Source organism: Eleutherodactylus coqui, chromosome 1 (assembly GCF_035609145.1).
Source record: "Eleutherodactylus coqui strain aEleCoq1 chromosome 1, aEleCoq1.hap1, whole genome shotgun sequence".
Lineage (NCBI taxonomy): Eukaryota > Metazoa > Chordata > Amphibia > Anura > Eleutherodactylidae > Eleutherodactylus > Eleutherodactylus coqui.
The window spans coordinates 479722159-479794247 of NC_089837.1; the positions used below are offsets into that span (position 1 = coordinate 479722159).

A 72089-nucleotide genomic window follows, 5' to 3' on the forward strand; every position below is an offset into this window, starting at 1 on the left:
ACTGTACAATATAACTAAGACAATAAGACAACAAAAAGTTTCTGCTTGAGGCAAAATAGATTTTCATTCTCTAAGCCCGAAAATGGAATCTATGCATACATGTAGGTACATCTAGACATCACCACCAGCCGTCTTTAAATGGGATTATGGGCCACACCGACTATAATCCCAAAGTAAAAAAAAAATCTGGTGGGTAAATCTAGCCATTATCTAGAAAGGTTGAAAAACTGTTAGAGGTCAATTTAATTTTTTATTTTATTTTTTTTTTATTCTTGTTTTATTCTTTTACCTCAACTCCAAAATAAAAAGTTTTGCAATGAATATTTACAACAAATTGCTTTGATTGACGAGTGAAGCGAAATTCATATTTCGCTTCGTGAACTAGTGCATTCTGAATCTAAAATTTTACAGTCTCCCGTAAAGAGAGAGAGACAACAAAATCTTAAGGAATAGGCGTTGAAATTGCTTGATAAAAAGGGAACAAAATGTATTCCTGAAAACAGTTCCTAAAAAAGGACAGAGAACACGTCAGAACCCATTTCGAGATTCACCTAGAGATTACACGGTAGTTAGCATTTTTTTTTTTTAGGTTGCGTTACTGTCTTGCTAAAACCTGGCTCAACTGATTTGTGACAGCGGCAGGACAGACTCCTCTCCTAGGCACTTACACAACATTCTGTTACAGAGAACAGTGATTCTACACAACTGAAATATGCCTTTCCAGATAACGGAGAAGACTATTCACAATATCATTTAACTCATGCAAGCTGGATGGAAATGCCAGTCTACTAGAAGATGCCAAGCACTACAGCAAAAAAGTCTACAACACTAAAATTTACTCACACAAGTAGAACAGAATCTTACCGACCCTAACTGGACTTCTGTTAACAGAAAGACGATTAAAAAAAAAAGAAAAAAAAAAAGCTTAAAAACATCCAGCAGAATCTTGGTTTCTGCCATAAAAGTGCAATAAAAATTCATCCTGCAACTTCAGTGAGAACTACACGCCTAGTCATCACCACTCAGACAACAAGGACATATTGAGTACTTACAGCCATTAATGCCCCTAAAACTTCACACGCAAAAATGTCAAGATCTCAAGAGGTCTAGGTGTTGTGCAAAGAATTCAGCCTACTATATTCTACATGGTCCAGTACAATCTACTAACTTCGAACCCAAAATATAGAAACCTGAAGTGATCGCCAGTTTTTATTTTTTTTTTAAAGAATGTATCTAAGCAACTATGGTTCTCTCTTTCAACAAGCTTCTCATTTTTGGATCAGTTTAATAGTTGCCCGTTTCTGAAGGTCATATGCAAAATTAAGTCAAAATATTTTTACCATTAATTAAAAGGACTTCTGAAAACAAAAACATTTGGAAATCACAAGGCCCGGGCCATACCAGTTTTAATTATATCTTATAGTTACTAAAAAGCAGCCAATTATGAAATTGGCTAGACAAAAAAAAAAAGGAAGGAAGAAAAGAATGGCAAGACTCAATAGGATAACAAAAAAGCTGCACTGCCGCAAGCCCTATTTGAGGCTGACGATACAAGCTGGCCCCCTATTTTCTAAGACTTAAAACATTTAATGAATACTAAAATGAAAAAGGTACCGATTAAGGGGTGTAAACAAAAGCCTGCAGATCAGGTCTGCTCAAAAAATTATCCAACATCCTGGAAAATCATTTAGTCAGACGGTCCCTTGAGATCAATGTTATAACGTAAAAAGATGTGCTTGCCGTAGTAGCAAAACAAAAAATAAAATCCTACACAAGAACCAGCCTGAAGAGGGTAAATCAACATTTTTGATTTTCAGTCAATGTATACGTAATTTGTCTTTTGAGCTTACAAATCGATTACAACTTCATGTATGGCCAGATGCAGAATTACTTTAGGCCAGACCAAGTTCACTAATTGTTACATCATTTAGAGTAGTTTGAAACTCTACATATTCTGATGACCATTTACTTGAAAAAAAAAAGTTTCTTCGTTGAGAACTGGATTTTCTAGGGACTTGCCGAGTAAAGCAAGGTGGGTTAACTACTCTAATAAAAACTACACACATGCTGGTCTGCTTTAGCATGCATCTCACCTGTCTGGTTGCCCCCCCTTTTAGTAGCTGGTGAAATTAGTCTCAGATGAGTTGAAAATATACTGTCCTCTTTACATATAAATTACACTTTGAACATAATAAATAACCTGTATCTCATATTAGTGTTTTAATACATTATAGAACTAGGATTCTAGTTTAAACACAATATTACGACCAAAGACTTTGGAAAAGAAAAATCATTCAAGTTTTAGCTGTGTTAATAGATAGTCAATAAATGAAGCAAAAATAAGATAAAACCAGTCAAAAATGGAAACTGTCATCGCATAGTCAACACATGATTCAGACAGGAAAAAAAAACTCTGCAATATTAAAGGGTAAGAGATCTTTAAAAAACTACACCCTTGGATAAAAACTTTGGGAAGATCTACACAGGTCATCTAATTGATATTATGTTTCCATTACCTTAGAGGTTTTACACCCGATGCGCTTATATGTATCTCTAGTTTTGCTATAGGATCATTTTAAGAAACCAGAGTAGAGACCCATACTTTAACCCTTAAAAAGGGGCTATTTAAGCCTTAAACTACTGATGGCCTAAGCTCAGCAATTTGCCTGACTGATACACTAGTGCATTCAGCCGATTTCTGCAGAAAGCACACTGCCTGTAATACCAAGGCTGGCCACTGTACTTGGAACAGAGCTAAGTTCCTATTCACTTCAATGGAAACTTTGCCTGTAATACCAAACCAGGCCACCGCAGCTAGAACGGAGCTGTCTACTTCCTACATAAGTCAGCTGAGTGCACAAGTGCACCAACCTGGCAAACAGCTATTTTTCAGGTGTTTCTGGGCAGCAAATCTCTGCTGATCTACTATTGATGGCCTATCAATAGTTTAGAGCTGGAGAAACCCTTTAAAAGAGTTTTTTACAGGGAAATACCATCGATGACCTATCCTCAGGATAGATCATCAACACTTGATCAGCTGGGGTCCACCACTCAGGACCCTGGCCCATCAGGCGCCCGCTGTCATTGCCGCTACACACTGGGGTACAGAGTGTAAGTTGCCCCTCTGACCCATGTAGTGGCCGGTGCTTAAAACTGCAGCTAAAGCTCATTTATTTCCCTGAAAAACCCCTTAAAAAAAGTTATTCTTCACTTTACACAAAACGACTACCGCATATTCCTCTGGTACTTACACAGGAGCGATAGTCGTTCAAGTGAATAGAGGCGGAGAGGGCCAGGATCGTTGCAGCCTGCCTCTATTTACAGTAAACAGGAGTCACTCAAACATTGAGTAGCTCCTGTTTACTCGGGCCAATAGTCACTAAAAACCAAGCGACGCCAACAAATAAGTAATTTCCCGCTCAGTGCCGTATGTACGCAGGCCCATTATCACCCAAATTTGCTGTTTCCAGTGAGACTTCAGGCAATAATTGCTCAGTGTAAAGTTCCCTTTACTTGGTCAGGAGAGTAATTCCCTGCACAGGTCATCACCACCGATGACAAGCAAGCTTGAAGAGCAGCCAGTAAGCCAACGTCTCTGAATCTCTGCATCGGCATGGACCACTATAACTCACTGGGTGGGCACCTCCACTAAGGTCCGAAGCAGATTTTTCAGCTTTTTCCTAGAATGTCCCAAAGTTCTACAATAGATTAAAATTACCACTGCAAGTTCTAGACAAAGTGATCTATATAACCTCCATAATCCAGCAAGTGAAAGGCTTATAAGCTGAGGTTAAACGATACATACGTGTCTTTCACTGAATCACCTTACTTCTATCTATATAAAAGAACCCCAGAACACCAATGCTTCATTTACTAAGCAGGACCACAACTTATACTTTTTCTAACCATGTTAGGAATTTATGCTCACAATTCTAATTTTACAGCAGAAACTACTAAAGTCTAAAAAAAAAGGGGTTTGACTATTATAGCCCTAATACGTCAATGCCATGTCAAACCTAAATCTTGATAAAATACCAGGTACAACATGATATATATATATTTATTATATCGTACATGGTAGGTTATAAATTTAGAACCAGAATGCTTCATGAAGTCATTTTCTGATTAGATGGACAGTAATTAAATAAAACAAAGTGACTGATAACTACTGGGCTTTCCAAGCACCATGAGGCATTTCCATCCTTGCTATAGCTGATAATTCCCCAAAGGTTAAGCCACATATGATTCTATAGAGATCATTAGCCATTAAACATCCCTGAGTTGTTCTTCTATGGCACAATTCATAGTGGAGGGGGTAAACAGAAGATGAGCTAAAGCACATGATGCTCAACAGCAAAAAAACAGTATAAGCTGTTGTTCCCCAGAGAAAAAAAATGTAAGACCTGTCCAAGTGGAAGCACTCAAGCATGTAGCATCTTATAGTCTTAACATTACTATATGGACTTGTTTTTTTTCCTTAAAGTCCTCAATTGAAGTGGGATACACACTAACAAGGACATAAAATTACATAGTTTGGCTATGCAAAGGGGGATTGCAGGGGGAAAAAAATGAATATCAAAAGCAGCAATTCAGCATTAAGTGGCCCTCTATTTTTCTGCCTAACACTGGTTCACTCAAAAACAGCTGAAGTAGTACTGGTATAAATAAGGCTTTAATTCCTTGCGTATTGGAAGAGGTTAATGAGAAACCGCAAGCACGCTAATTTTCACAACAGACAAGCAGCAAGTTCAGAAACGCTAGAAAGCCATTTGCAAAACGGGAGGGAGAAAACAAAAAAAAAACGCTGGGCTAAAACTAGGGAAAATGGCACTATAATCATCAATATACACTATGGAAAGGGGTTGGAAGCACTCGACTCCAGTTAGTGTTTTCATTGTGCACATTTGCTGCCAGGTGTCAGGGGGGAAAAAAAAACGTATTGTCACGAGCGGTATTATGAGTTCAGTGATATTCACCCGACATCCAAGAACGAGGTCAGTTACATTAACCCGAGTCCCGGCTAAGGGTGCTCAAGGCTTTGAGTTACAACTTTTTATGAAGGGTGCAGCATTTACAGACAGGGAAATGAGATATTTACATGTATAAAGAATAGCTGATCACCCCGACCGGGCTTCCATTAGGAGAACTCCCATTACAAAGGATTACATGAGTGCAACACAGCTTTGTCTTTACTTTATTGCCACATGTAAGTCCAAAAACTCTGGACATGTCACCAGAGAGCATGTGCAAACATAACAGAAGTGGCAATGGGGGAAAGGGATGGAGGTAGTGAGGAGCTGAGAACCTCTTACTGCAGGAGACGGATTTTTTTTTTTTGGACAACTCTTCAATAAAACATTTCACACAAATCGAAAAAGGTTTTTGTGCTTCCAATCCCATGACTTAATAGAATCTGTCCTTTTGAGGCTTTAACTTTCCTTTTTGCAAACTTTATTGACGTTACCACTGCAAGAAACACCACATCTAAGACCGACCAGGGGTGCTGTTTTTTTTTTTTTTTTTAATGTATAGAGAAACCCCCCCCCCCCCCAAAAAAAACCCACACAACTGGCGACTCCAGCAGCGAGGAGGAAAAATAGGAGACATTCCACGCGATAGAAGAGCTAAGTGTTTTTGCTTTGGTTTTTAAGCAAAAGGCATCCCTGTTTATCTTACAGGTCGGCCAATCTACTACACAGGGCGTTGTGAAATATTGTAAATGGTGGAGAAGTTAAACAACGGCCAAGGAGATAAAACTGCCTGTAATGCACTATGCTGCCTTCTACTTGCCATCGGCGCCTTCCTAGAAAATGGACAAAAAAAAACTCATTCCACAGAGAAAACAAACAAAAAACATGTATTGATATCACTTATGTTATAATAAGCTGCTCAACATAACTAAACCAGTGCATATCATCAGTAATATCCTCAGTCTTGGCCTTCAATATCTATATTTTAGTGTCCACTTGTGCTTTAAGTAACAAAAGGTGAAAGTTTAAGATCGGCTTAACACTTCAGTCCCAAACAGATTATGCCTTCATGTTATTAAACCACAGATTGATTCTGCATACATAGTCATCGGATGTTTTACCTCTAGAAGACCCCACCACTAATTGGTCCACACCACATTTGCTTACATTAATCTTTCAGCATTGAGATATACAACGCAGGGCCTTTTTTTTTTTTGGGTTTCCAGGCTGAGATTTGTAGGAAAAGAGAAAAAAAGTGAATGAAGATAACACTGTCAGTCATCACATTTTTCTTTCAATTAAAATCATGTACGGACACATTGTATTGCAGTTAGATGCAAACCCCAAATGAAAATCAAACATCTTGAAAAAAAAAACAAAAAAAAAACAAAACTATATTGCTAGAACAGAGATTGAATTTATGCCAGAAACTTGGCTTACAAGTCACATGAATGGCTTTGTAGGCTAATATCAGCAAACATTTCTGGTAATCCACTTCAAATGCATCTGGATAGATCGATACATATTGACAATAGCTTCAACACTTTTGTGTGCTTCTGAACCTTGTCCAAATTAAAAAGATTTTATTTTTTTAAAATTTATATTTTTTTTTCCAGAATTTCACGTATGAAAACACTAGTAGTTTTCCTGCTTTGGTCCAGTTTGGGAACAGTTATTTCATTTCATATTGCATCAATATGTTGTCCCACTGCCTTCAACAAATAAAAACAAATTAAATTAAGCATGAAATTTTGGCTTCTCAAGAGGTGTACAGTACATCATAAAGCTTAAAACAGGCCTCTTAAGTGAAAACGAGAGAAGCAGAACACTGCATTTAACCAGAATTATGTTATTTGTACCCAAAAGTTTGAAACATACAATTGTGCCTGCTTATTAACAAAAAATGCAACTGTTAGTGGTAAATGAAAGAAAAAAAAAAAGAAAAAGTTCTTGCAGCTGGTATGAAACTTTAATTCAAACCGATGGCAACCAACCATCACTTTTTAACCAAGAAGCGGCAACTGCATTTCAGTTTCGTTTTAGTATCTTGGTATGTTATGTCAGAGGATACATTCAGCAATATGGCTCACAACAGCTATCCGAATGGATGTAGCTCCTTCTTTTATACAGTGGCAGTGCAAGTTAACCTGTTTTGTGAAATGCATTTGTGCTGTTTAGATTTTTTTTTCCATTTATTTTTTAAATTATTTTTTAATTCTTCCCACTCTTTTTTTAAAACATCAAAACATCTCCATTATGTATCGTCTCCCTCACTCAAAAGTGAGCACAGCAGTGAAGGACAGATCCAAACTCCTTCATTCCCTCCCTTCACTTGTGTTCTTAAGGGAAAAATCAAACCCTTATACACCTTTAACCCTACACTGTAGTACGGACCCTCATTCCATCGCCGACAGCAATGACGTATTAGGTACCAGCAACAGTGACAGAGTCATGAGAAAGTGCTTATTAAATGAAGCAAGTGCTTTGCATTAGGAGCTGAAAGAAACTTCCATTATAAGAGTGGCACCCAAAAAAAAAAAAAAAGGGGTAAGACCCAATGCAAGGTCTAGAACTAAAATTTTACTAGCCTCCAGTGTTCAGTTTATAGAGCACAAAAAAAAGAAATTGGAATACACTGGAACAAAAAGTTAAAAAAAAAAGAAAGAAAAAAAGAAAAAAAAGGGGGAGTACTTTGGCATAATACATTTCTGTGTGAAAAGCAAAAAATCCAAAAAAGTTTTAGATAAATTTGGTAACCATTCCCACAAGACAAAAAGTACCCAAGAAAAATGGCTGCACAGTCTGGAGGTAGGGTGGGATTTGGGGGGGGGGGGGGGGATTGGGAATGGAAGTTTCAGGACAGCCCTGTAAACAACGCACTCAGGTAACCAGACACAACTTTGATAGCAAAATAATGCATCTTTTCCTTTTGCTTATCCCATGCCCGGCACCCCCTCCCCTCCCCCAAAAAATAAACACTTAAAAGTTATTACTCAGAATTGTCAAGCTGTGCTGCCAATGCACATTATATCATCATTAAAGGAGAACAAGACCAGGTAGAACTGCTAAACATGGTTTAAGGAAGAATGGAGGGGGCCAAACTGCTGCAACATGCCCCCACCAGTGAGAGAAGGGTGCAAGAAAAGAGGTTTATGACACAGCCAGGCAAAAAAAAAAAATCCACTAAAAGCCCTTTTCACAGAACTCTGATTGTCTAAATTTCTCATCATGCAGAAAAAGGGAAGGTCGAAAAAAACCCAAAAACGCACACTTGCTCTCACCATACACACTGCAACGAAAGATGGAAACTGCGAATAGAAGACACGTGATAAGGAAACGCAAATCAAAAGAAAAAAAAAAAATGCAAAAAATGATCAAAATAATTTTATTACTGTGTGTTGCTCTCATGAAATGAATAGGAGATCCTACAAAAAGGCAGCATTAAGAGTGCAAGAGACAAGTCCACACATTAAATGATTTCATCTCCCATCATCTTGTGCAAAACCATTAAGTACAATAATACCCCAAAAACATGAACTCTCAACAAAACGAGTTTGCAATAAAAATAATGCCTAAAACATGGGAGCAAGGAATAGAATAAACCCGACAGAAAACACTCTGCACACCTACACGTCTTAGCCCTTAACACCATCCATCAAACATCTTTGGACCCACATGCTTTAACAGAGATGAAAGCTTGGAAATGTATATGTCATATGATATTGCTATTAGGCAAGCCCTGAAGTACCATCTCTCCCCGATATCTCCAGGTAGAATGCCGACCACCGGGAATTCCCTTACAGACATGCGCATCTCTAGTCCTTTCGCTCTGCTCACAATGAAGTCTACAAAATATGCTACATTTTAAGAAGGCACACAATAGAAAATATATGCAAGAAAAAAAAAAAGGAAAAAAGTGCAGAAAACTAAAAACGCAAGTATAATGAAAACTGGCCTGCGTGACTGTACCACTCAGTACATACCGAGAGGAGAGCCATTCAAGTTTTAACACCAACAGCAAACTGAGGTAATGTGTGCGACTGAAGAAGGTAACACTTTAAAAAATAAATAAATTAAAAAAAAAAAAGGGGAAATGTGAGTGGTTAACTACAGTGTGTTTTTCTTTTTCGTAAACTTTTCATCTCAGAACATACTAACACTAAAAAGGGATAATATGCTGCCATCAGCAGGCTTCCCTTCTGCTGCAATTACATCACACTATGCATTTTAATTCCCAATTCATTATTTTTGAATCACACAAATGTGTGCTACATTTAGTGCAAAGCCTCCGACCAACATGATGTAGGAAGGGGGAGAGACATGCCTCTTTTGTATTGTATGTGGTTTCGAAAGAAAAAAAAAAAACCCAACGAAAAAATCCACTCTTTACTCATGTGATTGAAGCTCCATAAATACTGGAGCAAAAAAATTAATTTGTTTACCCACGTGACCAATCCAGCCAATAGAAGGCCTGACAGGGCTGCTATCAGTAACGCCATGTAAACCGGTCTTGGGGATTCTATATAGGACACCCATGTGACAGGTTTTCAGAACGTCACCAGGCCTTCCGGTTGGGTTATGTCAGTCAGATGCTATGATGCCAAAGCGGTGCCATAGTAAGTATATGACTTTTATATAGTTTTGGTCATGGAGGTCCCAAACATATATAAAGAAAAAAGATAATAGTTGGAAAACCACTTTAAAACTAAAAATTTATTTTTTCTGTACTTTTTCAGTAATGAAAAAAAATTGAAAATAAGCCACAAGAACGATAAAGATTTAACAAAAAAAATACATGTGGACTGATGGTTTTTGCTGATCCGTTATCGAAAAAGCAACTATCTGGCTGGCTTAATGAGATCAAACAATCTCATCGTTATTAATTCCGGTGTTTCTTTCATTTATAACCAAGTAATATACGTTTGGTGGTTCTTTTCCCCCCAAATCAGTTAGGCCTCCAACACACTTTTTTTTTTTTTTTTTTTAAATCGGTGTCTCGGACGTGAAAAATCAGAGACACGGACAGCATACAGATCCATAATATTCAATGAGGCAGCACACACTACCGAGTTGTATGCCCTATTCTTGTCCGCATCATGGCCGAAAATTAGGATATGCAAACGTCCACAAATGTGTGGGCAATCTGTAACAAACAGCACATGGGCAGGTGTCCGATGAGAGTTGAGTTCGAGCCTTTTGGGTGAACTGGGGCACACGGCAAATGTGTCAGAGGCCTTCGGCCTATTGAATACAAGTGTATTATGACTCTCTGCAACCTCCAAATTGCGCAAAGCCATAACACATTGTCCATAGCAGTCTATGGGGCCATTTAGTACCTCCGTATGCGTCCAATTTTCTTTTCCAGTATGGACTCTGGTATATTTCATTGAAGGCAATGCTTCTTCTGAAGAATATTTTTATCATATCATTCTGCACAAAGGTACCGTGTGGTGGCTACAGTTTCCACAGTATAAATCTATAGGGACTCTGAGTCACCACACAGCTTCTATGCACACAACTCTCCTATTGCGTATGAAGCCCTTTCATACAGGGTGCCCATGCGGCGGTACTTGCCTTAGGAATCTACATAACACAACTGGAAAACGCTCAGAGTGTTACTATATTTTACAGTCACACTTGCAGTTCTTTTTCCAGATAGGCCTATCCATGATGTTAATTTGCAGGTAATCGGCTGTGAAATATCAGACAAGTAGTAAGGCACCCTGCATGAACATGCCAACTAGAAGGCATGCTAGATCCCCATTCCAGTCTGGAGACACGTGTCAAAGATTGAATTTGGAAGGTTTTACACCTTTATTAAATTGTGTTTAGAACTTTAGGTTAGTAAGGACCTTTCTACACTGAACGATTGTGGGAATCTAAAATTATAATCGTTCATTATGAACGCCAACAGTGAGAATGATCGGCCTGTGTAGACGCTGAACGACTGCCTGTTTGCTGTGAATGAAGGCGGGTGGAGAGCTTTCTGGCATGCTGCGCTCTGCCTCCGTTCATTTAGTGATTCTCAGTCTTGTATGAAAGTACAGGAGCGATTATTGCTGGGATGACTGTTGGGCAATGAAGCACCCAACAGTCGTCCCGTGTAAAAGGACCCCAAGGCAAGAAACTAACATGGGACAATTGTCTACAGAGCCCGGCACCCTACAGTCTGCTGTGAGTAAACAGAAGAGAATGTAGAGCAAGGATTATGTAATCCTACATTCCCTGCACTGCAGCTCCTTCACCCATGTTTACAAGCTGTAGTCAGCCTGGGATGTCACAGGCTGCTGCAACCAATCACAGACCTCAGTGCTTGAATACGGAGGTCTGTGATTGGCTGCAGCATTCCGTGACATTCCATAAACAGGTCTGCTGGAGCCTGTAAGCATGTTATCACGGTGCGGGAAATGCAGAGAACCAGGAGAGGAAAGTATAGGACTTAATTAATCTTCCTACTTGGGGAACCAGTTTAAAAAGATTTTTCTCGGACAAGCCCCATTAAGTTTGAGAACAGTTTCGCTCAGCAAAAATTTGCTCCATCTGGAAGTAGAGTAAACTGCAGGCGAATTTAACCCTTTCCAATCCACCGTGACCTGTGAAGACATTGTGATTTAAGGTTGTACAGCTCCGATGTTGGAAGTCATCCGTCGGGGTTCTCTTACTGTATATTGCCAGCCTCTCTGCTGTTGGAGCCTATCAAATGTGTCACCTCATGCAGTACTGGCTTTAGCCAGCATATAGCGCCGTTGTATAACGGCAGAAAAAGTGTAAGCCCCCTAGGAAAACTAGGATACAAATTGGATTGGAAAGGGTTAACATTGGTGGTGGTAGGGGGAGCGGATTAATACAATTTAGTTTAAGAGTTCTTGCATTAAAATATAAAATAGTTCATCCTGAATTTTAGATCATGCATTTTTAGCCAGTTTCACACCTATAGCTGAATTTTACCATCTGTGTTACAGGCATTTACAGAGCTTGAATTCATCATAGAAGCTACTGTAATCTGTATCACCAGTTGTTGTGGCTCTACGGCTCTGTAGTCAGCATATGCGGAACAAAGTGATTGGCCCTCATTCAACTTCTGGCTTTTTTTTCCATATCATAATTTTGTGACCTATGGATGACATATCTATACAATGTCCTACATAGGAGGTATATCGTCTGAGGTATACGTTGGGGGGAACCCTCCCAATTTATACCTATGACGAGACAAACAGTGAACAATATGGATAAAATGCAGCTGCATTCCCCTAGCAAGGGTCCATGGCTTTTTCTGAAGTGTTCAAATAGTAACACAGAATGAACTTTGTGACCTACCCCTGACATAAACCACTCTAAATAAGGAAACACTGATGTGAAGGTAAGTAAGGTGGTGGAAATTGTGGAATAAAACCCCAATTGAGCATGAAATCTAGAGAGCAGTAATACGTGCACTATGGTTTCAACCCCTGTATAGATCTGTGCAAAGACATTGTCTGTAAACTATGAAGCCAAGTCATTATACTGAAGGGCAATGAGATATGTGAAATTGGAGCCCATCATCATATACAATATGATGCATATAAACTATAGAAGCATAAATATATTCTACCCAAGGCTCTGTGCACGCCCAATGGAGGCAAACAAGAGTTTCCTCTTAGCTGCCGTTGATGTTATACGTATCGGCATACCTTTTTTCAGTTGAAATAGGAAAGTGCAACAGACTGCATTTTCATATAGAGAGGGCTACCTATGTGACAGCATGCCTTCGCAACGTATGTCGGAGATTTCGATCGGGAGGTACACATTGCGAAATCTTCCCAAAGTATACCGCCGACAAAAGCCTCAGATGCAAAAGCACACAGCGCTCTATAAAAGGACAGCAATTAAAAATGAAGCATAATTGTATATTTATTAACTAGATATTAGAAGTTTATACTGATCACCACTGAAATGTAACAGACTTCCTGTACGGTGGCAATATATTCTAGATAGCACAGCTGAATATGTCAAATATTTCATGCAGCAATATCGTAGGATATTCTATACTATTTTCCCCTGAATTGCTTTTTGCTGGTGAAATGCAGTAGGACATGCAAAATAAAAAGCCTTTCAAAAGTAACTGTAAAGCAGAAAGAAAAAAAAAAAAAGTTGGAAATGGGCGAGGAAAGGTTACAAAAACAAAAATAACCCCCACCCATAAAATGAATAGCACCTGTATATTTTTTTTTCCTATTAACAATTGATCCCGTTTGCCATTTCTGGCAACCAATTGACACAATAAATACAAGATTTTTGGTAGATAAAAATAGAAAAAAAAAAAAAAAGGATGTACCAAGTGAGACGATGTGTACAGAGTGAGAATTTAAAAACGGAAAAAAAAATAAAAAAAATATTGAGCAAAATGTCACGTTTCCAAAAAACTTAGTAACAGTCATGGAAACTTAGACATGAAGTTGTTTATCTGCCTTGCATTATTGCATTATACAGGACAATGATTTGGATGAGGTCTAATATTTCATCTATGGATACTAAAAGTAAACTGCATGATTAAAATACAAAATACTAAAGAGAAAAAAAAAAAAAAGCAAAAAAAAAAGCACCGTTCTTACATTCTGATAATAAAACAAAAATGCCAAAATACTTATATTAGCTAAGCTCAAGTAAACATCTACTATTATATTTAACCTCATACAAAAACTGACACCTAAACAGAACATCACTTCTGGTTAAGAGCTATTCAAGTGCAAAATTATCATCTGGAGAGAGAGAGAGAGAAAGACTGCAAAAAAAAAAAGAAAAAAAAAAAAAAAGATAGGCATCTCATATAGAAAAGATGGAACAAACATCTGCAACCTAAACAAGCTAGATGTGCAGGCTGCAAATAAATAGTACAGTCCCGTATAAGATTAGGAGATTAGTATAAACAATTCAAATACTGATGACATGGCAGATATAGCATCTAGTGGAGTCAGATGATGGGAAGACCAGAAAAAGGAATAAAGCACAGAGGATCACTAAAGTGCCTAGCTGGGGGGGAATTTTGCAGCAGTGCATAGTGGGAATGTCACCTGGGGGTCCATCAGTTGGCTAACGGTAGCACCTCATTTGCATAAAGAGAAAAGCAAGCGGTTTTGCAGTGCCCAACATTTTGCTGGGGAATTAGGCAAGAGGACCATCTAGCAACAACTTCTAAAAGTGTTACAAAGTAATGGAAAGAAGAATGCTACTGACCTAGTGACTTGAATTCAGACGTAAGGTGCTACTTAGCCACTTTATCCTGTAACCCCATAAAAAAATATCTTAAGATGCCCTTGAAATACATATTAAGGCCTGGTGACCCTTCAAACTGTATAATGGCTTCCAGGATCGTACAGCAGCAAAGACATGAATTGCACAGGATGAACCTTTTAAAAAAAAAAAAAAAATGGATACAGAGAGCTTCCTTTCAGCTTTACACCAAAGATAAGGAGGAAGCAATGGTAGCCGATGAAAGAACCACATATTGAAACGGTACCCCCATCAGCAAACTCCATTCCACCTGACCTGGGCTCTTTCCTAAATACAAAAAAGGTACAATACTACATAAGCTTCAGTGCAAGCCAGGACAGCTCAAGAGAGCAGGGGAACATAGGAAGAAAGCCCAGGCACAGCTGATACCTTTGCAACTGATGTGTCTTGTTCTCCTTTAAAGTGCCCTATATATATTACCCTAAATAAATTATAGTAAGGTTTTGGGTAGCCCGCAAGGCGGGAGGAGCTACTCGGAGTAGCAGCCATCCATGGCAATGGAACCATGCCGATCCTTTGTGTAAGGACAGCTGCCACCGTTAGGGAGGGCAGTCTTGGCAGCAATACCGCAGTTGTTCAGGAGGTTGAAGCTGAAGGGAAGGATGGCGTCTTTTGGTGGGAAAGGCTTCATGGTGGATAGGATAAGTGCCAAGCAATCTGCTACGTCTTTGTTGGGAGCACAGGCCAAGGCTGGGGTGTTACCTGCTGTCAAGAAAAAAAAAAACAAAAACAAAAAATAGCTGATGTCACAGAGTTATTCAAAAGTCTAAATAAATATAAGTTTTTCATGAAAAAATATTTAAAGAGAATTTGTCACCAGGTTGAAGCTACCTGAACAACAGGAGCGTGAACTGACAGGTACGCACATGGCAGACATGTACGCTTTAGTTTCAGACAAAAATTCTCTATGGAAAACCTCTCAGAAAGCAACTCTTGGGGAAGATGGGAATTGCTGGTTTCTCCCATGACAAATCAGCATGACCGACAGACCCATGACTATTTTTGTAGAGGGTCAGTCTAGGCGATCCGTATGGGGAGAAGCTGGTGAGGCTCGACCCCAAGAGCCCTCCTATGAGGGACTTTTAAAAGTATGTTCAAAGTAGCGTTTCAGAATAAAAACCACACGTCTGCAATGTGGGTGCCTGTCCCGACGCCTGTGGCTCGGACAGCATGGACCTGGGGACACGTTCTCTTTAAAGTGACACCTTAAAAGTGTAACCATTAGAGATGAGCGAACACCAAAATGTTCGGGTGTTCGTTATTCGTAACGAACTTCCCGTGATGCTCGAGGGTTCGTTTCGAACAACGAACCCCATTGAAGTCAATGGGCGACCAGAACATTTTTGTATTTTGCCGATGCTCGCTAAGGTTTTCATGTGTGAAAATCTGGGCAATTCAGGAAAGTGATGGGAATGACACAGTGACGGATAGGGCAGGCGAGGGGCTACATGTTGGGCTGCATCCTAAGTTCACAGGTCCCACTATTAAGCCACAATAGCGGCAAGAGTGGGCCCCCCCCCCCTCCCAACAACTTTTACTTCTGAAAAGCGCTCATTAGCATGGCATACCTTTGCTAAGCACCACACTACCTCCAACAAAGCACAATCACTGCCTGCATGACACTCCACTGCCACTTCTCCTGAGTTACATGCTGCCCAACCGCACCCCCTCCCCCCCACAGCGCACACCAAAGTGTCCCTGCGCAGCCTTCAGCTGCCCTCATGCCACACCACGCTCATGTCTATTTAGAATTGCGTCTGCCATGACGAGGGACCGCAGGCATACACTGCAGAGGTTGGCACGGCTAGGCAGCGAACCTCTTTAAAAGTGGCGGAGCGATAGCCCACAATGCTGTACAGAAGCAATGAGAAATAGAATCCTGTGCCACCGCCATCTGGAGCTGCACACGTGGGCATAGCAATGGGGAACCTATGTGCCACACACTATTCATTCTGTCAAGGTGTCTGCATGCCCCAGTCAGACCGGGCTTTTTAATTCATAGACACAGGCAGGTACAACTCCCTATTGTGAAGTCCCTGTCGACCCACAGCATGGGTGGCTCCCTGGAACCCACCGGCGGTACACAAAAATATCCCATTGCATTGCCCAACACAGCTGAGGTAGTAATGTCGTGCGTAATACAGGTGGGCTTCGGCCCACACTGCATGCCCCAGTCAGACTGGGATTCTTTACAAGTGGACACATGTAGGTTTAACTCCCTGTGGACCCACTGCCTGGGTGGGTGCCAGGAAGCCACCGGCGGTACATAGAAATATCCCATTGCATTGCCCAACACAGCTGAGGTAGTAATGTCGTGCGTAATACAGGTGTGCTTCGGCCCACACTGCATGCCCCAGTCAGACTGGGATTCTTTACAAGTGGACACATGTAGGTTTAACTCCCTGTGGACCCACTGCCTGGGTGGGTGCCAGGAAGCCACCGGCGGTACATAGAAATATCCCATTGCATTGCCCAACACAGCTGAGGTAGTAATGTCGTGCGTAATACAGGTGGGCTTCGGCCCACACTGCATGCCCCGGTCAGACGGGTTCTTTAGAAGTGTACAGATGTATTAAAAACTCAGTGTGCACCTACAGCATGGGTGGCTCCCTGGAACCCACCGGCGGTACACAAAAATATCCCATTGCATTGCCCAACACAGCTGAGGTAACGTCAGCTGTAATGCAGGTGGGCTAAAAATTAATTTGATTACACTGTAGGCGAGGGCCCACACAAATTGCTGTATCAACAGTACTAATGTACATCCCAAAAATTGGCCATGGCCAGCCAAGAGGGCAGGTGAAACCCATTAATCGCTTTGGTTAATGTGGCTTAAGTGGTAACTAGGCCTGGAGGCAGCCCAGTGTAACGAAAAATTGGTTCAAGTTAAAGTTCCAATGCTTTTAAGCGCATTGAAACTTATAAAAATTGTTCTGAAAAATTATTTGAGTGAGCCTTGTGGCCCTAAGAAAAATTGCCCGTTCAGCGTGATTACGTGAGGTTTCAGGAGGTGGAGCAGGAGGAGGAGGAGGAGGAATATTAGACACAGATTGATGAAGCAGAAATGTCCCCGTTTTGGATGGTGAGAGAGAACGTAGCTTCCATCCGCGGGTGCAGCCTACGTATTGCTTACGTATCGCTGCTGTCCGCTGGTGGAGAACAGAAGTCTGGGGAAATCCAGCCTTTGTTCATCTTGATGAGTGTTAGCCTGTCGGCACTGTCGGTTGACAAGCGGCTACGCTTATCTGTGATGATTCCCCCAGCCGCACTAAACACCCTCTCCGACAACACGCTAGCCGCAGGACAAGCAAGCACCTCAAGGGCATACAGGGCTAGTTCAGGCCACGTGTCCAGCTTCGACACCCAGTAGTTGTAGGGGGCAGAGGCGTCACCAAGGATGGTCGTGCGATCCGCTACGTACTCCCTCACCATCCTTTTGCAGTGCTCCCGCCGACTCAGCCGTGACTGGGGAGCGGTGACACAGTCTTGGTGGGGAGCCATAAAGCTGGCCAGGCCCTTAAAGACTGTTGCACTGCCTGGGATGTACATGCTGCTCGATCTACGCACATCCCCTGCAACATGGCCCTCGGAACTGCGCCTTCTGCCACTAGCGCTGTCGGCTGGGAATTTTACCATCAGCTTGTCCGCAAGGGTCCTGTGGTATAGCAACACTCTCGAACCCCTTTCCTCTTCGGGAATCAGAGTGGGCAGGTTCTCCTTATACCGTGGATCGAGCAGTGTGTACACCCAGTAATCCGTCGTGGCCAGAATGCGTGCAACGCGAGGGTCACGAGAAAGGCATCCTAACATGAAGTCAGCCATGTGTGCCAGGGTACCTGTACGCAACACATGGCTGTCTTCACTAGGAAGATCACTTTCAGGATCCTCCTCCTCCTCCTCCTCCTCCTCAGGCCATACACGCTGAAAGGATGACAGGCAATCAGCCGGTGTACCGTCAGCAGCGGGCCAAGCTGTCTCTTCCCCCTCCTCCTCATCCTCCTCATGCTCCTCCTCCTCCTCCTGTACGCGCTGAGAAATAGACAGGAGGGTGCCCTGACTATCCAGCGGCATACTGTCTTCCCCCGCCCCCGTTTCCGAGCGCAAAGCAGCTGCCTTTATGGTTTGCAGGGAATTTCTCAAGATGCATAGCAGAGGAATGGTGACGCTAATGATTGTAGCATCGCCGCTCACCACCTGGGTAGACTCCTCAAAATTACCAAGGACATGGCAGATGTCTGCCAACCAGGCCCACTCTTCTGAAAGGAATTGAGGAGGCTGACTCCCACTGCGCCGCCCATGTTGGAGTTGGTATTCGACTATAGCTCTCCGTTGTTCATAGAGCCTGGCCAACATGTGGAGCGTAGAGTTCCACCGTGTGGGCACGTCGCACAGCAGTCGGTGCACTGGCAGCTTAAAGTGATGTTGCAGGGTGCGCAGGGTGGCAGCGTCCGTGTGGGACTTGCGGAAATGTGCGCAGAGCCGGCGCGCCTTTACGAGCAGGTCTGACAAGCGTGGGTAGCTTTTCAGAAACCGCTGAACCACCAAATTAAAGACGTGGGCCAGGCATGGCACGTGCGTGAGGCTGCCAAGCTGCAGAGCCGCCACCAGGTTACGGCCGTTGTCACACACGACCATGCCCGGTTGGAGGCTCAGCGGCGCAAGCCAGCGGTCGGTCTGCTGTGTCAGACCCTGCAGCAGTTCGTGGGCCGTGTGCCTCTTATCGCCTAAGCTGAGTAGTTTCAGCACGGCCTGCTGACGCTTGCCCACCGCTGTGCTGCCACACCGCGCGACACCGACTGCTGGCGACATGCTGCTGCTAACACATCTTGATTGTGAGACAGAGGAGGAGGAGGAGGAGGAGGGTGCTTTAGTGGAGGAAGCATACACCTCCGCAGATACCAGCACCGAGCTGGGGCCCGCAATTCTGGGGGTGGGTAGGACGTGAGCGGTCCCAGGCTCTGACTCTGTCCCAGCCTCCACTAAATTCACCCAATGTGCCGTCAGGGAGATGTAGTGGCCCTGCCCGCCTGTGCTTGTCCACGTGTCCGTAGTTAAGTGGACCGTGGCAGTAACCGCGTTGGTGAGGGCGCGCACAATGTTGCGGGAGACGTGGTCGTGCAGGGCTGGGACGGCACATCGGGAAAAGTAGTGGCGACTGGGAACTGAGTAGCGCGGGGCCGCCGCCTCCATGATACTTTTGAAGGACTCCGTTTCCACAACCCTATACGGCAGCATCTCAAGGCTGATGAATTTTGCGATGCGGACGGTTAACGTTTGAGCGTGCGGGTGCGTGGCGGCGTACTTGCGCTTGCGCTCGAACACTTGCGCAAGCGACGGCTGAACGGTGCGCTGAACTACACTGCTGGATGGGGCCGAGGACAGCGGAGATGAGGGTGTGGGTGCAGGCCATGAGGCGGTAGTGCCTGTGTCCTGAGAGGGGGGTTGCATCTCAGTGGCAGGTTGGGGCACAGGGGGAGAGGCAGGGGTGCAAACCGGAGACGGTGAACGGCCTTTGTCCCACCTTGCGGGGTGCTTGGCCATCATATGTCTGCGCATGGTGGTGGTGGTGAGGCTGTTGGTGTTGGCTCCCCGGCTGAGCTTTGCGCGACAAAGGTTGCACACCACTGTTCGTCGGTCGTCAGGCGTCTCTGTGAAAAACTGCCAGACCTTAGAGCACCTCGGCCTACGCAGGGTGGCATGGCGCGAGGGGGCGCTTTGGGAAACACTTGGTGGATTATTCGGTCTGGCCCTGCCTCTACCCCTGGCCACCGCACTGCCTCTTGCAACCTGCCCTGCTGATGCCCTTGACTCCCCCTCTGAAGACCTGTCCTCCTGAGTAAGCGTTGCACACCAGGTGGGGTCAGTCACCTCATCGTCCTGCTGCTCTTCCTCCGAATCCTCTGTGCGCTGCTCCCTGGGACTTACTGCCCTTACTACTACCTCACTGCAAGACAACTGTGTCTGATCGTCATCGTCCTCCTCACCCACAGAAAGTTGTTGAGACAGTTGGCGGAAGTCCCCAGCCTCTTCCCCCGGACCCCGGGAACTTTCGAATGGTTGGGCATCAGTGACGATAAACTCCTCTGGTGGGAGAGGAACCGCTGCTGCCCAATCTAAGCAGGGGCCCGAGAACAGTTCCTGGGAGTGTTCCCGCTCCTGAGCAGGTGTCATTGTAGTGGACTGAGGAGGCTGGGAGGAAGGAGGAGCAGCAGACAGAGGATTCGGATTGGCAGCAGTGGACGGCGCAGAACTGCGGGTAGACGATAGGTTGCTCGAAGCACTTTCTGCCATCCAGGACAGGACCTGCTCACACTGCTCATTTTCTAATAACCGTCTCCCGCGTGGACCCATTAATTGGGCGATGAATGTGGGGACGCCAGAAACGTGCCTCTCTCCTAATCGCGCAGCAGACAGCTGCGACACACCTGGATCAGGAGCTTGGCCTGTGCCCACACCCTCACTTGGCCCTCCGCGTCCTCGGCCACGTCCACGTCCACGTCCTCTAGGCTTACCCCTACCCCTCAGCATGCTGTATTACCAGTGATTAGATTTCCCAGGCAGGAAATAAATTGGCGCAAGACTGCAGGCCAAATATAATTTTTGCCCTTTTTGGAAAACGAAAGGCCCCACTGCCTCTAGTGAATGAATTATCTAAGTTTAATAACTGTGCTGTGTCCCTGCTTATGTGTCACAGAACGTGAGGGTAGCAGAGTTATTATAACTCTTGGAGAGCAGGTATTTTTTTTCCCAATTAAGGAAAGCAAATGGCGAACCCAGCAGTAAAGCGTAGCTGGGTGCGTATGATTTAGCAATGTTTTTCACGCAGCTCACACGTCTACACAGGCGTAAGGACGGACACAGGCTGGACAAATAGATTTGTTTTCAGTTTTTTCCCACCAACAGGCAGCACTGCGTATATTCAATGAACCTGCGAAGTTTAATAACTGCGCTGTGTCCCTGCTTATGTGTCACAGAACGTGAGGGTAGCAGAGTTATTATAACTCTTGGAGAGCAGGTATTTTTTTTTCCCAATTAAGGAAAGCAAATGGCGAACCCAGCAGTAAAGCGTAGCTGGCTGCGTATGATTTAGCAATGTTTTTCACGCAGCTCACACGTCTACACAGGCGTAAGGACGGACACAGGCTGGACAAATAGATTTGTTTTCAGTTTTTTCCCACCAACAGGCAGCACTGCGTATATTCAATGAACCTGCGAAGTTTAATAACTGCGCTGTGTCCCTGCTTATGTGTCACAGAACGTGAGGGTAGCAGAGTTATTATAACTCTTGGAGAGCAGGTATTTTTTTTTCCCAATTAAGGAAAGCAAATGGCGAACCCAGCAGTAAAGCGTAGCTGGCTGCGTATGATTTAGCAATGTTTTTCACGCAGCTCACACGTCTACACAGGCGTAAGGACGGACACAGGCTGGACAAATAGATTTGTTTTCAGTTTTTTCCCACCAACAGGCAGCACTGCGTATATTCAATGAACCTGCGAAGTTTAATAACTGCGCTGTGTCCCTGCTTATGTGTCACAGAACGTGAGGGTAGCAGAGTTATTATAACTCTTGGAGAGCAGGTATTTTTTTTTCCCAATTAAGGAAAGCAAATGGCGAACCCAGCAGTAAAGCGTAGCTGGCTGCGTATGATTTAGCAATGTTTTTCACGCAGCTCACACGTCTACACAGGCGTAAGGACGGACACAGGCTGGACAAATAGATTTGTTTTCAGTTTTTTCCCACCAACAGGCAGCACTGCGTATATTCAATGAATAATAACTGTGTTGTGGCCCTGCCTATACAATTCTTTCCCTGCAGTATCAATGGAGGGTGCAATGCTCTGCAGAGGCGATTTTGAGAAGCCCAAAAAAAATGCAGCACAGCCAACAGCAGCCTGGACAGTACTGCACACGGATAAATATGGCCCTAGAAAGGACCGTTGAGGTTCTTGAAGGCTACACTCACTCCTAACACTCTCCCTGCCTATGCAGCACTTCTGTCCCTAATGCCAGGTGCAACGGTCTGCAGAGGCGATTTTGAGAAAAAAAAAAAAATCCCACTGCTAACAGCAGCCAACACACAGCTATCAGTGGCCCTAATAAGGACCTTTGGGGGGTCTTGAAGCCTACACTAACTACCAATTCTTTCCCTACAGCAGCTCCGGTATAAACAGCACTGTCCCTCATCTAACTCACACCGCATCTGAGGCGAGCCGCGGGAGGGGCCGACTTTTATATTAGGCGAACACCTGATCTCGCCAGCCACTCACAGCAGGGGGGTGGTATAGGGCTTAAACGTTGCAGGGGGAAGTTGTAATGCCTTCCCTGTCTTTCAATTGGCCAGAAAAGCGCGCTAACGTCTCAGGGAAGGAAGTGAAAGTAACCAGAACACCGCATGGTGTTCGTCACGAATAACGAACATCCCGAACACCCTAATATTCGCACGAATATCAAGCTCGGACGAACGCGTTCGCTCATCTCTAGTAACCATGTAATTATTTAATTTACAGAAAAGGTGATGCTAAGCATTTTTTGCTGTATTTTTATTAACCAATTCTGTACATTTTTCCTTAATAACCCCAACTCTTCTGTTATGTAGCTAGTTGAATCTGTATTCGCCTCACTGCATAGCAGAAGATGGCGCTCTGGCTCTGTCTGTACTGTTCTCTATAGAAATTCCTGGTAACAGGAATGCTGGACAACCCACAAGTTACACAACGGAGCCCCTTAACAGTTTGGTCAGTAAGTTTGTGGGTTTTGAAAGTTTAAATATCCGATGCCACTCAAGGCCAATGCCACCAACTCAGAGGTGACACCAGACAGGGTTAATGAGTTGCTGTATTGGCATAGTCACACAGTTATATCATTTTACATACTGGCAGAAATTACAGATCCCTTTTAATGCTTTATCAGGTGTTTATCTCAAACGAAAACAGACAAGATAAGGAAATACTAGTCTCACCACCTTCCTCATCCACAGCCAAAACAGTAGCTCCTCTTGTAAGCAAAGCTTGGACAACAGATGCAAGCCCATTTCGGGCAGCAATATGGAGCGGCCTGATAGGAAAAAACAAGACAGACAAGAATGTACACATCACTTTATACAATCAGGTATAAATGTTAGTAATGGGTAATAGTAGTAAATAAGTAATAGGATATTAAAATGTCATGAGATGCTGAAGTACCATCTATAGCGTAAAGTACATTGGCTGCAAACTTTAAAGGGAACCTCTCACCTCAGAATAGCACCATTGAGGAAGCTACTGTGCCGTTTGGGAAGGTAATGTGGAGTTAGGATAACTAACATTAATAAACGTGTATATAAATATATGTACACGTTTATTGTTAGTTATCCTAACACACACACACACACACACACACACACACACACACACACACACACACACTAAAACCTTGAGTAGAACAGCTCTTAAGTAAAGCGGCGGTCCCTCAAATAAAGTTGCATTCCTCAGGTAAGGGCGCCGATGCCAGTCACTTCCTGCTTCTCCTGCATCAGCGTGCGCCTACTCCTCCCCCTCCCTTCTCCACAGTGCACAGTGCCGGCTGAATGTTGCTGTGTCTGCCTGCCTGCCTGCCTCCTGACATAGTACAGCAGCTGAATACCCAAAGTGCCATCTGAATGCTGCCTGCCTCCTGAATCCCCACTATACTGCAAATTATAAGTACTATACAGATAAGTACAGTAAAGAAGCGTTTGCAAATAAATACTGCAGTCCTATGTCAAGCCACAGATAACAGTGATACGTACTGCTATAATGATGTCCCTGCAGTCCTATGACAAAGTACTGTATGCTAAATGTCCAAAAACCTGTTAAATGTTAATTTATTCTTTACAGCTGTGTTTTATATTCATTCAGTATTGTTATTGTTTTTGGTATTAAAGACCAGAGTTATTCTCTATTAAATGGGGTTTGGTGTGTTTTTTGGAATGTCTAGAACCAATTAATTGGATTTACATTAATTCCTATGGAAATAAGGTCCTCAACTAACAGATTTCTACTAAAGTCCATTGCTTCCGCACGGATTAATGACGTTAGTTGAGGTTCTACTCCATCCATCATATACACTCTCCTGCTCTGGCGGTGAACAAGAGTCTTTTCAGAACGCTGTGCAAGCGCTCCTTCTTGTACTAGTCTATGGCAGTGTGCACGCACAGCGGGCTGAAAAGAGGCAGATTTTAAAAGCATATGCAGATTTCACCTGTGGCCACTGCCAGAACAGGTAGTGGGCAAGGTTTTGGGGGTTTTTTTTTGCACAGGGTACATTCCACGACTCCCGCCACCTCCCAGAACAGCACCACTACTTCGTTTATGGTTGTGTTTCAAATGTAAAAATGATAAACAATATTAAAAGGATGGTCTTGTCAGAGACAACCTATTTGAGAATACAGCTCCTAGGACAATAAGCTTATCAGCGTGGGTCTTGTTCAAGGTAAACTGCTGACTTGGCAAAAGGTAGCCACAGCCAACCAGGTATTTCCCATGCAGCATATGCCCTAACAGTCTATATGGATGGTTTGTCCTCATGGGACCCCTTTAACTAAAAAACACTTATTAAGTGTGTGAGGAACCTAAAAATAGTGGAGAGCTGTCTGAAGGAAACCGATTCCCTGTAATTCACATGAAAATGCATTAGCTGGATACACATGACAGTAGACTACACCCATTATAAAAATTATTCACAGTCCGCAGATAGATTCTCAGTAAAATGAGGTACTTTAGTTTCCTTGGAATTATGCTCTGCTACTGCAGTTAAAAGGGAGCTACGAGGACTACATATTACAGTCTTCAAGTTTTTGGGTTGGGTGCAAGTTACTACGTAGGTGTCTAGAAGGACTCCTACACTAAACTCTATGCATGATGTACATCCTAATGGCTGTGTCTATGCACATAATTATACATATACCCGCTATCTCCACAATTAGGCGGCATTTACTCCAGCATGCAGAAAGCAGAATACACTATAGCCTTCACTGGTAACTTATACTAAAGCTACGAGTCACTTCTAATAGCCACAGACGACTTTCAACTTTAATCACATGACTGATCTAGAACAGGTTGTGCCATGTTCTGTTGGTTTATACAGCCTAATTTCTCAGAATCTGGTTTCACATGAGTTCACTTTAAGCTCGTTAAGGACCAAATGAAATTATGAACAGCAGCAGCATAGAGGAATGTTTGACATAATGTCCAGTAAATGCAAAGAAGAGTAGTGACTTACATTTGCAGCATGCTGTTTGTTGCATTGATAAGGCCAGTGTCCTGGGTCTCCCCTAGAAGCAGCAAGGCACACTTCTCATGACCCTGGAAAGAGAAATAACCACATAAGAGGTTTAATTAAGTATAAAACATTTTCTGCCCACCCTAAAAGATAATTATGACTTATATACGTGTTCATACTCGTGCGTCTCGCAACGCACAAAAGTCGCGCAAGGTTCTCAGCCGTGTGAAACCGGCCTACAGCGCACATATCAGGCTCAGCTGAATATCATTTCTTTTCTTCCACCTGGGCATAATACAACTGCCCCTAGAGTCATGGACAGAGGTTATTGCTATATTCTAGAGTCTAGAATACAGCAAGAATCTCTGTGCATGACTCAAGCAGATGGAAGAAAATAAATTATATTCAGCCTGCGGGCCATGAGTTTGACATTTCTGCTCTAAGAGGTCATGCACTGATGTCATGTATCCCACTCTATATTCCAATAAGGACTGTAGACTAGCCGTAAATTCAAAGGACTCATGTCATACATTGTATACTGTGGTACACTTACTTATCCAAAAGCTGAAATGTTACAATTGAAAAGCCAACTAATTACACTGGCTAGCTTGGTGACTGCAGGAGGAGCTAACAATCTTCTGCTTAGTAGTCAGCCTCCTAGTAGCAGCAGCAGCTATACCCACAGTCTTTGGTTGTGTCCTCCAATGACACGGACAAGAAATTTGAATTGAGTCATGCAAACATACACGTAGTACTAAAGCATAATATCTTAACATTTAGCAAGACTAAAACAAAACAATCCGGGCACCTTGCTGCAGGCTAGGTGAAGAGCAGTGTTCTTGTTTATGTCCATCACAGTTAAATCTGCTTTCATGTGAAACAGCAGGAACTCTAGAAGAAGGAAAAAGGTGTCAGAAAAGCAGATCCATGTCAGAGATTTTTTTTTCATAGAGTGGATTAAAAAAAATAAACTTTACCAACTGCTGCAATTCTCCCATTTTCTGCTGCTATCATCAGTGGTGTCCGACCTGCCTGGTCAGTGGCATCAACCTCCGCTAGGTGGTGCAGCAGTAGTTGTAAACCATTCATGTTATCAGCAAAGGCTGCAGCATGAAGAGGAGTCCTAGCCAGACAAATAAAAAACAAAACTTTTTTTGTAATGCACTTCATGCAACTCATCTGTCCACCTGCATCCAATAAACCTCACTTGGGCAGTTTATTTGCCAAGATAGCAAAGTGAAAAAGGTGTGGATACCAGTTGACTGTAAAATGCAAATGAACCAGTTTACATTCCACTGTCCAAAATCCAGCACTGTCAAAAGTAAAGAGATTGTAAAAACGGTACACATCAGTTCATATAGGACTATTCTCAGTAAGGCTGCCTGTCCACGGGCGATGATCTGCGGGCAATTTATCACTCTGTAAAGCTTTCCATAGGATTACTATGGAAAGTGGCATGCTGAGATTCTCTTCAGTGAGTCTATTAGGCTCATCTCGGAGACCGGTCAGTGCTCAACCCCTGGGCCGTGGACAGGGGGCCTAAGGGTCTAATTCATATGGTGCAGGACAAGGGGTCAGTGAGAAGAGAGTTAAATGCAACTCAATCGCACACATTTACTAAGACTCGCATATCTTACACTGGTTTAAGAAGACACTTGGAAAAATATGCACATTTATTAAAAAAAAGGTGCAGGCTCGATCAATTTGGCACATTTGAAATGGTTTAAATCAGAAAATTCAAATTTGATGGGAACACCCCTTTTAAAATGTAAAATTCCAAAACTTGCAACATTTTAAAGGTTTTCTTAATATATTAGGTGGGGGGGGGGGGGGGGGTACATATTAAGGGGTCTATGTAACAATTCCAGAGAAAAGTTGCACATTTTTTGCACAAGCCCTGCAATTTTTTTTTTTTTTGCGTTGGCCATGGCAGCACTTTTTTTTTTTAAAGTGGGCAGGGCTTGCTGGGAGGCGACATTAACAGGCCACGCCAACAAACTTATGTTATGCCAGAAATGTAAAAAGTACACCTGGACAGCAAGGTACAAATGTACTCCTGGTGCAAGGCAGATACACCAGCTTGCTTCAAACTGAGTCACAACTCTGGCGCATTTAGCTTAGTAAATCTCGCTTTCTATTTAAACTAACCTTCCTTTGGCATCTCTGCTATTCACAATCTTGGCACCCAATGCTGTTATAAGCATTTCAGCCGTACCGTCTTGGCTGTTAATTCTGTAAAATTGAGAATTTATTAGAATCCGGTTGAAAACAATTTTTTATTAAAACGAAGCATACAACACATAATGCACTTACACTGCACAGTGCAAAGGGGTGAAAGGGTTTCCTTCGAGGTAAGCAAATGGGTTGTGTTCAAGTAACAATTCCAAACAATCTTCATGCCCTGAAAAGCAAAAACTGTTATATCTAGTTTCTGGTTTTGAAAATCTTGGGGGAAAAAAAAATAATCAGGTTTGCAAATCAAGTAGAAACTAAACTATGCAGTATACATACTGAACTAGCTTTCCATCATTCAAGAATAGGACTCACCATTGTAAGCAGCCCAGTGCATGGGAGTGTATCCGTTGTAATCCACCACTGCATCCAGTGGGTCTGTAGAGAGTGCAGCCTGCAAGTACACGTGCACCAGTGTTGCATGCCCGCAAGCTGAAGCAAAGTGAATAGGTGTGCGTCCCTTGTAATCCCGACACAGCACAAAGGCATCATGGTCCAGCAGAGCTCCCACACAATCTTCACAACCAGTTACCGACTGCAGAATATAGGTGAAAGCATTGTTGTAACTCAAAAAGAACACTAGTCAACCACAACTGAAAAGTAACCCGATCAGTATCAGTCAACATTAAAAGAGCAACTGCACTCTTTACAAACTTTTGACATATCAAAAGTTTTGATCATTACCTGACCCACCCATAGATTCCTCTCGAAGGGTCAGTAGTTTACCAGCCTCCACACACCATAGGTTTTGCAAAACACTACATGAACACCAATTGGTAGATGACTGGAGGTTCCTTCATCCATCCACTAAGGATTACAACTTTTTATCCACCCCCCACAACTCTAACTCCAGGAAAAAGGCTACATCACGAGTCTACACCTTCTTTCATCAATGACCAATGACGGCATCTGTTTCTCCGACCATGCTCTTATCACTCTTTATCCAACAGTACATCTTTAAATGTGGCACTGACGCCTCAATGACTCCTTCCTACAAGACTCACAAATTAAAGCAGATATTTAAGGGGACCTACAGGCCTATTTTACCAACAATGCTGTGCCAGGCGACGACCTGTTATCTGCTTGGAAGGCTCAAAAATATTTAATTCGGGGCACCTTCATCAGTATCGGTTCCCATGTCAAAAAAGGCAGAAATCTACCTTGGATGAGATGAGGGGAGCTGAGCTTGAACAACGGGGCCAGGCCTGCTCTCGTTGCCCATGGCATTCTTAAGTGTCGTCAATTTGTAAGGGTCACTATTTTGAATTTGTTAACAAACCAAACCCTACCTTTCCAAGTCATTAGGCCCTTCTCCCCACCTACCACAGCAAATTACTGAAGCGTTTCAGAACTACCACCATTCCCTTCTTAACCTACCTCCTTCCATCTTGGACTGAGTGAGCTTTCTGCAGAGCTTAAATGCAAACCTTTCATAACTCGGGCATAGGCAGCTTCTCGCAGGCGGTGGTTCAGTCCATGGCGGCACTTATATCCTAGAAGGATCTTGCTCTCACGCTAAAACACTCCCAAACGGAAAAGGCCTGTGGCCCTGATGGACTTCCCCTCTCTTATTTCAAGTCTTTCTCAGACACCCTCTTCCATCATTTCACCTCCAAGTTGTAGCAGCTAGACCAAGGTCTTGCTGTGACCCCCAATGGCACGGACGAGAGAAAGAGAAAAGGCTCTGCTCACCGCTCTGTGTAGTGTGGTTCTTCCTCTCTTATCTCCAGCATCTACAGTGGCTCCTTTCTCCAGCAGCAGGTGAACACAGTCAACATGTCCATTCATCACAGCAAGCATAAGGGGGGTTCTTGCAATTAAACCAAAGACATAATTTCAGTACATTACAGTATATATAATCTACTTTTTTTTTTTCTAATTTAAAGTTTAAAAGGTGTTTTCCAGAACTTTTTATTTATATTTGACCCATCAATATCAGACTGATTGAGAAGAGGGAGGGGTTGGGGGTTGGTTATGGATAGGGCAGGTTATACACAGAGAGCAGATTAAGACACTGACAGGTGATGCAATGTTTGAGTTAAAAAGGAGTTAGCAACATTCTGAATGCATTTATGATGAAAATGAAATGCAAGCAACAAATATTACAGGATTAAATCTGGGGACAGCATAAATGTCAGCTAAAGAATTAACTTACTGTCCATGTGCATCCGTTACATCAGTAATGTCCGGTCTCTCACTGCTATCAATCAGCAGGTGAAGAACATCAGTGTTTCCAGAGGCAGCTGTGAATGTAAGGAAAGTTACTATAGTATTTAAAAACTTAAGCAGACTTTATACATAGCCGTAATGAAGCCATGTGCAAATGTGGTTTGGTGCATGGTTCATGCCTATGTGGCATACTACCACCACATGTGCAGGCTGTATCAGAAAAGGTTTAAAAGAACAGCCACCCCTGTTTAAAGATTCCCAGATAGTTATTGTATCCCCTGAAACTGAACTGTCAGAAACCCTTTTTGCTTAGAGGGTTCCTGGAAAAAAAAAATCTAAATCAAAATGAAAGCCATTACAGGATAGTTTGTGTTCAGCAAATACACAATTACCTACCTGCTACATGCAATGGTGTCCATTTCTTCTTGCGGTCCTTTATGAGAGGGGAGGCCCCATGGCTCATCAGAACCTCCACACACTCTGTAAAACCCCTTTCTGTGGCGAGGTAAAGCGCAGTGCGGCCTTTGTGGTCACGAACATCCAAATTGACCAGCGTCTCCGCTAGCGTTTTCAGGGCATCGCAGTGACCATTGTAGGCCTGTAAACATTAAACGTCTTTGATTAGACATTGGAACCATTTTAAAAGGGTTTTCCGAGACTTTAAAAAGAATATGATAGAATTGAGTAAAATAAAAGAAAAATTACACACTTGTCTACCCCACAGTAGCTCTCCGTCCAGCGTACGAGCCCCAGTGACCAATCATGAGCTTCAGGGGTAATTCTTCCATGACCGCTGAAGCCTACACTTGGCTGAACTAACATGTTCACAATAACCAGCCTGCTTTTTCTGGGTTTCGAAGGGCTCCAGCACTGGACAGAGATTCCCTAGAGTAGGCGAGCATGTCGTTTTTTTTTTTTGTACTCCAATCTGTCAATGTTTTTAATTGAGTCCTGAAAAACACCTTAAGGGTTCCTACCCACTTACGTTTTTTTCATGTTAACGCATCGCACAAAAATCGCAAAGCACAAACTTGCGATGCGTTTTAACATTAGAAAGTCCCACTGAAATTTGCGTTAAAAAAACGCAAGTGGGTAGGAGCCCTTAAGGCTCAGTTGTGCGGTGTTGAAATAAAAGATGCCAAAATGTGGAGTCTGATAACTTAATATACCTTTCCTATTGTACACAGATGGACTCTTAAAACTTCTCTATGAGAGAAACAGCTAATAAGTAACTTATGAAAGGAATAAGGCTTTGTGAACAAAGAGTTCAAGCCTTCTGTCAAAAGGTAAACGCTCACTATAGTGGTATGTCATCCATAGGACCCCACTGTAACAAACAATCATTCTGTGCCTATGTATGGTTTGGTGCACAAGAAAAACGCTATATAATATACATATATTTGGCATGATTGCATGTTTACATCAGGTATATTTATATTTTAATTATACTTTTAAAACTCATAAGATACTTACTGCTAAGTGCAAAGGGCTAACCGGTACAGTGCTTTCCACATCCTCCAGGCAGTTAAATGACATCTCTAGGAGCTGTGGATCACAAACTGCTATTAACAAAGGTGCAGATGCTAAAATATTACATTCTTTAGGAAGTATATTAGAAGTTAGTGATACGCCATACAGTTCCTGCTGTATGTATCCTGATTTAAGTTACTGTTTTACCACCAAATTGTACTATTTATCAGATATCCAAATCAAATGACTAGAATTGAACATCCCATCAAACCCCCTTCCCACTGTGTTTCGTTCCTTCTTGTGCCCATTTGGGATGAGGAGTGTAAAGAGAGGGACAGTCGGACAGATGGGATGCTGCCCATTTGAACCCTATGCTTTGTTGGTTGCATCGCTTCCACTGACTAGTAATGTAAATGCTTTACTGAAGCTCAGTTCACATTCTTCCTCATGAACCCGTTCGTAATGCAAGTCCAGTTGGGTAGATTTTGTGGCTGTAAAACCGCAGTAAAATACACTTGTATAACAGCCATAATGAAATCAGGCTTAGTTTGTATATCCTCCATAAAAGGATGTATTAAAAAGGGTTTTTTGGTACTAAACTATTTTAACCTATCCTTATAAAAAGGGTTTTCCATGCAATTATTGATGACCTGTACTCGGGCTAGGTTATCAATTGTTAGATCGGCTGGGGTCTGTTGCTCAGGTCCCCTAGCCATCCAGCTGATCTGGTGCTTACTGTCAGTTTGCCCCAACCCCTGTGTGGTGACCAGTGCCAGTAATTGATTTTAATGAGAGCTGCACCTCCAATTACAAGCGCCAGCTGCTATACAGGCTGCCAGTGGGCGCCCGATAAGCTGATCGGCTGGAGTCCCGAGCTGATCAACTATTGATGATCTATCCCAAAGCTATTGATAACCCATCTTAAAGGGGTTTTCCACACAAATAATATTGATGACCTATCCTTAAGATAAGACTCCTTTAAAACAGGTTATTAATAGTAGATTGGCGAGATCCGCGACTCTGGACCCCTGCCGATTAACTGCCTAAAGAGTCTGCAGCACTTGCTTGAGTGGCACGGCCTCTTATCAGCCTTCTCATCCATTGGTCATATAACTTGAATAGGAATAAGCTTCCTTAACAAGTGAATGGAATCGAGTGGCTATACCAGGCACAGCCATTCTACAATGTATGTACTGTGCCCGATATGGACTGATATTCAGGAATCCTGATCAGCGGGTCCCCGTTGATCAACTACTGATGACCTATCCCTTTAAGCAGTAAATGTGTATATGGGCAATTCACATATTGAACTTCACCTTTAAATGGTGCTAGTGCCACTTACTAGTTCCAAGTTCTGTCTGTTGCCAAAAGCAGCTGCATAATGTACAGCAGCATAACCCTGTTTATCTCGAAGTGAAGGGTCGGCGTTGTTGTCTAGCAGAAATTCTAAGGCACTATAAGAAAATAACAATGTTATTGAACATGAAGGAAAGCAGTGCATGATTTGTTCTTCAGGTGAAGATCCATAAATTCAAACCCTCACCAACTGTTTAACAAAAAAGGTGCAAAAACACTCAACTGACCAATGTTTCCCTTCAGCTGTGTTGGGCTCTGCTCAAAGACGCAAGCAGTAGTGTACAGACTCATACACTTTCTATGAGCCCATACTCCCATAACCCACCCACCTCTCCCAGGATCAGCAGAGACAGACAGCTGAAGGTAACAGCGCTCAACTGAGTGCATCCGCTTGGCATCTGGATCGCCTCCAATCAAAACTTCTGATATATCACTATCATATGTCAAAAGTTTCTGAAACTGGAAGAACACTACAATCACTTACAAGAAAGCCTCTTTTTCTAGTGATGCCTTCTCATCCTCTTCTTCAGACTCCTGGCATTTCCCAGTATTCGAGTCCATCGTTCTAAAGAGACAAAATAAGTCAGGTGAACTGTTTGACCGTCGTTTATTAGACAATATCATCTATATTTAGTAATTACAACCAGATACCAATATTTTTTCTTTATTCAATCTATTTTCTATACATTAGTAAAAGGGGCAGCCATGTATACAAAACAGAGGGATAAAGGAACTTTCCAGGAATGTTCTTCCATGGAAATAGAATATGGACGAAAGATCTTTCACTTGGCTATCCCACCAAAATTTCGAACATAGCCAATGTCTTTACATACAATGTATGCATCTTATTGCTTAGCTAAAACAGTAGTTTGTTTCAAATTTCAAACAAAATTGTTTGGTTGCAATTTTCTATTTTCATTAACTTTAGGGCTTATTTACGGGAGCATATATCGGCCAGCGTTTTCACGACCGGCCGATATAAGCTTTCATTTAAGCAGTTCCCCCCTTCCCTCCCCAGCTCTCTGCCTCTCTCCTCCACTCCGGCGTTTGCAGTGGGAGGGGGTCAGACAGGGGCAGAGCCAAGCTCCACTCTGTCCCACCCACTCCTGGCTATGGACAAGGGGCGGGAGCATGGCTCTGCCACATCCCATTGCAAACAGCTTGGAGGAGAGTTGAGAGGCAGAGAGCCGGTGAGGAGGAGGGAACTGCTTAGATGGAAACGTATGTCAGCCGGCCGTGAAAAAGGTGTCCGATATACGCTCATGTAAATAAGCCCTTAGTATAATGTGTTTGGGTACTTTAAGAGCCAGTAGTACAAAGACAAAGCATAAAAATGCACAAGCTGTGTATTACCTGGACTGCTCCGCCTGGTTTGAAGATTTAGAGCCAGTATGTGGAACCCTGTTAATAAAATGTGAATTCAATTCATCTAGTCATAATTACACATGTAGAGTGGGGGAAAAAAGTGGCTGGGTCTTTCAGCATTGCAATGATCCCAAGCACACCGACAGGGCAACGAAGGAGTGGCTTTGAAAGAAGCATTTCAAGGTCCTGGAGTGGCCTAGCCAGTCTCCAGATCTCAACCCTATAGAAAACCTTTGGAGGGAGTTGAAAGTCCATGTTGCCCAGCGACAGCCCCAAAACATCACTGCTCTTGAGGAGATCTGCATGGAGGAATGGGCCAACATACCAGCAGCGTGTGCCAACCTTGTGAGGACTTACAGAAAACGTTTGACCTCGGTCATTGCCAATAAAGGATATATAACAAAGTATTGAGATGAACTTTTGTTATTGACCAAATACTTATTTTCCACCATAATGTGCAGATAAATTCATTAAAAATCAGACAATGTGATTTTCTAGATGTGTTTTCTCATGTTGTCTCTCATAGTTGAGGTCTACCTATGATGTCAATTACCGGCCTCACTCATCTTTTTAAGTGGGAGAACTTGTACAATTGGTATCGGACTAAATACTTTTTTCCCCCCACTGTACATGAAGCTTGTATTGTCAAAAAAAACAAACACTAAAAGCAAAGTAAAAGTTACATTTCTTGCAGAGCAGCCATAAAAAGTATAGGTCAGCAGTGGGTTAATTTTTTCAATGTGCACTCACCTCCTATAGGTATCTGAAGCAGCAGCATAGTGTAAGGGAGTGCAGCCTTTGAAATCTGCCACATTAACACTGGCTCCAGCGGTGACTAGAGTCACTGTGCATTGGTAGCTGCCATTGGCAGCAGCATAATGCAGCGGTGTCCTAAAATGCAAAACAAAAAATGCCTCACAACATTGTGGAAGTTTTACATCTACCTGCAGAATTCTACTTGCTTAAGGTTTTTATCTCTTCCTGACACCCACTGTTAAAATCAAAAGGGACTGTATGGAGCAGGTAAAAGAACTGAGCCCGCCCCATACACTGGCTGCATTATACAGCTAACACCTGGTGCTGGAATTGGAGACTCAGATCCGTGAAGTTCAACCCCCTTAGATGCCACGGTCAATAAAAAGCGTTTAAGCCAGTATTTTCCAACTCTAGCTCTAAAGGCAGCCCAAGAGTTCATGTTTACAGCATCTCCTCAGTGTTGCACAGGTAATGTAATTATTTTCATTGCCTCAGGTGTTTTTACTATAGGATATCCTGAAAACAAGACCTGCTGGGGTGTCTGGAGGACTGCAGTTGGGAAAAACTGATCTAAATGGTTAGAAAGAGGGAGGGAGCTCCATCCAGAGCAGCTGTCATGGCAGGTGAAGGCCACCAATTGTAGTACATCTATTAAACCCTGCAGTATATATAATTTTTCTTTTTTAAACTAGAACCGGCTACAACAGTAATTGGTTAATATAGGTAGCATTTTTCAGAGGCTCCAAGAATATGTGAATATTATGTCAAGCTTTGAATTCGGCTATACACTGCCGAGGAAGTAATTATTTAGCTAAAAGCCCTCTCTGACTGTCATGCGAACACTAAGGGCTTATTCAGACAAGAACGTCTGGTTTTGGTCCATGGAAAAAGAAACAATCGTAATCCATGATGCATCTCAATGCACTCCCATTTTTTTTTGTGCACACAGTCTTGAATGGGCGACCGACATCCGAAAACTCAGACCAAAATAGGACATGCTGCAAGTTTATCTATTTATTTTTAAAGAAACAGACGGACCATTTGTGTAGAAAAACAAAACAGACCTACTGACTGTAATTAAGTCAATGTGCTGTCCATAAGCAGCCAGTTGCAAACACGCACAGCAAGCGAACATGAAAAACACCCTTGTGAATAAGGGACCTAACTCCACCCCCCAGCCCCACGGGTCCCGCTCTAGAACGTACCAAGGTCTTGCAGTGTCCCTCAGGTGACACAAAAACGAGAAAAACAGGATTTTTGTTACCATAAAATCCAATTCTCGTCATGTCCATTTGAGGACCCTCCCAGTTTATTCTTCCCTAGTACTGTTGGTGTAAACAGGCAGTCGTCCATCTATAAACGATTGTCCGTTTACTGTGAATACAGGCGGCCGGGCTAGAATATCCGGCCCGCTCCACCACCAACGAGCGATCCTCACACTCCTGTGTAAAAACGCACAGGAGCGATTATTGCTGGGACGGCTGGCCTTGTACCGTGTAGAAAATGCCCCAACATATGTTTTATACACAAACATTTCTGAGCTATTCGATATATGGGTGTGTGAATAAAGTACCTGCACACAAGTTTATATTTCACATACCTGTACAATTTGCATTACATAATTTAAGCTTACCTTCCAAATTTATCTCGTTTCATCAGATCAGCGCCACTGCTTGCCAGCAAATTAAGACATTCAACATTTCTGTAAAAGGTTAAAAAAAAAAGGGACCATAAAACAAAGCCCTCATTACATAGATGATCACAATGATCAAAACACAAGTTTAATCCCTAAGTGCCCTCTGATACACTGGCCGATATTTTTTTTAGATTCCCGCCATCAGCATGAATCTGATCAACTATTGTGTAATGTGAATGCAGGCACTGATTGAAAGTCAAATGATCAGTTTTTATGCAGCTTAACCTGAACGACAAACTAAACGAGAAATTGACCCATGGAAACAGGCAGTTGCTCCATCTATGGACGATTATTTCCATTCACAGTAAACAGGCAGACGGGCCAAATGACCCATGGCCTGCACTGCCTCCATTTACTAATGATGATCTGAGCTCTATCATTGCCTGCATCAGCCTATAACATTTCGTACTCCGGCTGCTGCAGCCTGTAAACAGAGAGGACCCCAGGAGCGGCAGTGCTGGACAAAGTGGGAAACTGGAGAGGAAAACATTGGCTTGTTTGTTATTTTAACATTTGGAGAGCCCCTTTTAGATAAAAATGTAATAAGTCAGAAAACGTATTTAAAAATTAGACAAGCACATTAAAAATCTATAGCAAAATATTGCAAAGTCCACATAGCATTTTGTTTTATTGGCACTTTCAGGGTCACTTGAGTTTCAAAACATAGCATTGCTTCCGCATTGCGTTCTCATAGGACTTCACTCACCCTCCTGAAGCAGCAGCGTGGAGGCAGGTCCTCCCGAGGTTGTCAGGTGTGTTGATATCAAAGCCGGCAGAAAGCACATGTTCATTGCTCAACGAGGCCACTATGCTGTACAACTGACCTAGATGAGGGAAATATTATGTATTGTATAGTTAGAAGGTTCCACATCCTTCTTCGTACTTACTCTAACTTTTGAGATACTCACCTGAGGAAAGTAGCTTTCGGCAACAGTCTGAAAACCCAAACAGAACAGCCAAGTGCAGAGGAAACATGCCATGAACACCACGCCTGCAACAAAAAACATTTAATCCTTGCTGTGATGCCAATTATTAGTAACATGCATTCAGCACAAACTTATTAGTAAACAGAAAATAAGTTTTCACTGTACATTAAGTGACCAGTTTAATTGAAGACCTGTCAGTAGCTATGAGCGAGTGTACTCGCTAAGGCAAACTACTCGAGCGAGTAGTGCCTTATGCGAGTACCTGTCCGCTCATCTTAAAAGAGCCGGGGAGCGGCGGGGAGGAAATCTCCCCCCCCATCCCCCCCCCAAATCACCGCTCTCCCACGCTGACACCCGAATCTTTTGAGACGAGCGGGCAGGTACTCGCATAAGGCACTACTCGCTCGAGTAGTTTGCCTTAGCGAGTACGCGCGCTCATCTCTACCTGTCAGATCTCCTGACATCTGAACAATTTTCATCCACACCCTCTTATGTACAGTGTCAATTAATCATTGTTGTTGTGCTTTCTACTATAGCACTAAGGCTGCTTTCATGCAGGTGAGAAACATCTCACGACATTTGTGCGTTGCGAGATGTACAAATATGAACCCCATTCTTTTGAATGGGGTCATACACATGAGCGATGTTTCCCTGCATTGCACCGCAATGCAGGAAACAAAACGCAGCACATTCTATAGTTCTGCATCCTCTCGCATTGCATCTCCCATTGTTTTCAATGGGGCAGCATCACACCATGTGCTAGGTGCACATAATGCAAGTTCTTCCATTGAAAACAATTAGAGAAACTCCGCGATCCTCCGCCACACCCGAAAACAATGTCGAACGATCGCTATGTCCCTGAAGTGATGCAAGGCTGTTCTGACATAAACTGCCTCACATCCGCAGGGAATTCACATGTTGGCGAGCACAATATGGGACTGTGATTCACAGCTCCATATCGCGCTCGGCCGTCTGAAGTTAGCCTTAGTAGTAAGACAGATGCTCCATGATTCTGTTTGATGCATTTCTTATGTAACCTCACCTTGCAGTATCAGCACCATTTGTCATCAATGTACTTATTAGCAGCTCATGCCCATATCTAGCAGCAACATGCAGAGGAGTATTGCCATATTTATCAGCACAGTCTATTTCACCACCTGTGGAGCACATGGAACAAATATTGTAAGTCATCTCAATCTCACAGGAGCAGATGATTATGTAAATTAGCAGGAACATACCATTTTGAATTAAAATCTGGGAACGAGTAAATCTTCCGTGTATGGCAGCCATGTGTAAGGGGCTCTTCCCTTCTTTACTCTGCACAAAAGTGAGGAAAAAAAAAAAAACAGAGATAAGATTCCACATATGCCATATACAGTGGCCTCCAGAAGTTTGGAAACCCCACTCAAGTGAATTTAAGCTGTTCCTGCATTGCCACACTGGGCCACCGAACAAGGTATGAAGCCCGTTTCTTGCTCTGTATATCGTTTCAGCTGCATGAAAAACATCTGATTGGCCAGATCTCAGCTGGAAGACCTATGCCAATCAGCTATTAATGACCTATCCTGAGCTGGAAAACACCTTCAAAAGTTAATCCACCACACCACAAATGCAAGGCTGTCATACAGGAAAACGGGGGATACTTCAAGAAGTCCAAGTTATCCAAGACAGAGGGCACATTTCAAATGTGGAATGGAGCCATTCCTCAAAATAGTGGAATTGGAACGCTCTATTTTCTCCAGTACCCATACCAGGCAAACGTTATAGCGCCTCAATCTATTTTCATGGTCACCCGTTTTATCAAGCACTTCAGAAATGGATTAAGGTTGTCGTTTCACATCTTGAGTAATTGAAAAAAAAATGTTGTCTTCAAGCTCACTAACCTGCCCTTCAACTGCAGTGGTGCGCTCAGATACTTTCTGCATATCTTGGCACAAAATATTAATATCCTCTTGAATAGCACCAACCTGTCAAACGTATGATGACTGTACTACACTGTGTGACCACAGAGTATATGTCCCAAAATGTGGATTCAGGGGTGTAGGGTACAACAACATTAGAAGTACAGGCACTGGACGCATCCAGAAATGGCTACTCCTCCTAGCCCTGCAGAAGGCCATGTACTTTGGGATCCCCCTGTACAATCGCCTACCTCCTCCAGTCTCCTCTGTGCCTCTTGCTTAGTTGGAGTGTCCATTCTAGGCACGTCACATTGGAGGTTTGCTCAAAGGCTCAAGCTGCGCGTCCCGCAGCACACTGTATCAGCTCCATCTTGTATGCAGCGCTCCACCACCGCGGCCTCCCTTATTTTTGGCCTCAAGCAGCAGCTTCCCCATCCACACCAAAAGACACCCACACTGATGAAGAGGGTATGTAGTGCTGGCTACTACTGGCCCAAAACAGAGTAGTAGTGCCGACTGCACAGGAGCGCCCTCTAAAGACACCCATTTACATCCAAAGCTAGGCCATGCCCCCATTAGAACACTTTTTTTGTACAGTCCTAAGAGGCTTTCATTACTTCCTATAAGCTTTTATACAATAGTCAGGCAAGATTGCACAGACCAGATTTAAAAAGCAGACAAAGGAATTAAGGGGTAATTTGGCTGCAGTTTTAATTGTTTATCCCCATAATAAAGCATGCATCATTTTCACCTATCCATCTCTAACAAAAACGAGCTACAAAACGTACCTGGTAATTGACATCAGCTCCATTGTTGACTAGGAGTTCCAGGCACAATGCCCCATTTGTGGAGACAGCAGCAAAGTGCAAAGGGGTGAAGCCTTTCTCGTTGGGCTGGTTGACATTGGAGCCATAGTTGACAAGTTCATTAGCCACAGCATCCTGACCCATGTAACAGGCTATGTGCAGGGCAGTGTTTCCAAAGCAATTGGGTTCATCAATCTGACCAAGAAATTACAAGATTAGAAATGGCATTTTAAGTAAACTCTTCCGTTAAAGAGGTTATCCCACCAAAAAAAAAATGTATTGCCTATCCACCAATCCATTTACTTCTATAGGACAAGCACATCGCTCAGCTGAGTCCATTGAAGAGAATGGAGCGGTAATCATGCATGCACACTGCTAGCCCATTCTCCCAGGGGTTTACCATTCTATTGGTTTGCTGGGGTCCCAGAGATCAGACCCTAGGCAAACAAGCATTTAGCAACAGTTTTTTTTAGTTGGATAAGTCCTTTAATGGATCACAAAAATAACTGGTACAAAAATGTTATGTTATCCGGGACAATAAAAAGGAATTTCTTCTTACCTCTACACCAAGTTTTAACAAATACTTCACAATGTCTATCCTCCCACTAGAAGCAGCTGCGTGAAGGGGTGTATAACCGTTCTTATCTTTTGACATGGCATCAGCTCCCCGAGATATAAGCAGCTTTGCAATCTCCAGATGTCCTAAAACAAAGACGACCAATAAATGTAATGTGACTTAAAGGACATCATTGGTATAATGCTAAAGGCTCATGGCGTCATCCGCAAGTCACTGTAAATGAAGGTCTTCTACAAAGCAATCTCAAGGTTTCCTTTTTGAGGGGGGTAATCGCATACGACAGATGCCCCCCCCCCCCTAGTAGAGATATGAGGGACAATGACAGCTCAGCGATATGTTCAGGACATCCTGCAGCCACATGTGTTCCTCATGGCGGCTTCCAAGAGACAGCAGGATAATGCTCGGCTGCACTCAGTAAGGGGGTGTCAGGAATGTCCCCACAACACTGCCACACTTCTGTGGCTGCCCGGTCACCAGATTTATTGCCAATAGAACATGTATGGGACCATCCAGGAGGCAAACGTCGACGGCCTACAAGTTTGCACGATCTAGAGGCTCAGTTAACGTCAATGTGGACAGATATGCCTCAGCGGTATTCCGCTTGCGGAGCCTGTCACGGCCGTGGGCATGAGGCCTTATTCTCACCTGGTTCTCTATTCCTCAAGTGTCCCCCAGCAAAATCAGTGATTGAAGAGCAGCTTCACTCTTCAAAAAGCTGTACGTGCACACCTCCCCTTCATCTCTATGAGAGGTGAGCGTGTACAGCCTGTTAGAGAGTAAGGCTACTGTGTGCGCACAGACTTTGCCAGAAAACACTGCAGGAACAGGGGAACTGGATGAGTACGAGACACAGATCCTCAGACTCCCCATCATCTAAACTATAAGCACCATAACTTAGTTTGTGGTGTTTGTAGATGGTGAAAGATTCATTTTAACCTTATGGCTGTGTGAAATTAATTGGCATAGAATTTCGGACCTACTTAAGGATGCTGACCTGGACTGTTCCCAACAGTAAGATCAATTGAGCATCAATGTGTGAAACTCTTGCAGTAATAAACCTTGTGACTGTCAACAAAAAATACCTCAAGATCGCGGTAAGGGTTCTTTTTTACAATCTAAAATGTAGACAAAACCAAAATCATACTTACCAAGGTAAGATGCATACATGATAGGGTGCCGCTCCTTTTTATCACAAATGCTGTGGTGTGCCCTTCTGTTTAAAAGCATTACAACAATCTGCATAGAAATAAAACATGGATGATTACAGAACTTTTCGGCAATTAACCGTTATAAGCATAGCGCCGTTCAGATTAGAATTATCCTAATTATAGTCACAGCTCCTTTACCATTATCCGGCAATACAAAAATGCCGAAAAGTTGTTTTCAAACTTTTACACATCAGTTCCAAAAAGTTGAAATCTCCACCATCCTCATTTACTTTATGCCATTAGCCTCACACAGCTTATCAGAAATGGAGCTGTGTAAATAATCTGCTTGTTTAAGGTTCCCAATTTGTCTGTCTGACGAAAATTAACTTTTCAAACGGCTTCTGTGGGTAAGCACATACCTCTACACTGCCACTGAGCACGGCATGGTGAAGTACAGTACGTCCTGTTCGATCTGCTATGTTGACATTTTTCACCAATCCCATTAAGGTTTCTGCACATTTAGTTGCTCTGTTAGCAGTTGCAGCATGTAGTGGAGTTTGCCAGTTCTTGTCCCGAGCGTTGACGTCAGCAGAGTGCTTTACAAGAAGAGAGACTGCCCTCTGGAATATACAAAATTCAGGACAAACCGCTTAATGATAAAAAAAATAAAATATATATATATATATATATATATATATATATATATATATATATATATATATACACACACATATATACACACACACAGAAAACCTATACATAAAAGGGATTGACAACCCTCTTTCGTTCAGTTGGTACTCTAGCTCCAAGCTGATCTTGGAGATTGTCTTGGTCTACATTTTAATTTCAATGTAGTTCAATATGAAGCTCAATGAATTTGACTAGTGACAGGGTAATGCATGATTGCAACAACTCCTACAGAGAATAGGCCATCAAGACAAGTTGGTGAAGGGGAGGATGTTCAGCATACATGCCGATTAGCTGTTCAAAGGTGCACCGGCAATCGCCACCCCCTTGTTACAGTCACAGTCCTGGGTGTAAATAGATCATGGGAGAGATCTCTGTATTGTCTGTGTGCAAATTGTCCAAAAGTTGAAGGGTAAATGGATGGTTGGAATTTACTAAACATCCAAATTAAATTACAGGGGAACCTACCTCATTTCGTGCAGCTACAGCTCGGTGCAAGGGAGTAAGCCAGATTGAATCTTTTGCATTAACATTAGCACCTAAAGTGGGGAGAAAAGGAAAAGGTAACTTGGTGAAGAGGACATGAGGTGTGTAAAATTACACAAGAGGACACCATTTTTGTGTTGTGGGTGTGGTCTAAACTATTACAAGCATGCATCAGATATACACATTTACAAAGTGCTTGTAACATTTTCTTTGACCAATCATTTTATTAACTATAGGTCCCTTAATCATCACCCGCTTCAGAATTAGGAAAACTTGCTGTCAACAGAAGCATCAAACAGCTGGGAGATAAACTTTAAAACACTTCAGGTTTAATGCATAAAACTTACCTGACTGTATTAATAGTTCCATTACAGGGATGTCTCCTAAGTAGGCAGCAGCATGCAGGGGGGTGCGTCTCTCTTGGTCCTGTGAAAGTGGTGAATACATTGTGTTATTGACAAACCATGCCAGAGTCTGCTAAACAGAACTGGTATCTGATATTACCACAAATATGAAAGAGTAACGATGGAGCAACATAAATAAAGGGAGCAAGATAGATGCATTTGCTAGGTAATACATCACAATCACCTTTAGGGCTTATTCACGTGTCTGTATATCGGCCGGCGTCCTTTTTTGCAGGGTGAGGAGGCTGGTTGGGTTGGGAGCAGTGCCCTGAGCTGTCACTCCCTCACCACTGTTTGAATGGGAGGGGCAGAGCTCCCACCCCCTTGCACTATTTTCAATGAGGGGAGGCGGGACAGGGGCAGAGCTAATTCTCAGAACTTAGCCCCACCCCGTTCCGCCTCCTCTCATTGGAAATAGTGCAGAGGGGCGGAGAGGAGACAGAGGGGGCGGAGCTCAGAGCACTGCTCATGGCTCTTCCAGCCTCCTCCCCCTGCAGAGAGAGACGCCGCATATCGGCTGGGCGTGAAAACCCAGCCGATATACGGTCATCTGAACGCACCCTAAAGAAGTTAAAAAATGAACAGGCTCCCATCTAATCACTTGTGTTCTATTTGTCTGCATTGCAGATACTTTTGTCCCTTCGATTTTCAAGATGTACACATGTTCAAAAATGTAATGAAGTCATGTACACAGCAATATTATTATATTATAATTCCGTTCTTTTCTTCCATGTGAAATGTGTGAAATAAAAGGAAACGACAGACCTATTGCCACTGACAAGAGCTGCTTCACTGATGGTTTTTGGCACTTACCAAAACGTTGACATTTTCCTTTTGGCTCAACAGCAATTGTACTTCTTCTATGTTGCGATTGAATATTGCTTGGACCAGTGGATGCTGAAATGGAAAAGCAAATCCTTACATTTCAACATACTTGTAGAATACGCTGCAGTAAAGCACAGTACCGATGCCTTGCTACACCAAAGCCCCTTTTTATGGGTGTTACCTTCACTGGTTTGTAGAAGGAATCGGTTAACATCCTTATGCTGGGTTCTCACAGGGCGGGATCGCCCCTCGACCTCTCTGCATACATACCCCAACGTTCCAGGACGTTAATGTACATCCTGGAGTGGGAAGGGGTTAAAAGCCACTCCAGCGAAAACACATTTTTACATCCCTGCCCTCCTCAACTGATTGCCTATCACACTCTGAAAGTCTCATTTACGTATTGCACTTCCATGCAGTGACGCCCCCTATCTTATGCTTATCAGAAACCATCTTGATGCAGAAATTTTTGTATTTCACACCAATCCCATGATGCATCAGCACTAGGGATGAGCAAGTATAATCGCTAAGGCTAACTACTCGAGCGAGTAGTGCCTTAACCGAGTATCCTCCCGCTCGTCTCTACAGATTCGGGGGCCGGCGGGGAGATCTCTCTCTCCCCCCCGCTCACTGCCACAACTCACCTGTCGCCGGCAGCCGAATCTTTACAGACGAGCGGGACGATACTCTGCTAAGGCACTACTCGCTCGAGTAGTTAGCCTTAGCGAGTCTACTCTCATCTCTACTCAGCACCGCATTATCTAGAGGATATACCATTTCTGCTTGCTGGGGGTGCCGTTTAATTATTACCTTCTATATTCACCCAAAACTACAGTCGGGGGGTGGGCGAGTCGTTATGTCCTTTATTATAACTGTGCGACAGGATAATACTCAGTAACTGTGATAGATAGGAGCGGGTCCTCCCTCTAGACTATTTCTGTGGTAGGGTCCATGTAACAGCAGCGCACAGACTAAGAAAGACCTATAGATCTATATAGGTAGACTACCAAACCCGTGTATAGGCTCATCCTGCAGTGATGCCCTCAGACTTCTCTGAGATTAGTGTGACAGTAAGATCAAACAACATACCCCATCACCACCTTTATTCATACAGCAGATGTACATTACTTGTTAATTTACAGTCAGATCTACCGAAGGGCCTGAAGGTACTTTTACACAGAGCCACAACCGTCAGATAAGTCGTTGAAGTCTACAGTCGTTTACACAAAGCCGCGATTGTTCGTTAGTTTGCCAAGATATCAATTGTGACTTTCTGCTTACAGAGGAAATAAATTGCAGCATGCTCTATATTCAGGTGGATTCCGCACGGACAGCTTCCATTGAAGTCAATGGAAGCCATCTAAGTCGTGGCATTGCTCGCAACCCTGGTGGCGGCCATGTTTACACTTCATTGCTCAAATATGAACGATAGTTATTTGACTGATAATTGTGCTGTGTTTACTACTGCTGAGTATATTAGGCCGGAAAAAAAAAAAAAAAAAAGACGTGTAACATGTAAGGACATAAGTCCATCCAGTTTAGCCTATTACCCTCCCCCCACTCTAATGTTGATCCAGAGGAAGGCAAGAAACTCCAATGGGGTAGAAGCCGATTTTCCTCATTTAGGTTGCTTGCACACGGCCGAGAAAATCGTAAGGGATTTGCGGGTTGCGGGACACACAAGTCTCGCACGAATATGAGCCCCATCCTTTTGAATGGGGTCATATACATGAGTTTTACGCATTCGCCCATGGGCATGAGCCCTAAGGGGTAAATAAATGCACTTAAAGCATTTAAGTTCAAAACCTGTAATAATTTAGTTTTTTACAAAAGTTTAATGTCCCGTTTCCCTAGGACAGAGGGGTCATTGTTAAAGGTTTCCTCACAGAAGCAAAACTCTTCCCTTGAAGTACTTCTTCTGACATTGAGCAGTTATGGGTCCGGCGGCTGGAGCCCCTGGTAATCAGCCAATAGGACCTCAGGATGCTGCCTAACATTTCCTCTGCAGTAAGAAATCCAATGGTAAATAAGGGACCTACTGACTGCCACTAGAAGATCACTTACCTAGTGAGTAGACAGCGGCTGGATGTGGCAGCGGACACCTAATTAACATTTCCAGCCCTTTCACCCACAGAGAAAAGTTATTACTTTTGGTAGTGAAAGTGTTAACACTGATCTTGCACCAGTCCCAAGTTATGGTCCTTTTACACTGGCCAACAGTCGTTTAACCCTTTGCAATCCAATTTTGGATTCAGGGTTTCCTAGAGGTTTTTCTCTTTCTGCCATTATACAATGGCGCCATCTGCTGGTTAGAGCCAGTACTGCAGTATGGGACATGCTGGAGAAGCCCCCAGACAACAGAGCAACCAGTAATATTCAGTAAGAATACCCTGCCGGACGTCTTTAGACATTGAAACTGTACAGCTTTCAACCAGAATGTCTTAAGGTGCCAGACAGTGGATTAGAAAGGGTTAAAGGCCTACTGTAACAGCGGGCGTCTTGGAGAGAACACATGCATGCACTTTACACGGCATGTCATGTGTTTAAAAGGTCCCATCGAATACAACGGCCAAGGTGTGCTAAGAGAACACGCACACTAAGGCCTCCTTCCCACGAACGGATTTCCGCCGCGTAATTCGCGGCGAAAATCCGCTGCGTTGCACGCAGCTATTAGGTTCTATTGAACCTAATAGCTCCATGCTCACGATGCGTAATTCCACCGCGGAATTACGCACCGCGATTTCTCCCGTCCTCACCCGCAGCATGCTCTATTTTCTGCGGGTGAGGACGGGCTGTACGCACTGACGGCTTCCATTGCAGTCAATGGAAGCCGTCCGTTCACGCTATCTCCCGCTGTAACCAGCGGGAGATAGCGTGAAAAACCGCTTTCCCGCCCACCGCCGAGCGTCATATGACGCCAAATGACGCGGTCCGGCCGCGTCACGTGACACGGCTGGTGACGCGAGAGCGGTGGGCGGTGACGAGCGGTGACGAGCGGTGACGCGGCGGTGGTGGGCGGGGAAGCGATTTCACGCTATCTCCCGCAGGTAAGTATAGGGGCTCTGGGGGGCGCCGTGACGGGCTTCACAGCGGAATATTACGCTGCGGAGCCCGTCACGCTCGTGGGAAGGAGGCCTAAGAGAACACACACAAAAAAAAGGTCATGTGATTTTTTCCCCCACCCTGCATCGTTGCGAGGAGAAAAAAAAGCGCTCATGTGACTAAGTGCGGATGCGAGGTGTTCTCCTGTCAATAACGCCTCCCATGACTTCTGGGAAGTTACGATCGGAGGATCGGCAAGGTGTCTCCCACGGTTGTCAATGGGAAGCCTTGCATTGTAAGCTGTGTGACGTCTAGCAACACACAAATCTCACACAATTTTCTCAGCCGCGTGAAAGCGGCCCTGGGCTGTAGTTACACAGGAATGTGCAATAATCTGACCCTCGCCGCACTCGCTTACCAGTTATTTACCACCATAGACAATGCGTTTCGGAGTTAAAAACATGTGATTTACATGCATTTTTCACATGCGCGGGGGGGGGGGGGGGGGGGGGGGGAAGAGACCCAGAGTTGCACTTTTTTGGTCACTCAGTCTCCAAGGAAAAAAAAAAGGAATAAAAAACAATAAAAAAAAAAAAAACAACAAACACCCGCTTCCTTAAGGGTTAATCAGCAATTTCATTTTGTAATTACAGAAAAAAAAAAAAAAAAAAAAAGAAAGGAGACTTTCTTTTTTACGTCAGTAAGAACCACAAGTCCGCAAGCAGCGGTGCAGATCATTGGCGTCGTATGCGGCATTTATTACATGTCAGGCGTAATATGGAACCAAACTACCTTCGCCGCGGTGCAGCCTCCAGCGTGGGTCACGAGGGGCCGGAACGGGCCAGTGAGTCTCCTCGCAGCGCTGCTCTAAGGAGCAGCGGCCGCCACAATAGGGAGAGCGCCCGTGTGCGGGGTATAAGGCCGGGTTCACACGGGGCAGAACCGCCGCGGACTTTTCCTTCGGAAATTCCAAACGCATTTTTAAACCCAAGACTAAGCAGCAGAGCGGGCCGGCTTCGCACACGCATGAGCGCACTTTTGGAATGAATGGTTCTTTTTGGCGCATTTTGCTGCACTTTTTGCCCCCGCAGCACATTTGTGCGCCAAACACCTGCACGGACTGAAAGGGCCAATCAGTTACAGATGTGCTTTTCCCCAGCGGGATGACGCCATGTTTCCCACATCTCCGCGCCCAGCGCTTCCTCCCGCCACCATCGACTTCTATGGAGACCTTTGGTGCAAAAATACACATAAAAATAGAAAGTGCTCTGTTTATTTTGGTGTGACCGAAATGTGCGCCAATTATGGAAATGTCAACGGATCCATTGAAAACACAGAGTTCTATTCTCTCCATATTGCGAGCACGAATCCTCCCGCCGGCCCCGGGCTGTAGTGACACGGCCGAGCGCGATATATGTTTAATTTAAGTCAGATATCGCGCTTCTACGCTCGTGACGCAATTTTCTCACAAGCTGCATAGAAAATAAAATGCTATTTTCAATAGGAAAAAAAATAATAAAAATTTGCAAACACGTAAAAAATCCCTTTGCACCGGCTGCCCGTGGCGGCAAACTATGGATTTTTCCCCTCTCGCTGTTGTAAATAACGGGTGCGATTACTGCAGACTCGCCGCAAAGCAAAAACACGCTGTCAATGTTCGCGATAAAAAAAAAAATAAATTGCGCGTGTAAACCCAATCGTACATTAAAAAAAAAAAAAAAAAGCAGCAGGCGCCTCGCAAACATCCACTATAAAAAAAAACAGAAAAAAACCATGTAAAGACACCCCCCTACGGTGCATCCATAAGGGAGAGAAGGACCGCACGGTTTTTGCGCGCAGCGAGACGCACTGAACGCGGACGAAAAATTATTTTTTGTATTTACACGGGTGATTTTTTTTCTCTCATTGCAATATGGGGGGAAAAAATCAGCATGGTCTAATTTTGGCGCAACTCTGCCGCAATAATACACGCAGGCGTGCGGCCTCCACGCAGCGCACACGGATGTCGTATCCATGTCCTGGGCGGTATGCATGAAGCCCGGCTCGGTGGTAAACAAGAGGTCAAACTCCATGATGGTTTCCATTGTCATCAAGGGGGGTGAAGGGGGAAACAACCCTTGTGGCGGCCGGGAGACGGTCAGCAGGCAGGCGCCCCGGGAAGGGTTAATGATGATGTCAGCACACGGTTTTCCCGGCGGGACCGACGGCGGAGCCCCCCCACAGCCACGGAGCAGCCGTCCATCCGCCGCCATGACGGCCTCCTCCCCCGCCGGGCAGCGCAGGCCGCAGCGCACACACAGGCCTCAGCCCGCAGCTAGGCCGCACCGCCGGCCGCACCGCACTGCCCGCCGCCTCACCTGGTCAGTGATGTCGAGTACTCCCATGTCCTGCGGCCGGTCAGCATGGAGGTCCCGTCATGAGGCGGTGTCTCCCGCGGGACGGACGACGAGCGGGGCGGCTGCGGGCGCCGGAGATGCGCCTTCTCCTCGAGCCTTTTTCTTATTGCTGCAGGAAGCCAGGGCCCGCCTACTGGGGAAGCGACGGCGCCCTCTGCTGCTGCAGTACACCGCTCGTTTACTAAGCAGCTCTGGCTTCTACTGCGCGCCCTCTAGAGACTGAGAAGAGAAGTGCACGGGAAGCGCACAAACATCCGCAGAGCGGTGGGGGAGACAGCGACATCTGCTGGTGGTGAAGGGATGATGTCCCGGGAGGAAGCGGATGCGGAGCAGTATGGGAAAAATGGCGGGGGGTGTCACTAGATCAGGCGCTGGGAGGAGTTGTGTAATGCAAAACTGGTTGATGAAGGGCTCAGAGCGGGTCCGAAAGCTCGCTGTGTATTACTGTTAGCCATTAAAAGGGATCATATCTACAAGATTACTTGGCTTCGCTTGCTGGGAACAATCATGTTATGCAAAATTCAGCATGCAGTTACATCTCAGGCCAATGATGAGAGTTGTGTGATTGGATGAACAATCTTGTCTTCTGAGACCATAAAAGTGGTTCCTACGATGGCCTATAAAAAGGGTCCCAGAGATGACTTGTGTGCAGTGACCTCTTCCGCTTGTTGACCATTAGACGCCTCTATGGCGCAGAGAAGAGACCTCGCCCAGTCTGAGAGGGGCGCATTATTGGAATACAAGAATGGTCGTATCAATGAACTGCCCCTCCACCTGGGCTGTTCTGACCAGACTGTTAGGATGTGTTGGGACTAGTGGATGAGGGCACACAAGGTGACCGGGCTCAGGGCGGCCCGACAGACCACCAGTACAGAAGATCATCTGATCGTCCGACAAGCATGAGCAGCTTCCACTGTTTCGTTGCCCGCCATCCAGAGATAGTTGGCGCCATCGTTACACCCCGGTGTTTGTCAGAACCATTTTCAGGCACTTGGCAGAAGGACATTTGGTCTCACGGCCCCCATTTAAATGGACTCCGTTTGCAGTGGTGTTGTGAGCAATGAATCTGGACTGCTATGTAGTGCAACCAGGTTGTCTTCAGTGACAAATTCAGGTTTAGTTTGATGACAGCCGTCTTCGTATCTGGAGACCTCGGGGTGAGCGCCTCAATCCTGCCTTTCCTATGAAGTAGCACACTGCCCCCTGCTGGTGTGATGGTCTGGTGGCCATTGCATACAGCAGACGGTCACCCCTTGTAGTGGTACGAGGGACAATGACAGCTCGGCGATATGTTCAGGACATCCTGCAGCCACATGTGTTCCTCTCATGGCGGCTTCCAAGAGGCAGCAGGATAATGCTTGGCCGCACACACAAGGGGGTCACAGGAATGTCCCCATAACATTGTCACACTTCTGTGGCTGCCCGGTCGCCAGATTTATCGCCAATAGAACATGTATGGAACCATCTGGGATGCCAACATCAACAGCCTACGAGTTTGCACGATCTAGAGGCTCAGTTAAGCAAATGTGGACAGATATGCCGCAGGATACCATACGGAACCTGCATGCCTCCATGCCCACCATATCACATCTTGTATCTAAGCTAGAAGTGGTACAAAAGGGTACTAGAGCCTCCATGCCTGCCTGTATCACATCTTGTATCCAAGCTAGAGACGGTAAAACAGGATACTAGAGCCTCCATACTTACCCGTATCACATCTTGTATCTAAGCTAGAGGTGGTACAGCAGGGCACTAAAGCCTCCATGCCCACCCGTATCACATCTTACATCCAAGCTAGAGGCAGTCCAACAGGGTACTAGAGCCTCCATGTCCACCTGTATGACATCTTGTATCCAAGATAGAGGCGGTACAACGGGGTAGTAGACTCTCTCTGCTCACCCACATCACAACTTGTATCCAAGCTAGGGGCAGTACAACAGGGTACTACAACCTCCATGTCCGCCATATCACATCTTGTATCCAAGTTAGAGGCAGTACAACAGGGCACTAGAGCCTTCATGCCCACCCGTATCACATCTTACATCCAAGCTAGAGGCGGTACAACGGGGTACTAGAGCCTCCATGCCCTCCTGCATCACATCTTGTATCCAAGCTAGAGGCAGTACAACAGGGTACTATAGCCTCCATGCCTGCCCGTATCACATCTTGTATCCAAGCTAGAGGTGGTACAACAGGGTACTAGAGCCTCCATGCCCGTATCACATCTTGTATCCAAGCTAGAGGTGGTACAACAGGGTACTAGAGCCTCCATGCCCGTATCACATCTTGTATCCAAGCTAGAGGTGGTACAAAAGGGTACTAGAGCCTCCATGCCCGTATCACATCTTGTATCCAAGCTAGAGGTGGTACAACAGGGTACTAGAGCCTCCCTTCAAGGGGTCGGTTCACTTTTTGCTCTGATGTTGTAATCACAACATGCGATTTCCCCATGGATACAAGGTGTTTTTTATTTCACATCATTTTGGGGAAGTAACAAAAAATTGTTGTTAAGGATATATTCCAACAATGTGAGGATAACTGGAACACATCGTGGCGAAAGGTCAGACCGCGTGATCTTACGTCTTACTGCTTCCAAACCTTTCTCGAGGGCAATGGAAGTATAAAGCGAAACAACATCAAAAGATGCCAGAACCATATTCTCTTGTTCTCACCAACAATTTTTTCGTTTTCGATGATGTCTTTTATAGACAACGCCAAGGGACCACTATGGGGTCCAATGTGGCCCCCACATACGCAAACATTTTTATGGGGGACTTTGAGGATCAATATATATACACCTCACCCTATTGGTACTTCGTTCGAGCTTGGTGGAGATACATGGATGATATTTTCATCATATATAAGGGACCCAGAGTGATCTTATAGCGTTTCAAATAGAGACTAACACTATATATTTGGAATTACAGTTCACATCATCCTGCTCTGCCAAGAACATCCAATTTTTGGATGTTTTGGTCTTTACCCCTTAAGGACGCGGCCCTGTTTTTTTCCCATTTTCGTTTTTTTTCCTCCCCTTTAAAAAAATCGTAACTCCTTTATCCATCGACGTAGCTGTATGCGGGCTTTATTTTTTGCGGAATGAATTGTGTTTTTCAATGGTAGTATTAAATGTACCATACAATGTACTGAAAAACGTAAAAGAGATTCTAAGTGCAGTGAAATGAAAAAAAAATTCGCCATTGCGCCATCTTTCAGTGCGTCTTGTTTCTACTGTGCACGAACTGCAACAAAAATGACCTGATAACTTTATTATATGGGTCAGTATGATTACTATGATACCAACCCATATAGCTTTTTGCTTTTTTTTTTTTGCTGCATTACTTTTACTTTTTTTTAAAAGACATTTTCTGCCGCCATTTTCTGCGCGCAATAATGTTTTTATTTTTTCATCAACATAGTTGTAAGAGGGCTCATTTTTTGTGAGGCGCCATGTAGTTTAAGTTGGTATCATTTTGGAATACATATGATCGTTTTTTATTGCATTTTTTTCTGGGAAACAGGGTGACCAAAAAAGTGTATTTCTGGTGTTCTTTCTTTTTTGGGGGGGACAACGTTCACTGCGTGAGGTAGATAATGCATTACTTTGATAGATCGGATTTTTACAGATGCGGCGATACCAAATATGTATTTTTGTTTTATGATTTAGATTCCTTTATTATAGATATAGTATAAGGGGGGTGGGTGATTTCAACTTTTATTCCTTTTTTTTTTTTTACTATTAGTAAAACTTATTGATCATATTTTAAATTTTTTTTTTAGTCCTCCTAGGGGACCACTACTAGCGATGCTTTGATCACTCCTGCAATCGGGCAGGCAGCCTATCAAGCCACCCCACAGGAATGACTTGATAAGCAGTCTGCTAAGACAGCCCTGGCGCCTTTCAGAAGGCTCCTGGCTGCCATGATACCTGCACAGCTCCCTGCGATCTCATCACAGGGGGGCCATACGGGACCCTTGAACATCGTTCAGGGGATTTAAATGCTGCTGTCAGAATTGCAGCTGATTGCAGCTATTGTACAGACATTGAACACTTTAGGGTCCCTTCCATCATTTCCTACAGACGTGGATCTAACTTAAGGGACGGTTGGTACGCTCTACACATAAAATAGTGGGTATGCCTACGTTCCAGGGGCCTGTTACCCAGGTGAGAAAAGGTCTTTTACGATTCTTTATACTAGCAGTGAGATACACTATCCCAAAATTCTGGCGAGCCTCCTTGGGACCCACTAAGATCCATTGGGTGGAAGCTATTAACATGCTTGCAAGATTTGAAGAGATGAGGGCAGAGGAGGAGGCTACAGTGGTGGGGTTTTATGCAACGTGGCGGCCAGAATGGGGGAGTGGATCTCGCAAACCACAAGAGCGTCGTAGGATGGCAATCCCCCGGAATTGCTCAGTGAGATAACTGAGAAGCGACACCCCCCCCTCTCCGACGCAGAGGGGAGGAGGCATTGCTAAAAGGTAAAAGGAAACCCGAACCCCCCCCCTGGGAAACACACCGCACGCTGATGGGCTCAAGCAAAAAAGGAAAAATAAACAGAATAGCTCTGAGATGTCATAACCTCGAACTCAAGGCACCCCCCCCCCCCACACACACACCCAACCCCCTCCTACTACCCGCTCAACGTTCCCTGTTTCCCCCTTCTCTTTTTCTTTGGGTTTGTGTCTACACCTCCTCCTAGACACCTACCCTGGGGTGGGCTAGGAAGGGGTTCCCCCCTCTATGGAAAATGGTAGTCAGAGAGAAACCTTCAGCAGGCTCCATAAAGGAAAAGAGCTGGAGCCAGATTAATGGATGCATCATAAGACGGTCATATGCTTTGTATGTTCTATAGAATGAAAAGCATTCAAGAATGTATTCTGTCATCACTCTCTGTCACAATAAAATCCGTTTGAAGTAAAAAAATAGTGGGTATGCCTAAACCAACTGTCTTACTTCCATCTAAAGTCGGTCACTTCCCATGCCTCAATTGCTCCTGCTGCAACAAACTCATGAAAGGAGTTAAATGTTATCATCCATTCACAGGTAAAACCTTTGGCATTGCGAGCAGATACACTTGTACCTCCTCCTACGTGATTTATGTCATCACATGTCCTTGTGGTTTGCTCTACGTAGGGGAGACTACTATGGAGGTTAGGTCTAGAATTGTTAAACATAAAAGTACCATACACACAGGAAATAATGATCTACCAGTACCAAGGCATTCCAAGGAGAGGGGCCACTCTGTTAATCAGCTACGGTTTCGTGTGATAGACCATGTACGTTTTAGGTGGGTTTACACAAGATGAATGTCCGGCAAACGATGCCCAACACTCATCCTTGCTCCTGTGCTGCTACATGGGAGCTGGTAGTGCTGGCTTGCTCACAAAGCGGCCAGCAGGAGGGTGGGGCGGCTGCAGGAGATTTCTCTCCTCTCGCTCCCCTGCCCCTCTCCTGCCTGACTTCTCTCTGGATCAAGCAACTTGATCATCCCTTTCTTTTGTTTTTCTTTTTTTGTATTAAATTTTGAGCTTTTTGCATTAAATTTAGAATTTTGTAATCTTTTTGCTGTCTATGTCAATTAAATTGTATTATATATATATATATATATATATATATATTTCATGTGACCTGGTTTATGTCCTTATTTTTATTTAGTGGTTATTTAAGGCTTGAGGCCTGGCAAATACCAGCATGGGTGACCGGCTAAAATTTCCAGGGCCTCTGGGCTAAGAGATATATAACCTTTGGTTAGGTGTGGTGAGTGTTGTACAGATGTGGGTACTTATTTATTGACCCCTATTAGAGTTGAGCGAACGTACTCTGCCGAGCTTGATGCTCATTCCGAGTATTAGCATACTCGATAGTGCTCGCTACTCGAGCGAGCATCACGCCGTATTCGACCCTGCCCCAGCGCACGTCAAATTTTTTGGCTGGCTGGTGGAGAGAGGGAGAGAGAGGGGGGGAAAGGGGGGAGAGAGGAGGGGAAAGAGGGGGGAGAGAGGGAGAGAGAGAGAACACACGAACCAAAAAATAAAAAGCTCGACATCCGGCGGGCCCCATACAAAAATGCTCGAGTCTCCCATTGTAGTCAATGGGGTTCATTACTCGAGTAGAGCTCTCGAATTTTATGAATTTGGGTGCTCGCTCCTCTCTAACCCCTATGCATACATGGCTGAATACCCAAGATGTTTATTTACCTACCTCTTTTATGGGATATCACCCTGGGGTTATAGCACATGAGAAGCAAGCGACTGTCGGGCCGTGTAAACAGGAGTCACTCAATCTTTGAGCAACTGCCTGTTTACTGTGAATGGTGGTGGCCTTAACAATACCCGGCCCGCTCTGCCTCCATTCACAGAACTACTACCGCTCCTGTGTAAAAGCGTATGAGCGAGTCACTGGGATGGCTAAGCAGCTGACAGTCGTCCCATGTAAAGGTACCTTTAGGTCATCTCTGTGACAAAGAATTGTTAAACAATTGCTTCAAAATTTTGTACCCTGACCTGGCCATCACAAAGGATAAGAATCAGCATGGGATGCGTGAATCAATGGTATTTCACCTCATCTTTAGTTTTTATCTATTTCCAGCACATTAGTTAGCTTTTAAAATCAGGATCTTGCATAAAATGAGGCCGGATTGTTTGCCAAGTATTGCTGGGCTTATAAATGTGTCTGAAGTACAAACTCCTGCAAAAGTTCATGTGTCATAAAAAGTTTAAAAACATCAACAGGGGAAAAGTGTGGAGTTTGCACATTAAACCAGACCGACCCGTAAACAGTGGAATACTTGACATATTAGTTGAGGAGGACCATACTGGATTTAATATGTCAGGGGGGGGGGGGGGGCACATTATGTTTGACCCCCACTATGTAAAGGTACCTTTACACGGGACGGCTACTGGGCGCATAAGCGCCTGACAGCCGTCCCAATGACTGCTTTCACACAAGAGCAATAGTCGTTTAGTGATTGGAGGCGGAGCGCTCTAGAGATATTTTATGGACACCCGCTTCTATTCACAGTAAACAGGCAGTCGTTCGTAGATTGAACAACTGCCTGTTTACACTGAGCAAGAAGTCACTCGCTATTCACTGCATTTCATGGAGCTGAAAGGAAGCAACTACTGAGTGATTTCTTATTCAGCGCCCTGTCGGTGGCCATGTGTACATGGGACGACTTTTGCCAAATCTTAAGCGATTTTTTTTGGGGGCAATAATCGGTACCTTAACCCAGTAATTGCAGTAGCATCTAAAACTTTATCTACTGTACTAGCACTTTGGTCTGCATAACTTGTAGATGGCCTTGGTACATCAATGTTGCTACTTGCAATACGTTCATCATTACTATCAACTACACTCTGTTGCCTTTTCTGGAATATATTTTTGGTGTGCAAACAAGGGCATATACCCCATAGGGGCAGATCATGTGACTGCTATGGGGCCCATGGACTGACGGGGCCCAGAGATGTTTGCTTTCACCTTGTGTAAAAACCAGTGCAGGAGAATGTGTAGATTGGGATGGGAAGGGAATGGGGTGGCGATTGGGGAGCAGAGACTAACGCTACACAGATCAGAACAGTGTAGTATTAGGATCTGCCCCCAGACTCTTCACCATTTCTGGACAATTCCTTTAATTCCAAAAGTAGCATTTTTTAGACCAGAACACGATAACTGGCCTCATCATGTTTTGGTTAGTGAAATCCCAGTAGAGAATGCTGGGGTACAATATATGATGTGTGAATCTTTCCCTCACAGAGAAAACGCCACACCATGAAGATGTTGTTGTGGAATATCGTGCCTAAGGAAGAGACCTAAGTAGTCTTGAAAGCTTACTGTAACATCTGTTTATGTTAAGCATCAAAAGGTATTATATCCAATTATTTTGTTTCTCTCTTACCGAGAGCAATATTATTAGATAATTTGTCTAAGGCCAGGCTCAGTCTTTCTTGAGAATAACAGCTATGTCAGCAACCAGACTTCTGTGCCTTTATTTAATTGGCAAAGCACCTGTGAAACGCACATGCCCAATCTCATCTTCTTGACTGAAACACCCTTTGCCAATTAGCTCGTGGCAAATTTATTGACACAGAGCTGCATTTACTTTGGCCAGCTGTATACGGCCGGATTCCCCAGCAAATACCTTCCCTAGCATGCTATTGAAAAGCATTTTCCTTGTACCTGAGCGGAAACAATTGCAATTTTCCGCACACAGAGGAAAAATCGCAGTATACTCTATTCTAGTGCAGATTCCACATGGACAGCTTCCATTGAACTCAATGGAAGCCATCCGGCCTGCAGTTCTTCTGCAATGAGATTGTGAAAAGATCGCATTTACCCGCATTATCGCCTATCGATGGCGCGGGAAAAGCAGGGTTTAAAAAAAATAATCTGTACTGTGCATGATCACCATGCGGACCATCTGCAGTACAGAAAAGAAGAAGAAAGGACAGGTATGTGTGGATGCCAGCCGGGCACAGGGTCCGATTCCGCTGTGGACTCCTGCATGCGCAATCCGACCCCGTCGTGTGCCGCAGGCCTTTTTCTCTATGCACTGTAGATGGTAACTCTCAATAAAAGGCATGAATATAACGGTGTCATTAGAATTGTTACATTGTGTCCGTAAATAATTGAAAATTGAATGGACATTTTATTAGTAATCAATGCAGGAATATAGATAATTCCAAAGGGCTCACTTACTTTTTCTTGCAACCGTACCTATTGACAAATATTAGCTTGTATTTAGGAGTGGACCTTCCAATGAAAAACAGTCATGTGGATGAGGCCACCGCAGTAATATTTAGTATTTATAGAAATTGGTAATGGAATGAAACCATGTCTGCCCTTTGTTCCGCAAAGACTACCAAGACTGTCGTATCCAATAACCTTGAAAGAGGTAGTCTATTCCTTAGTCACGCTTATAACAGAATGTGCAAATTCCATTTCCTAGTGCTATACTCATCTTGAGGCTGAGGAACACTGTACTGAAAAAGAAATGTGTGTTCTGGAAACAGTAATGACGAGTGTTCTGGTGAAGCTCATTGCAGGAAATCTTACCATGTAGGCTGATATGTTTCCACTGTTTCTTCTATCTTGAATATAAAATCCATAGCAGCCCCAGTTACAGAGGGGAAAAAAAAACCCTTCACTGAGCGCTATGTGGCCTGCAAGAGAGAAAACACTTCTGCCATCTCCTCAGGGTCCTCGGCTGTCACTAACAGATGTGGACCCAACCTGCTTCTGCTACAATGCAGAAACAAGAGCTTTAATCCCAGGCCATATTTTTGCAATTGGACAGAATTAAAGCCCAGGACCAAGCGACTTAAATTTTAATTTTTCCTAATCAGTTTTAATGTAGAATTTTCTATTCTGTTGTCTATACATGACTACGGGGGCACCATTCTTGCTTGAGCTGCGCTTAAATTTAGAAGCTATGCTTTATGGCAGCTTCGTGGGCCATTCACACAATGGATAGAAGGGGACCCATTGACTTGTAGGGTGGGTTCACACGGGGCGGAATTGCCACGAAATTTACGTGCAAACTTTCTGTATGGAAATTCTGCCTGCAATTTTAATGCCGGGATTAAGCAGCAAAGTGGACGACAAATCTCAGCCACACGCTGCGGCCGAACTGTTGTGGCCAAGCCGCGCTGAAACTGACATGCAGCGCAGAATTCAAAGCTACGGCATGTCAACTGTATCACCGTTTCTGCTGCGGGCTCTCTCCTCTCTATAGGGATCTGCACTCGGGTTTTGAAGCTGCATCTCCGCTGCAGAAATCAAGTTAATAGGTCACAACTTACGTTTTTGATTCTAGGCGCAAAAGTAAGTGACCCCTATGTTATGTACCTAATCTAATTCTCTAACTTCCCTGTGTCGTACAAACTTGAAATTAGTTCCTAAATAGAAAAAATTAAGGGGTCGCAACTTGATTATTCAATTCTAAGTGCCAAAGTAAGGTCTCATGCCCACGGATGTCTTGGACTCTGCCAGCGGAATCCGACACTGCACCCCCCCAAAGACCCCATACTCACCTCTCCGGATCCACCGTGCACGTCTTGCTTGGCGAGCCAGCTCATCATGCGCAGTATAGTGGGAAATGACGCGGCCGGTGGTGACGGGAAATCATGCGATACCCTCGCTGTGCTCACAACGGAAGTATCGTGTGTCGACCGGCTTCCAGTGACTACAATGGAAGCCGGCCACGCGTTTTCCCGCGGCATTTAAAGCATGCCGCTGTTTCTTTTTTAATGCTGCAAAATTTCGCAGTAAAATTCTCCAGCGTGAAGATTGAACTATTAGGTTTAATGGAACCTAATAGCTGCGGGATAACGCTGCAGATTTCCGCTGCATGAAACGCAGCAGAAATCCGGCCGTGGGAATTCGGGCTAAATCACCCCCTATGTAATGTAACGAATAACTCACATCTGTAATTTGAAATTATTTGTATATTGTAAACTTATTCGTCTTTGTAAACTTGAAATTTGGCATATCCACTCTACTGCCACCCCCAATAGTCATAGGGTCCCCTATTGCCGCCCTAGTAATAATAGGTTCCATTTGTGATATCCCCCTCTATTGCCACCCCAGTAGTAATAGCATCCCCTATATTAGCCCAAGTAGTAATAGTGACCCCTATTGTGGCCTCAGTAGAAATTGTGTCCCCTATATTGGCCTCAGTAGTGATAGCACCCCCTATTGCGGCCCCAGTAGTAATACTGACACCTCTTGCGGCCCCAGTAGTAATACTGACACCTCTTGCGGCCCCAGTAGTAATAGGTTCCCCCATTAGAGCCCCAGTGGTCATAGCGACCACCATTGCCGCCTCAGTAGTAATAGCATCCCCTATATTGGCCCCAGTAGTAATAGTGACCCCTATTGTGCCCCCAGCAGTAATAGTGTTCCCTATAATGACCCCAGTAGTAATAGGCTCCCCCATTGCGGTCCTAGTGGTGATAACGCCCCCCATTGCCGCCCCAGTAGTAATAGCGTCCCCTATATTGGCTCCAGTAGTAATGATGATGATTTATCTGTGAAGTCGTTGCCAACTTTCAGCCACTTTGTGGATCTGCATACGCCATGTTCCCCTGCAGCTTCCTTTATATTTTCCACAGAAGCTAATGATAAACAGTTCTCCCCAGCAGGCAGAAATAGTATAGTCTTTAGCTTAGACCTCTTTCACATGCGGACCTACGCGCGCAAAATACTCGCAGCTATTAGAGCCAACGTTCAGATGAAGGAATTTCAGACACGCAAAAAAACATTTGACCGTTCCCATAGGAAACCATTGGTTATAATAGCCGCAAGTCTTTTACGCATGTAGGTTCCCTTGTGAAAGAGGCCTAATGCTGGGATGATGTGTCATTGATTTGAAACAAAGCAAAATATTTCACCAGTACGATGGTGCCTGATAAGCATCAGACTGGGCACAGAGGAGACCTCCAGGATGTGACATGCAATCAGGTGAGGGATGCAGGCATGGAAAAAAAAATTGTTTTCCCAGGAGTGGTCCTTTAACCCCTTGAGTGGCACGCCCGGAAATTTTCCGGGACGAGCTCCACTGCTCATAGCGATATAGCCGGGAAGATTTCCGGTCTATGTATCACTATGGGAGCTGCAGAGGACAATGCCACAAGCTGTGACAGTGTGCTCTGTCTGCACAGACCCACAGAGAGCAGTGCAGGACCTAGAAAAACCAGCAGAAGATATTGCCGATGTGCCGGCAATATCCAACTTTGTTTACAGGTTGCCATAGAGACCATCGGCTTGTCAGAAGCAAGCCGATGGTCTCTGTGGCAGGGAGAGCTTGCTGCTTGGCTGTCAGAGGACAGCTAGGTACTAGCTCTTACAGCAGAGATCAGAGAAAACCTCCGATCTCTGCTGTGTTAACCCTTTACACGCTGCAGTCTATGTGACTGCAGCATGTAAAGGGCTGTCACTGCAGCATGTAAAGGGCTGTCACCATCGGACCCCCGGAATGTGATCAGGGGGTCCTGATGGGTCCCTGTGGAAGTCCCCTAAAGGGACAAAAAGTTAAAATAAAAAAAAAAAATAAAAAAAAAAAAGTTAAAAAATTATAAAAAAAATAATAAAAACACTTGTCTCCCTTTACTTTGTAAAAAATCAAAAATACAATCACACATGTGGTATCCATGCGTCGTAATGACCCAGAGAAGGAAGTTAATACATTATTTAACCCCTTAATGACATGGCCCCTTTTTTTCTTTTTTCCCCCATTTCTTTTTTTCCTCCCCCGTTTAAAAAAATCACAACTTGTCCCGCAAAAAACAAGCCCTTATATGGCCATGTCAATGGAAAAATGAAAAAGTTATGGCTCTTCAGACGCAACTGCAAAATTAGTTGAAATTCAATGATTAGACCATTTTAACCCCTTCCCGCTCCTGGACGTACCTGGTACGTCATGGCAGCCTGGTACTTCCCGCAACATGACGTACCTGGTACGTCCTGGAGATAGCACGGGATCACATAAGATCCCGCGCTATCCCGCAGCGGGAGCCGGCTGTCAGTCACAGCCGGCGTCCCGCTCCAACAGCGGGGGGACATCGGAGATGCGCCCGCCGCTGTTAACCCCTTCCCTGCCGCGATCTAAGTAGATCGCGGCAGGGAAAGAGTTCACAGAGGGATCGCGATCCCTGTGTGTCTCCAGCCGGAACTCGCGATGTTATCGCGAGAGCCCGGCCTGTCACCATGGCAACAGGACGCCAGACACTGGCGTCCTGTATTGCCTGTGCCTATAATCGCTGTACAAGCGATAAGGCATGGCAGAGCAGTAGCTTTGCCATGCCTTATGACAGCGATCATAGGCACAGTGATGTAAGTCCCTCAGAGGGACTCAAATAGTATAAAAAAAAGAAAAGAAAAGTGTAAAAAAAAGAAAAATGTAAAAAAAAAAATGTAAAAAACCCCTTTTTTATGCTTTTTCTAATATTAGCATAAAAAAAGGGAAAAAAAACTAAAACCCCACATATTGGGTATTGACGCGTCCGTAACGACGTGTACAAAAAGTTGAACACGCTTTTTATTTTGTACGACAAAAAGCGTAAAAAAAAACGCTAAAAAACAGAACGCTCACAAAAAATGCAATAAAAGTGATCAAAAAAGCCGTACATTTCCCAAAATGGTACCAATAAAAACTACAGCTCGTCTCGCAAAAAATAAGCCCTTAAAGAGCTCCGTACATAGAAAAATAAAAAAGTTACATGACTTTGAATGCAGCTATAGAGAAAAAAAAAAGATTTCCAAAAAAAGGGGGTTTTATTGCAAAAAAGTGTAAAAACCTAAAAAAAATATAACAATTTTGGTATCGTTGTTACCGTACCGACCCGCAGAAAAAATTTAGTGTGTCATTTATGCTGCATGATTAACGCTGTAAAAAAAAAAAAAAAAAATCTATGGCAGAATTGATGCATTTTCTCTCCCTGTTATCATTAAAAAAAAAAAAAAAAAAAAATTTACGATATTGTCTATATACCCAAAAGTGGCACCGATAAAAACTACAGATCGCCACGCAAAAAACAAGCCCTTATACGGCCGCGTCCACGGAAAAATAAAAAAGTTATGGCTTTTGAAAAATGGAGATGGAAAAATACCAAAAAAATCGCTTGGTCCTCAACGCCAAAATAGGCCATGTCATTAAGGGGTTAAAAAACCTGCCCTGATGGGCACGACAGGGTGGTAGGAAACCCGCCACTCAAGGGGTTAAATTCCAAGAATTCTCCCCACATATAAAATGCAAATATGCAGTGCAAATGCTTAATATAAAGGGGTTAACAAAATGTCCCTTTCATAAAGAACACATAATTCAATGTACAAGATAACCAATTCATCAAAGAACAGCATTTCATGTAGCAAAGAGCAGATAATTCATACACACAGAATGTCAAATTCATCAAAGCACAGCAATTAGCATTACTGCTGCAAGCAGGGGTCCAACCTCGTCTCCTGGCCCGATTTAACAGGATCAAAGAGATCTAATATGTTTGTTCGGCTCATCGTGGCCATAAAAGGGCCTGGATTTGCAACCATAGTGCGGATGCTGCAGCCGCGTTACGCTCATCTGACTGTGACCTTACTCTGTACTTTATCCCACGGGAAGCAGTCAGCAGGTTGGCTGAATATAGCCATGGGTTGCCTTCATACAGAGAGGTCAGCAATATCCAGTGATAAAACTTGCCGTCAGGGTGAAATGTACAAAAAAAATTAAGGGAACGAGATGTTGTAGTAAGCATAACGTTGGCCACGACATCTCCACGTGTGCCTAGTGTGAACCTGCTCACATCTGTGAAGACAACGCAGCGCTAATGGCAGACCTGCCAATTATGGTATTCTCTGCTGAATGCCAATCAAGCTCCACAAGGCTGGGCTATGAGTAGGGGTCCCACTACAGAATGTAGGGTCCTCACACCGCCCTCATGGAATCTGTTTGCAGCCGCAAATACAATTTCGGATTTGAAGGTTAAAATGAATTAGGGGGGGGTGGAGAAAAGGCTGGGAGGTGGGGTTGCGGGTTTTTTTTTCCACACGGAAAAAACCATTGCATCCGCGATCTCCCGCAAGCATTTAAAAATAGTTTCAGCAGGCCAACCACTAAGAAAATCCGCCCGTGGATATGAGGCTTTAGTCTGGATGCTGCCACACATGTAAAATCTGAATATAGTGTTTTGCACTAATTTGAACCTGGAAGCAGAGTACCAGAATCCCAACGAGTCTGTGATCTGAATGTCATGAGATTGCTGTGGGGCAGATGGCTTATTGTCGAAGGATCGCAGTTCAAGGTTACAATCACACAAGGCTGAAAGTCCACTATGATGTTGCTGGATTTCTGCAGCAAAATCTATACGTGTTGCATGCAGATTTGTCTCAGATTGCACCCTAGGCACGGCCATACCCACAGTGCAAAATCTACAGCAGAAATTGACATGATTTAAAATCTGTCCTGCAAGGTAATTGCATTGCAGAAATTTTTTTTTTACACAGCATTTGGATGAGATTTAGTAAAATCTCATTCACTTTGCTGGCATTGTGATACACTGTGAATTTTCCACATACAAATCTATAGGGTATAAGCCCCAAGTGAACACAGGGGCAGCTACAGTTAAAAGCAAACATACAGAAAAATGCTGATTCCCGTGATAATAGACACTGGCTATTCTGATATGATAAGGCCTCTTGCCCACGGCCAGGTCGGACTCAGACTGTGACATCTCGCAGAGGAATCAGACCCGGTGCCCAGCCAGAGACCCATACTCACCTATCCAGATTTGCCGCATGATACGGATCCGCAGTGATTTCAAAATTGACATTTTGGAATCGCCGCAGATCGGACTGCTTCCATTGACTGCAATGGAAGCAGTCCGTGCAATTTCCCGCACCAAATAAAGTATGCTGCAATTTTCGCTCGTGAGCATGGAAGAATCCTAATAAAATTACCTGAAAGCGTTGTGGAATAAAGGCCCATTTAGACCCAGCGATTCTCGCTCAAAGCCGTCTTTTGAGCGAGAATCGTTGGGTCAAACTGCACAGATAACATGCAGTTTTCGTTAACGAGTCGTTCATTGTGGTCTTCCAGCTAGCGGGTATACAGTGCCTTCCCAGCGGGATACTGCCGATACTATTGTTTCTGCTGGTATCCCGCTCGGAGAACACAGCCGGAGTATGAAGAAGACAGCGCTCCAGCTGTCTTCTGCATACCCTGCTTGGAGCACTCAGCTGTATAGCAGCTGTGCTCTCCATGAACACAGCACGAGTATGCTGACAACAGCGCTCCAGCTGTATACTAGCTAAGCGCTCCGAGAAGATAACAGTCCTGCTCCATTTCTGCATACAGCGTGAGCCTTTAATTACACACTTATGCAAAGTGAACGCTCAAAACTGTCACTCAAACTGCTGTTTTGAGTGAATTTTGAGCGATCATCTTGCCATGTAAATACACACGATTATCGCTCATAAGATTTCTTTTGAACAACTTTTAAGTGATAATCATTGTGTCTAAACAGGCCTTAAAGGGGTTGTCCCGCACCGAAACAGGTTTTTTTTTTTTTTCAATAGGCCCCCCGTTCGGCGCGAGACAAACCCAATGCATGTGTTAAAAAAAAACAAAAAACGTTTAGTACTTACCCGAATCCCCGCGCTGCGGCGACTTCTTCCTTACCTTAGCAAGATGGCCGCCGGGATCTTCACCCACGATGCACCGCGGGTCTTCTCCCATGGTGCACCGTGGGCTCTGTGCGGTCCATTGCCGATTCCAGCCTCCTGATTGGCTGGAATCGGCACACGTGACGGGGCGGAGCTACGAGGACCAGCTCTCCGGCACGAGCGGTCCCATTCACCACGGAGAAGACCGGACTGCGCAAGCGCGTCTAATCGGGCGATTAGACGCTGAAATTAGACGGCACCATGGAGACGAGGACGCTAGCAACGAACAGGTAAGTGAATAACTTCTGTATGGCTCATAATTAATGCACGATGTACATTACAAAGTGCATTAATATGGCCATACAGAAGTGTATAACCCCACTTGCTTTCGCGGGACAACCCCTTTAAGTGTGCCCTATACAAATAAGATTAATTTTTTTAAAGCGTGGGTGCCAATAGCTCCCAATATAGAGGCATTCAAAGCAAATTAGGTGGTTTCACGCCTCTGTTGGGAGTTCCAGTTTCCTGCTCCGTTCGTGAAGCAGAAAAGGGGAATCCCTGTGGCCAAATGGCTCCGTCTCAGGATGGAAACGTATAGCGCCAAATAGACCCCATTGATTATAATGGTGCCGTTCGGTTTCCACCCAGCAGCAGATGGTAGAAAAAGCGTCGCATGCAGTGCTGCTTCTTCCAGTATTTTGTCCAGATCTGCAGTGGAACCGGCCTTATCTCTCTGTACAACGATTAAGAAAAACAATGAAGACAAACAGTTAATCCAACACAAATGATTTTAATATACTATATTACACCCATTAGCACCTAGCAGGAAGGTCCAGACGGAGCAGACTTTACATGTATGTAGCAAAGTACAATAAATGGATGGGATTTTCAGAATTCCATATGGTGAGAATGTTCAAATACCGCAGATTGTCATCCTATACCTGCGGCAAGTCTGCTTGTAACACGTGTTTTTTGCCGCAGATTCGACACAATTGCAGCAGAACTTATCTGGACAGACCCTAAAGTGCCACTCAAACAGAGCACTTTGGACAGTGGCAAGAACAATCTATAAATAGTGGGGGTCAAGCTTCTGGAACCAGAGTTTGGGGGGCTTTGTACGGTTTTCTCGTTCCTATGGGAGTTCTTCATACTTATTAATTGAACCCTTTATGGGCATTTCATAGATTTGCTTGTTTAGTGCCTGTTACATGAATAGGCCAATACAGTATATAGATTTCCTCTTCAGATAGTTCTATTTGCCTGTATTTCAGACATACAGGAAAAGTCTTCTGTAGGATCCAAATACAGTTCGATTGCTTAAATCTCAATAGACAAACTGCAACCCCATCAGTAATGAGCGCCTGGGTCAGGATCAGATGCTTCATGTGGCTGATCTGCTCTGTGACATGTTTGCTGGCGGTCCTTATCATCTGGACCTCCATTGAGGTTTGTTGGTGATGTTCACGTTGGTCTCTGCAGCCTCTTTAAGGGCTTGAAGTACAATCTCGTTTTGCGCGCGCAACTCTGCCATCATAGCCGGGTTTACCTTCATTTCCTTCTGTAATATGGATATCATAAAAGTGAGTAACACTTAAGAAAAAAAAAAACATTTTTTGGCATCTTCACAATAGCTTACATTTTTTGCCAGGGTACATTGTTATCATTTTCACACATAAAAGGAGATTTTCTGGCCGATAAATGGGCTAGAGATTAGCAATATTTAAGGAATTTTTTTATGAGTAGATCAGCATGTAAGAAACAAGTCATACATACAAATAAGGCCGCCTGCAGACGGCCGGGTTGGATCCGGCAGTGAAAATTCTCGCTGTGGGACCCGACCCGAGCGTCTGCAGAGAGCAGCGCATACTCACCCGCGCCCTGCAGCTCCGGATCTTTCATGTGCTGGCTGCCAGCGCATGTGCAGACCGGAGCTGGCGGCGGGTGAGTGAGCCCTGCACAGAAAGAGAACATGCCGCGGTTTGTTTATCGCGCAAGATTTCACGCGGCCAAACCGCAGCCGTCTGCATAGGATTGCGTTTGTTAACGCAATCCTATGCAGGCTTCCAGCGGCGGAAATTCCGCCACGGAAATTTCCGCTTGTCTGCAAAGCATAAAAATAACATCTCAATATCAAAAAATCCCATTAGGCCAGGCTCGCACGAACGGGCTGGAGTCTGCATGTGGATTGCTGCAGCAGAAGACCTGCAATCCTTCGAGAAAAATAATTGCAAGTGATCCTGGATGCGTGCAGTTTTCTGCATAGATGTACGTGAATGCACAGTGTATCGTCGGGAAGGACAGAAAGAACTCGCTGGCATTTCTATCTATTCTCCTATCCATACGCAATGTTAATTGCATATTGGCTGCAGATCGCACACCTCCATAGACATCTATTGAAGCCGGCCACGTGGAATCCACATTAAAATAGAGCAGGTTAAGATTTTTCTTTCGCTCACAGAATACGGAATTCGTACCCGCAAGAGTGAACTAATCCCCACACACTATCTTGGCGTGTAGGCGAGCTTAATACATGCCAAGATAGAGCATGTTGGATTCTTTTTTATGTGTGCAATTCGCATGCCGTATGTCAGAGGCACAGTTGAAAGTAATGTAAATTTTGTTACCGCGTACTACATGGTAAAAAAAAAACGCTCGTGTCAGACAGCCCTAACAGCGATCATAATCTCCCCTCGCCAGTCGAATGGTTAGAGCTGTACATTCAATTCCATAGCAATAAAACCACGGAGTCATTTGTTATGGCAGCTCATCCTTTTCATCGTGAGCTGATGAATAAAGCCAGCATGACCTGAATGGAGGTGGAGCGGCCTGGAGATCGCTTCCGCCCGCCTCCCTTCACAGGGAACAGGCAGTTGTAGATGAAGGACTGCCTGATTACACAAGCTGATCGCATGTGAATTTTAGGCCTGAACAAACTGAACGTTAACTTATTCGCTTATCGCTCTACCCGTTGGCAGCGTTTAAACTTAATGATTATCGTTTAGATTCTCACGATCTAGCGAGAACCTAAGTAATCATTATTTAGTGTAAAAGGGCCCATTCTGGTAATTTATTACGTTTTCCAGCAATTTAAATCATAAAAAACGTCAGCCGAAAATCACGACCATGTGAAGCATTGGATGCCAATGCATGCGTTCACATGGGCAATTTGTGGGCGGGTTAAAAAGAAAGAAAATTATATATCGCAGTGTCAAAACATGGAAGACATTTTCAGACGCTGATTTCTCACGCTGCATCAAAAGATAAGTCTTGGCCTATCTTTTGACGAAAAACACTGGAAGCTCCCATTGACTCCTATGAGAGCTGAAAAAAAGGGAAAAGACAGCTGCCACTATTTAGGCTATTAGAAGTCGATCCGAGGATTTCTGCAGACCGACAGAATTCCGCGCTACAGCGTATTTTTCACGTGATACACCAGTGTGAATGGCCGAGGAATGTCGCTGGGCAAATTTGGCTACAGCCGTAGACAAGGGGCCTTAGGATGGTACTTAACAGGGGAACTCCCTTCTGATAACCTGATGCATATCACTAGGATATGCTCTCACTTTATGTTCAGTGGGAGTCCAGCCATCCGATCCCTCATCGATCCTGAGGATACAGGCAGTGGAGGATGTGCATTGTGCACCTCAGCTCTACTGACGTCAATGGGACTACCAGAGATAGTCAAATGTTTGAACGGCGCAATTTTTTGCTGTACCACTGAAGTGAATGGTGGTGCACATGCCCATACCAGGCTGCCCACAGCGCCAGGGCTGCATTATCTAGAGGATAACTGGCTGTGGTGAGAATACCCCTTTAAGTTAGGGATGGTATATTGCGCTATGGTGATGTCACCTCCGTAGCCATCAGTAAAGGCACCCTTACATGGGATGACTGTTGGGCCCATTAGGCAAGATAAAATAAAACATGTGACCGACTCCAACAAATGAGCGATTTGTAGCCCAGTGCCCTGTTGGCAGTCACTTATACGCAGGACGACTATCTCCAGAATTTACCGTTTCCAGTGATTATTTGGTTAATAATTGCCCTTTTTAAAAAGAAACCTTAAAGGGGTTTTGTCATTTAAACAAAACCCGGTCACCAATGCCAGGCCCTACCTAAAATAACAAATGTGGGGCCAGGTACACAGCTGACAGCCGGGGCCAGCATTGGTGGCGACTTCTGGGCTAGGTGGAAGCATGTGACCGCGGCGGCCAATCAGAGGCCACATCCTCACCATCAGCACTCCTAGCATCAGCGCTAATATCCGGGCCACCATGATGCCAGGAGTTTGCAGATGTGTCTCTGATTGGCCACAGCGGTCAAATGCTTCCACCCAGCCCTCTATGCGGAAGTCACCGCCAATGCCAGGACCGGCTGTCTGCTGTGTCCCGGGAGAGGAGAGTAAACCCTCCGGTTATTTTAGGAGGACCCAGCCAGGGACAGGGGATTGTTTTAATGACAAACCCCCAGTCTGTACGGGTGGCACATCACCACGGCAACTTGTGGCAGCAGCATTTTTTAAAACTAAATTGAGATTGATTCCTTGCCTATATGCAGTTACCATGCCAACACTAAGACGCTCTCACCCAAAAAAAAAAGCAGCGTGCATGAGCACAGCGCTTTTGCGCAATGTTTTTTCGGAGACACATCGGCGTATTTTACTGCACGTTTGTGTGAACAGAAAACACATGCGCCGATGCCGCAGACAAACACAAGACGCGTTCTTTTTCTAGCACAATTACGCAGCGTATCACGCCACTCCTGGTGTATTTTGCACATCACTATGGGGGCTTTTGGTGTACGAATGGGGAAATAGCGCATGCTGTGTTTTTGGCGCAACTGAAATGCGCTGGAAATGCGCTTAAGTTAACAAAACCATTAAAATCTAATGTTCCATTCTTTGCATAAAGTGCGTGCAAACAGTCACGTGACTCCAGCTGAGCCCAGCCTGCAGGACAAGCCGGTCACGTGACTGCAACACCCCATGTGGGATGACTCAGGGGGCGCTTATTCTTTGGGTGCCCCCTTTTGCAGTGCATGGTAGTGCCCATGGGCACAAGGTGTTGGCAGCAGACTGTCACCATTCCTTATCGCAGCTTCATGGCTCCCTAGTGGGGCGCTGCTTACCATCCGCATTTCTAATAACTGCTCCTGCTTCGGTGCCATAAACGACCAGAGTAAACAGCCGAGCCCCGTGCAGCCGGCGAGCCAGAGGGAGCCGACCACCAGCCTGTACGCGGTCGACATGACCGGTGGTACACAGACTACAGGGCGATCAGCTCTGCTGACGTCATGGGAGCGCGGAGGGGGAGGAGTCCAGTTGACGTCACCTGACCGGGTAGAGAGGGGAGGAGCTCTGGGAGGTGCTCGCTGCTGTGGACCGGGCTTGTGACGTGTGTAGAGTGGGGACTGCTATGTGCGGGTGGGAGGGGGGCGTTTTAGCTTTTTGCACCCCATCTCCACACCATTTGCAACCTGATTGGTTGTGTGGATTTACTCATTCACGGTGATTAGTTATTTGCTTTGGCTGATTCACGGTGATTGGTTATTTGCTTTGGCTGATTCACGGTGATTGGTTATTTGCTTTGGCTGATTCACGGTGATTGGTTATTTGCTTTGGCTGATTCACGGTGATTGGTTGTTTAGGTTGGCTCGAGTAGAGGTGGTGTTCGATTAGGAATATATGGGGGGGGGGGGGCACATTAACATTTTCATCCGCACTTGTGAATCAGCCAACCCAAATAAATAATCAGGTTGCTGGAATTGCAGGAATAGGGCAGAAGTGCTGATGAAGATGTTAATATGCGTGCAGGGAGGGGCTGCAGTGATGAGTATGTAGGAGGAGCCACCATACCGGGCTGGGGGGGTGATGAGTATGTAGGAGGAGCCACCATACCGGGCTGGGGGGGGTGATGAGTATGTAGGAGGGGCCACCATACCGGGCTGGGGGTGATGAGTATGTAGGAGGAGCCACCATACCGGGCTGGGGGGGGGGTGATGAGTATGTAGGAGGGGCCACCATACCGGGCTGGGGGTGATGAGTATGTAGGTGGGGCCACCATACCGGGCTGGGGGTGATGAGTATGTAGGAGGGGCCACCATACCGGGCTGGGGGTGATGAGTATGTAGGTGGGGCCACCATACCGGGCTGGGGGTGATGAGTATGTAGGTGGGGCCACCATACCTGGCTGGGGGTGATGAGTATGTAGGTGGGGCC

At 44.4% G+C, this 72089-nt stretch overlaps 2 protein-coding genes across 9 annotated transcripts; both read right to left on the reverse strand.

Moving 5' to 3' along the window:
• Positions 1-7174: 7174 nt before the first annotated feature.
• ANKRD52 (ankyrin repeat domain 52) lies at positions 7175-49801 on the reverse strand. 8 transcript variants are annotated; one of them, XM_066585365.1, is made up of 29 exons: positions 49681-49801; positions 44270-44353; positions 43400-43478; positions 43035-43105; positions 42299-42499; positions 41880-41967; positions 40714-40856; positions 40137-40349; positions 38686-38764; positions 38490-38604; positions 37430-37512; positions 37228-37345; positions 36459-36527; positions 34820-34960; positions 34058-34105; positions 33189-33269; positions 32691-32802; positions 31352-31423; positions 30275-30476; positions 29865-29952; positions 29402-29519; positions 28025-28244; positions 27791-27878; positions 27626-27709; positions 26455-26600; positions 26286-26368; positions 25478-25560; positions 23202-23293; positions 7175-14945 (listed from the first exon to the last, which is right to left on the reverse strand). In XM_066585365.1, exons 1-29 carry the CDS (start codon positions 49705-49707, stop codon positions 14710-14712), a joined length of 3264 nt encoding a protein of 1087 aa, XP_066441462.1. In that variant the 5' UTR covers positions 49708-49801; the 3' UTR covers positions 7175-14709. The 8 variants fall into 8 exon arrangements, with proteins under 8 accessions (XP_066441462.1, XP_066441454.1, XP_066441481.1 ...); XM_066585357.1 differs by having other exon boundaries at positions 23199-23293; XM_066585384.1 differs by lacking the exon at positions 34058-34105 and having other exon boundaries at positions 7175-14942.
• Positions 49802-66644: 16843 nt separating this feature from the next.
• Positions 66645-71204, reverse strand: LOC136606413 (ubiquinol-cytochrome-c reductase complex assembly factor 3-like). Its single transcript, XM_066589006.1, has 2 exons — positions 71000-71204; positions 66645-67430 (listed from the first exon to the last, which is right to left on the reverse strand). The coding sequence occupies exons 1-2, from the start codon at positions 71117-71119 to the stop codon at positions 67299-67301; spliced, it is 252 nt and encodes an 83-aa protein (XP_066445103.1). The 5' UTR covers positions 71120-71204; the 3' UTR covers positions 66645-67298.
• Positions 71205-72089: the final 885 nt, after the last annotated feature.

Coding starts and splice junctions, on each gene's coding strand:
- ANKRD52 (XM_066585324.1), bottom strand. CDS start 49,707: ATGGGAGTACTCGACATCACTGACCAG. Junction 26,369..26,454: donor TGGGAGAATTGCAGCAGTTG/GTAAAGTTTATT, acceptor TCCTTCTTCTAG/AGTTCCTGCTGTTTCACATG. Junction 23,294..25,477: donor ACAAACAGCATGCTGCAAAT/GTAAGTCACTAC, acceptor TTTTCCTATCAG/GCCGCTCCATATTGCTGCCC.
- LOC136606413 (XM_066589006.1), bottom strand. CDS start 71,119: ATGTCGACCGCGTACAGGCTGGTGGTCGGCTCCCTCTGGCTCGCCGGC. Junction 67,431..70,999: donor AGTTATTAGAAATGCGGATG/GTAAGCAGCGCC, acceptor TCCATATTACAG/AAGGAAATGAAGGTAAACCC.